At 38.7% G+C, this 72,089-nt stretch overlaps 4 protein-coding genes across 5 annotated transcripts in view; 1 reads left to right on the top strand and 3 right to left on the bottom strand.

Annotated features, from left to right (window-relative positions):
* bcat2 (branched chain amino-acid transaminase 2, mitochondrial) overlaps positions 1–11,501 on the bottom strand; it is an 18,585-nt gene extending 7,084 nt beyond the window's left edge. Inside the window, exons 1-6 of one of the 2 annotated variants that reach the window (XM_034310052.2) lie at positions 11,418–11,501; positions 9,043–9,117; positions 8,298–8,498; positions 7,525–7,635; positions 3,404–3,523; positions 2,071–2,234 (exon numbers count right to left, since the gene is read on the bottom strand). In XM_034310052.2, coding sequence (XP_034165943.1) covers positions 2,071–2,234; positions 3,404–3,523; positions 7,525–7,635; positions 8,298–8,498; positions 9,043–9,117; positions 11,418–11,435 — 689 coding nt within the window. In that variant the 5' untranslated portion in view covers positions 11,436–11,501. Of the gene's footprint in view, positions 1–2,070; positions 2,235–3,403; positions 3,524–7,524; positions 7,636–8,297; positions 8,499–9,042; positions 9,118–11,417 lie in introns of those variants that run through there. The other variant, XM_053239322.1, reaches the window with a different exon arrangement.
* A 2,917-nt stretch (positions 11,502–14,418) lies between these two features.
* Positions 14,419–21,313, bottom strand: hsd17b14 (hydroxysteroid (17-beta) dehydrogenase 14). Its single transcript, XM_026916139.3, has 9 exons — positions 21,168–21,313; positions 21,054–21,092; positions 19,541–19,638; positions 19,393–19,459; positions 18,520–18,611; positions 17,252–17,356; positions 16,814–16,881; positions 15,715–15,811; positions 14,419–14,943 (listed from the first exon to the last, which is right to left on the bottom strand). The coding sequence occupies exons 1-9, from the start codon at positions 21,307–21,309 to the stop codon at positions 14,800–14,802; spliced, it is 852 nt and encodes a 283-aa protein (XP_026771940.3). The 5' UTR covers positions 21,310–21,313; the 3' UTR covers positions 14,419–14,799.
* Positions 21,314–28,348: 7,035 nt separating this feature from the next.
* Positions 28,349–38,519, top strand: kcna7 (potassium voltage-gated channel, shaker-related subfamily, member 7). The gene is made up of 3 exons (XM_026917008.3): positions 28,349–28,654; positions 30,402–31,114; positions 35,672–38,519. The coding sequence occupies exons 2-3, from the start codon at positions 30,455–30,457 to the stop codon at positions 36,578–36,580; spliced, it is 1,569 nt and encodes a 522-aa protein (XP_026772809.1). The 5' UTR covers positions 28,349–28,654; positions 30,402–30,454; the 3' UTR covers positions 36,581–38,519.
* A 1,667-nt stretch (positions 38,520–40,186) lies between these two features.
* Positions 40,187–64,571, bottom strand: slc1a9 (solute carrier family 1 member 9). Its single transcript, XM_034310160.2, has 10 exons — positions 64,435–64,571; positions 62,916–63,068; positions 61,932–62,185; positions 59,005–59,110; positions 57,391–57,517; positions 54,795–55,028; positions 50,327–50,521; positions 49,070–49,204; positions 47,430–47,883; positions 40,187–45,382 (listed from the first exon to the last, which is right to left on the bottom strand). The coding sequence occupies exons 1-10, from the start codon at positions 64,547–64,549 to the stop codon at positions 45,173–45,175; spliced, it is 1,983 nt and encodes a 660-aa protein (XP_034166051.2). The 5' UTR covers positions 64,550–64,571; the 3' UTR covers positions 40,187–45,172.
* Between the last annotated feature and the right edge of the window lie 7,518 nt (positions 64,572–72,089).

Here is a 72,089-nt window from a genome sequence, read left to right as displayed (position 1 = left end):
CACGGAAAAAACTTATTTCATCATTTTATCCGGTAAAAAAAAAAAAAAAAAAAAATCACTCTTCAGGATAAGCAATGTTTCTGATAAAGATTCGTCTCCTCCGATGTCCTCTGTGTGGAAAAAACCCAAAACTTTCTGCACAATGGAACATTTAATGGAGGGTTTTATTAATTAATATTGAACAGTGCCATATTTATGTATTTAATATTAACCTTGGAGAGTTTTTAGAGTGTTTAGAGCTGAAACAAATTTCAGCCTGACATATTTTGATGAAAAAAACCTGCTTAAGTTCAAGACTGGAATCGTGCGTTAATGAGACACATCTCTGTTTTAGACAAAACCCTCCATTCCTCTCACGTCATTTCTGAATAACTAGCAGTGAGGTCTGAATACTGATGTTCCCAACTCCACCACACACACACACACACACACACACACACACACACACACACACACGGGCCCTGAAGGACTAAAGCACCACTGCATCACTCTCTTTAAAGACAAAGTAATGTCTAAATCCCACTGCACCGCTGTCAGCATGTGGTAGCGAGGTGTGTGTGTGTGTGTGTGTGTGTGTGTGTGTGTAATGTGGAGAATGCTTCCTGACTGACATGTCACAGTGGACGTCATTTTCTCTCTTGGCATGCCTTCTGAGTCATCGCTGTCATGTCGATTAAAACACACTACAGTCTGCTATCGCTGTAAAGCCTGTGGCTCAACAAAGCAAAGAGTGAAACGTAACATTAACAGCGCTGTTAACGTTAAAGTTAACGATATGCTGTTAAACTAGTTATAGTGGATTGTATTTATAATATATTTAGCACACAAAGAAGTGCATGTTAATTTGTTATTAGCAGAACTAATCTGAATTACTGAAATACTCAATATTTGGTCATGACGTTGGTATTTTTTATTTATTTAGCGTCCTTCCTTTACCCTGGAGCTGTGCGGCGGAGACTCTACCCACCGCACAGCCACGCGTTTAAATGATAAATAATAACACGAGGAATTTGAAGACTGAAACAGAAGTTTCTCTCTGAACGGTATAAATCATCAGACGCACTCCTGCCTTAACATTAATCTGATGCAGTGGAAATTAAACAGGCTAGAAAATATTTCACATCTTTTACAACATTCCACAAACATCCAGCTTCCTCCATGAAGCACTGTGTAATCAGAGCGAGGTTAATCCTGATTAATCCACCTCACGCAGCAAGCTTTAGCTCTGAATGTTTGTGCAGCAGTAATGTGCTAGTATCAAAAGCCCCTCTGTCTCTCTGTGTGAGTGTGTGTGTGTGTGAGTGTGTGTGTGTGTGTGTGTGTGTGTGTGTGTGTGTGTGTGGCATTGCATCAGACTTCTACTTTACTGAGTGTTAACATCCAAGGTTCTGTCTGAGCAATTTGTGAATTCTTCCACAAGGTCTTTCTCTTCACGATCAGACATCAACCGATCAAACAAACAAATAAATATATAAAAATCACAAAAAAAAAAAAAAATTTATGAAAAGGCAAGATCAGTCAGAAACCGAAAAAAAAAGGTCTGAAAAGGAAAAAAAAAAAAGTTCAGAAAAGGTTGAAAAAAAAAAAAAAGTACAGTCAGAAAATGACCATATGAAAAGGATGGACACAGAAAAAACAGGAGGCTGGTCAGAAATAATAAAACAAAAGAAAAAGCATGGATTATCCAAAAAAAAAAAATAATAATAATAATAATTTTTAAGAAAAAAAGCCTGGGAATGGCCAAAAAAAAGTGAAAATAAGACATAAAACATGGATTAACAATAAAACAGGCTGAGATTTATAGAAAAATAATAAATAAATAAATAAATAAATAAAAAACAGAAAAAATAACACATGAACAGTCAAAAAAAAAAAAAAAATGAGGATCAGAAATGTAATAAATTCACAAAATGTGTACATTTCGACTGTCCCAGCTCGTTATGATGTAAGAGTGCAGTGTGAAATGAATCATTGTGTTCATTAAAAAGAAAAAGAAATCACCTTTCTTTAATGTTTATCAGGTGAATAATACAGAAGAAAAGATGAAATATTATATTTTTTGCCTCTGACCTGCCCATCTTGTACGCTCCCACTCCGCCCCTGCAGGCTCGCACGAAGCGAGGATCCGCCAGCAGGGACACGGGACTGAAGGCTCCCGTGGCGAAATACGGCCCCACCGGCCCCACGATGACAAACAGGAGGGCGTGGCTTGGTTGAGACACGCCCAAAGACGGCTGAGCCAATCAGAGACAAGAGAATCGAAAGGGTCAGCATAGCAGACGTGATCTGATGATTAATTTACAACATACAAAAACATGCTAAATACAGTTATGTAACTAGCTAGCTAGCATTAGTTAGTTAATTAGCCAGCTAGCATCTTTCAAAGTCACATTACGACTGGGACGATATGACAAAAATATCATACCATGATTCTCAAAGCCATTTCTACACACACACACACACACACACACACACACACCATATTTAACACTGAAAAGATGAAATAAAAGTTAAAAATTGTTTTTTACAATTTGAAGGCTTTACTACAACATTTTAATATCAGCTGCTTCCAGTCAGTAATGATTATAATTTTAAAAATGTAATAAGATTTCATGATATCCACGATATCTCGAAAGAAAAGTGTATCGTGACATAATTTATTACGGTATCGATGGTATATTGTCTTATCACCCAGACCCAAGCCACATCACGTGATAAGTGATGATGTACGTGCAGTGCTGCGCAACAGGAGACACAGTGATAATATGGTGATGATATTGTGATACTGCGATGATTTCGTGATCTTATGGTGATATCGTGGTGACAACATTTTGGTATCCTTGTGATATTGTGACATTAACCATTAACCATTATCGTGGTGATATTGTGACGATATTGTGACGATATCGTGGTGATAACATGGTGATAACGTGGTGATAACGTGGTGATAACGTGGTGATAACGTGGTGATACTGCCTATTATCCTGGTAAAATTGCTATATCATGATATTAACCATGAACCATTATCGTGGTGATATTGTGACGATATTGTGATGATATCGTGGTGATAACGTGGTGATACTGCCTTGAATCCTGGTAAAATTGTGATATCGTGACATTAACATGATATCGTGGTGATATCGTGGTGATACTGCCTAGAATCCTAGTATAATTGTGATATTGTGACGATACTGTGGTGATATCGTGGTGATATCGTGGTGATATTGTGACGATATTGTGGTGATACTGTGATGATATCGTGGTGATACTGCCTAGAATCCTAGTATAATTGTGATATTGTGACGTTATTGTGATATCGTGAAGATATTGTGATGATATCATGATGGTAACGCTGCTAAAAGATTAGCTGTGATATCGGCGTGTGTCAGCATGAAGCTCTCACCTCAGTGCCGATGAAGGTGGGTCTGATGTAAAGGCTGGCGCTGGTGGAGTACGGAACCCACTCGTGGTCCAGCTCGATCAGCTTCTTAATGCACTCCAGCAGCTCGCTCTTATCAAACAGCTGCAGAGAGACGAGAAGGTTTAACAGTTAAAAACCAAAAACCACTGCGGCTACTGGATAAAGAATCAGAGCTGGAGATGATCAGGCTTAAAGCTCTACAACAAACACTGAACACTGTAGTTAAACACTGAACACTGCAGTTAAACACTGAACACTGCAGTTAAACACTGAACACTGCAGTTAAACAGAAAACAGGACACTGAGCACTGCAGTTAAACACTGAACACTGTAGTTAAACACTGAACACTGCAGTTAAACCCAGCACACTGCAGTTAAACACTGAACACTGAACACTGCAGTTAAACCCAGCACACTGCAGTTAAACACTGAACACTGCAGTTAAACACTGAACACTGAACACTAGTTAAACCCAGCACACTGCAGTTAAACACTGAACACTGCAGTTAAACACTGAACACTGCAGTTAAACACTGAACACTGAACACTGCAGTTAAACACTGAACACTGAACACTGTAGTTAAACCCAGCACACTGAACACTAGTTAAACACTGAACACTGCAGTTAAACACTGAACACTGAACACTGCAGTTAAACACTGAACACGGTAGTTAAACACTGAACACTGCAGTTAAACACTGAACACTGTAGTTAAACCCAGCACACTGAACACTAGTTAAACACTGAACAGTGTAGTTAAACAGAAAACAGGACACTGAGCACTGTAGTTAAACCCAGCACACTGCAGTTAAACACTGAACACTGCAGTTAAACACTGAACACTGCAGTTAAACACTGAACACTGAACACTGCAGTTAAACACTGAACACTGCAGTTAAACACTGAACACTGAACACTGCAGTTAAACACTGAACACTGTAGTTAAACAGATGAACACTGTAATTAAACACTGAACACTGAACACTGTAGTTAAACACTGAACACTGCAGTTAAACACTGAACACTGAACACTGCAGTTAAACACTGAACACTGCAGTTAAACACTGAACACTGCAGTTAAACACTGAACACTGAACACTGCAGTTAAACACTGAACACTGAACACTGCAGTTAAACACTGAACACTGCAGTTAAACACTGAACACTGCAGTTAAACACTGAACACTGCAGTTAAACACTGAACACTGAACACTGCAGTTAAACACTGAACACTGCAGTTAAACACTGAACACTGCAGTTAAACACTAAACACTGAACACTGCAGTTAAACACTGAACACTGCAGTTAAACACTGAACACTGTAGTTAAACAGATGAACACTGTAATTAAACACTGAACACTGCAGTTAAACACTGAACACTGTAGTTAAACAGATGAACACTGTAATTAAACACTGAACACTGCAGTTAAACACTGAACACTGAACACTGTAGTTAAACACTGAACACTGCAGTTAAACACTGAACACTGCAGTTAAACACTGAACACTGAACACTGCAGTTAAACACTGAACACTGCAGTTAAACACTGAACACTGCAGTTAAACACTGAACACTGCAGTTAAACACTAAACACTGCAGTTAAACACTGAACACTGAACACTGCAGTTAAACACTGAACACTGCAGTTAAACACTGAACACTGCAGTTAAACACTAAACACTGCAGTTAAACACTAAACACTGCAGTTAAACACTGAACACTGAACACTGCAGTTAAACACTGAACACTGCAGTTAAACACTGAACACTGCAGTTAAACACTAAACACTGCAGTTAAACACTAAACACTGAACACTGCAGTTAAACACTGAACACTGCAGTTAAACACTGAACACTGAACACTGTAGTTAAACACTGAACACTGTAGTTAAACACTGAACACTGCAGTTAAACACTGAACACTGCAGTTAAACACTGAACACTGCAGTTAAACACTGAACACTGAACACACTGCAGTTAAACACTGAACACACTGCAGTTAAACACTGAACACTGCAGTTAAACACTGAACACTGTAGTTAAACACTGAACACTGCAGTTAAACACTGAACACTGAACACACTGCAGTTAAACACTGAACACACTGCAGTTAAACACTGAACACACTGCAGTTAAACACTGAACACACTGCAGTTAAACACTGAACACTGTAGTTAAACACTGAACACTGCAGTTAAACACTGAACACTGAACACTGCAGTTAAACACTGAACACTACAGTTAAACAGATGAACACTGTAGTTAAACACTGAACACACTGCAGTTAAACACTGAACACTGCAGTTAAACACTGAACACTGCAGTTAAACACTGAACACTGAACACACTGCAGTTAAACACTGAACACACTGCAGTTAAACACTGAACACACTGCAGTTAAACACTGAACACACTGCAGTTAAACACTGAACACTGAACACTGCAGTTAAACACTGAACACTGCAGTTAAACAGATGAACACTGTAATTAAACACTGAACACTGCAGTTAAACACTGAACACTGAACACTGTAGTTAAACACTGAACACTGCAGTTAAACACTGAACACTAAACACTGCAGTTAAACACTGAACACTGCAGTTAAACACTGAACACTGCAGTTAAACAGATGAACACTGTAATTAAACACTGAACACTGCAGTTAAACACTGAACACTGAACACTGTAGTTAAACACTGAACACTGCAGTTAAACACTGAACACTGAACACTGCAGTTAAACACTGAACACTGAACACTGCAGCTAAACCCAGCACACTGAACACTGCAGTTAAACACTGAACACACTGCAGTTAAACACTGAACACTGCAGTTAAACACTGAACACTGCAGTTAAACACTGAACACTGCAGTTAAACACTGAACACAGCAGTTAAACACTGAACACTGAACACTGCAGTTAAACACTGAACACTAATTAAACACTGAACGCTGCAGTTAAACACTGAACACTGCAGTTAAACACTGAACACTGCAGTTAAACACTGAACACTGAACACTGCAGTTAAACACTGAACACTGTAGTTAAACACTAAACACTGAACACTGCAGTTAAACACTGAACACTGCAGTTAAACCCAGCACACTGCAGTTAAACACTGAACACTGCAGATAAACACTGAACACTGTAGATAAACACTGAACACTGTAGTTAGACAACAGGAGAACACTGAACACTGTAGGTAAATTGTAGTACTTTATTTACAGTAACGTATAAAAACCGGGAGCCAGCGAGCTCCACCAGAGGTCCTGATTTTATTTCTCTACAGTGACGATTGATTTCTCCGTGACGGACTCTACACCAGATCCACACACAACACATCAAGTGGATATTGTATTACCCTAATCTACACAAAATAATAATAAAACAACCCGCATTCTTCCACTATTTCTTATTATATTTATTTATTAATTTCTTTATTTATCAGCTTAATTATTTATGCATTTATTTATTTATATTAATCTACTTTTAAAAACATTGATGTTAACATTCTTCTTTATACTTTATTTATTTATCCATTTATTTATCTATCCATTTACTCTTTGCTTATCTATCCATTTTATCATTCTTATCCAATCTTCTTTTTTTTATATTTGTATATTTAATTGAATTAATTAAATTTAATTATCATTTTATTAATCCATAAATGTATCTATCCTTCACCCTTTTCATATACATATATATATATATATATATATATATATATATATATATATATATATATATATATATATATATATATATATATATATATATCTCCAATGTATTATCCATTTATTTATCCAACAATTAGTTTATCAATGTATCTATCAATTTATCTATTGATCTATCCACCACCTTTCTCTTTTATATTTTTATTTGAATTATATTATAAATTGAATTAATGAATAGATTTATCCATCTGTTTTTAAGTTAGGTTCTTAAAGTTCACCACGAGGATGAGTGGCATCTCTGTTCCATTCTGTAATGAGACGTCTATCTGTCTGTCTGCCTGCCTGTGTGTGTGTGTGTGTGTGTGTGTGTGTGTGTGTGTGTGTGTGTGTGTGTGTGTGTTTGTGCGCGTGTGTGTGTGAGACTCACAGGCAGGCAGCAGCGGTCTGCACTGCGATACATGCGCTCCATGTTCAGCATGGGCCGGAACAGACGGATCTGATTATCCACTCCGCGGAACGCCTTCATCCCCTCAAACAGCTACAGACCACACACACACACACACACACACACACACGGTACAGAGCACAGAAAGAGAAACATGAGATGCAAGAGGAAGTGATAGATTTGATCAAATCCAGTCTACATCCTGTCTACTTTACAAATAATCATCAAGTCTGAAACTAGATCATGATTAAGAAATATGATATTTATTTACGAGGCATTAAATGTGTATAAAGACGTTACGAAGAACAATACAGCTGGGATGAAAGCAGCAGAGATCGTTGGCGTCTCTAGTGAGTGCACGTAGCTAATACAGTTAGCTTGCTTTGCTAATCTAATCTGAGATTAGATTACAACAAATCAAAGTTAAATACATTTTAAACTAATGTGATGTGTATAAATCGTACATTCGGTTCTAGTGTGTATATTTTTGGGATGAAAACTTTTTAAAAAAGTGAAAATCTGATGTTGTTTAGAGATATATGAAAGAGCCAAGAGTGACTTTTCTGAACAAATTCCCTTTTTTTGGGCAAAATTTCATCCATTTTTTTTTTTTTTTTTTTTTAAGTATTTTCTCTAACTAAGTAATGTTACTGTTATGGTGTTTACCGTAGTCTTCTTTAAAAATCCAGACAAAACTGTGAGCAGAACACATGCTTTAAAACCAGTGAGGACGGGTCGTGAATAAATAACGGCACCTCGATGGAGTAGTGCAGGGCGGAGGACGCCGGGTGGAGCGACAGGTTTTGGAAGGGTTTAATCTGAGGAGCTTCCCATCCTCCTTTCTCCGACCACTTCACAGTCAACATGTGATCAGAGAAAAACTTCCCAAAGCCCAAGTTGGACGGGTCGGGCTTGGGGTTCGGCGTCTGCCTCTTCTCAATGGTCAGATCTGCAGCCTGAGTGGGGGGGGGGGGAGGAGAGAGAGAGAGAGAGAGAGAGAGAGAGAGAGAGAGAGAGAGGACAAAAGACAGGGAGGTGGGAGTGAAAGCAGATATGTGGAAGGACAGACAGGTTTTTTTTTTAATTCACCATGACTGATTGTGCATGCATTTGACAAATGAATTCATTCAAAATTTAATCAAATTAAGAGCAGTGAGTGAGGAGAAAGGAGAGAGTGCTGAGAAAGGAGAGAGTGCTGCAGAGCGTAAAAGAGCAAAAAAAAAAAAAAAAAAAAAAAAAAAAAAGCAGAGAAAAACAACATGAAAAAGTCAGAGAAAATCCGCTACAGCACACTTCAAACAGCTCGGACATGCAACCAACAAAACAGAAACTCCACCGAAGCTAAACCGAAGAGTGAGAAGGATTTAACAGTGCTGTCTCAGCTCAGAAACGCGTGTGAGAGCCCCGTCATGCACATTCCACCACCGGCAGGGCGTGACCGGGAACCGAGCCGAGGGATCGGGTTACAGCTCCGCTCTTCAGGTTCGCTAAGTGACTCACCTTGAAAGACGAACTGGCGAAGCGCAGAGATCCCGAATACACGGGGAGAGGCTGCAGGAAACGCCCACAGAATGCCTGAGAGAGAGAGAGAGAGAGAGAGAGAGAGAGAGAGAGAGAGAGAGAGAGAGAATGAAGTAAATGTGAGACACATTATTCAGATCAGTTCATGCACAGCTGCCTTTCACAATCAAGGTGTCAGGTGGTGTTGGTGTCGTTGACGTTAAAAGCAGGTTGCGTGGCATGAGGGTCAGGCATTAGCGGTCACATGCCACTTCCTAGAATTTAGCGTGCATTTTAATCAGAGTGTGTGGGTTATTTTTCCCTAGCAACCAATCACTGATCACCGCTGTCCCAAACAACCAATCACTGATCGCCGCTGTCCCAAACAACCACTCACTGATCGCCGCTGTCCCAAACAACCAATCACTGATCACCGCTGTCCCTAACAACCAATGACTGATCACCGCTGTCCCTAACAACCAATGACTGATCACCGCTGTCCCAAACAACTAATCACTGATCGCCGCTGTCCCAAACAACCAATCACTGATCACCGCTGTCCCTAACAACTAATCACTGATCACCGCTGTCCCAAACAACTAATCACTGATTGCCGCTGTCCCAAACAACCAATCACTGATCACCGCTGTCCCTAACAACCAATCACTGATCACCGCTGTCCCAAACAACTAATCACTGATTGCCGCTGTCCCAAACAACCAATCACTGATCACCGCTGTCCCAAACAACCAATCACTGATCACTGCTGTCCCTAACAACTAATCACTGATCACCGCTGTCCCTAACAACCAATCACTGATCATCGCTGTCCCAAACAGCCGATCATTGATCGCCGCTGTCCCAAACAACCAATCACTGATCACCGCTGTGCCTAACAACTAATCACTGATTGCCGCTGTCCCAAACAACCAAAAACTGAACACCGCTGTTACAGATTACTGACCACGATCGTTCCAAATAACCAATCACCGATCGTTGCTATTCCGAACAACCAATCACTGATCGCCGCTGTCCCAAACAACTGATTATTGATCACCGCTGTCCCTAACAACCAATCACTGATCGCCACTGTTACAGATCACCAATTACTGACCACTATCATTCCTAACAACCAATTACAGATCAACGTTGTTCTCTACAGCCAATCGTGGAACACAATTTTACCCAACACCCAATCAGTTCAACTAGTATTTTTCCTGACAACCAATCAGTGATCATCATTGCTTGCCCCACAAACACACCTCTTTTTTCTTGGTTTTAAACTCACTTCTTGGTGATATTTACAGTAATAAAAGAGTTTTATTCCATCTGTAACCGTTTCGCTCGTGTTGATTCCCCGACTCCTAACAACAGCCGCTTCGTTTTATCGGCGTTCTTGATAGAAACGAAAGAATTTGGCGAAATACGTAAATAAGTATGTTTTGTGATCACCAAAGATAACTTCTTCCTATAATAAATACATCATAGTCTATTATTCTCTACTCTGATAAAACTTTATTTGATTCTATGTCTTTTCATCAAGTCTTCCTTCGTCATCATTTGATATGCAAATTAATTCACCGATTCAACCAATATGCAAATGAGTCTGTGACGTCAAACATTTTAGCTGCTTTCCCCTGAGAACTAACAAACCAAAAAAAAAAAAAACATCTTAAAAACACCAACCAACAAATTAGCACCAGATTTTACTAAACACATGAAACATTTATAAAAAAAAATAATAATTTTATGTAAAAATCTATAAATTCATATGAACATATTTAATCCAACAGCTTGAGAAAGCTCTCATGTCGTTATTTCCTCTTTGGGAAGGTCATGTGATTTTACAAGCCTCATAATTCTGGGTGTGACCTCAAAATAAAATAAAATAGGAATAATAAAAATCTTTACTAAGTTTAAGATCAGATTGCATCAGACAAGCTGGAGAGCTGACAACATCTTACACCTCAAGTGTGTCCAAGTGCTGACTTGAGGAACTGCACACACCTTCACCTTAATCGAAAAGGTGCAGAACATATGGAAAATGTGAATAAATAAACAAACAAACAAACAAACAAACAAATAAATAAATATGATGCACACTTCGCACGTGCAGCTCATTCGTGCGTTTTATTTCCATAAACCAGCTCGCGCGACTGAAAGTGCTCCTCAGTTCATTTTTTTTATTTAAATAATTTATTTATTTTTTTGCATGATGAAACGTCTAAACATTCAGCCTGAGGTTTAAAAGTCGCGGGTTAAACTGTGAGGAAAGAGTCGAGCGGATTTTAAAGCAGAACTGTTAATTATTGACACGCGCGCGCGAGCCGGCTGAAGAAGAGCGCACGAGATAAAGAAGGTCTGAATGAACTCACCGTCCTCAGCGCCGCCATCACACCGCCGCTTCACACCAAAATCTGACCGGCTGGCAACAAACACCGCTTCCTTAACCGTTCCGGATGTGCGTGTCCGTGCTAAAAGAGGGTGTGTTTCAAATCGCAATGTAGTGAAGTGCTATCTAGGGCAGGGGTGCTCTCACTGCCATGGCAAGAGATCTACTTTTTCATATTATTATTATTATTATTATTATTATTATTATTAGTTGTGTAAAATATGCATGTACACTCTAAATTTGGACTTTGAGAAATTATTGTGAGAGATTTGTTTTTATTCAAATAATGTCATGCAATCAATTTTCATTCAAAGAAATCCCAAAAGTAATGCACTAGCGGGGGGGTGTGAGTGTATGGATGCGTCAGTGGTGGATGGAGAGGAGGCGGGGCCAACTGGCAGGTAACGTGTGATGATTGTCACCTGTGTCTTATTACCGCCAGTCTACATGTTTGTGTCTCTTTGTGCGTTCTGTAACTACCGTAACCAGAGAAAGAGAGTGTGATATAGTTGACATGAACTGATGCACACACACACCCACACACCACAAAGCGTTAATCTGAACTTGACGGAACTAAAGCTGCGAGTCTGGGACGGAACCGTTTCTGTTGAGCTGGTTTGGGTTTGTTGAGTATCTGACAGTGCGTCGAAAAGCGCGGACTGAATAAACGTGAGCCTGGAGCTCAGCAAAAATTCCACTGGTCTCCCAAGTCTTCCTCCACACCCTCACACACCTCCACACCAGCACACACCAGGGTTCTACACTGACCTATTAAGAAGATCGACCAATGGTTGTCTTGCAATCGACTGGTTGACTGAGATCGACGTAATAAGCTGATCTAGGGGACAGGTTCCCAGACTTGGTCCTGGAGTACTCTATTTTAGTGTTTTCACTACTTCTTTCACTACTTTCACTACGTCTTTACCCTGATCACTCACTTCGTGCTCCCAGCTGTCTGTACACTTTACCTTTTATGGAGTTTTGTGGGCGTCACTAAATGCAAATGAGCTGTACCGGGAACGCGCTTTGCACTTTACTGGTGATCAGCATGCACATGCAAGTACGAAGAAAATCAGCATTTCCAAAACTTTTGTAAATCCAGTGGAGAATTTTGTTTGGTTTGGTTTACACAACTTTACTAAAAGATTGATAAATGAGACCGATTTGACAAATTTTGGCTTTCCATGATCACGCAGTGAATCCCAGAAAGCTTGCGCTTCTTCACCGTATGAACTCACTACACAGGGCACAACAGAGTGGCCATGTAGACCTGATGTCCGTTAGAGATGTCCGTTGATTAGTATTTAAATAGTGAATTTTAGATGTAATAGAAATGTTATAATGTATTTACACTGACTTTAATAATCCATGTGGTTGTTCAGGTGGCAAATCTGAAGTCAAGAGCCGCTGCACATAAACTGATCAGATGATTAATTGATTAATTAACTGATTGATTGATTATAATTTAGACTCCAGAAAATCTTTCCTGCTCAAAACCAGAAAACACAGCCTGAGTGAATCCTAGAAGTCGGTTTGAGACACACCCGGTGTGTGTGTGTGTGTGTGTGTGTGTGTGTGTGTGTGTGTGTTTGTGTGTGTTTGTGTTTGTGTGTGTGTTTGTGTGTGTGTTTGTGTGTGTGTGTGCTGACTCTGACTCTGTAAATACGGCTAAATAATTAAAATAAATTAATAAAATTAATAAAATGACTAAAAGTTCATCACAGACAGTATTTATTCTGTTTTTTTTATGTCTGTTTGGTGTATATTTGTGTTTAAACAAAGAAATAAATTAATTAATTAATAAATGTGTAAGGGTGATCTCTTTGGAAAAAAATCGATATTAATATCTGGGAGGTGTGACGATTTTCTTACCTCTGATTGGACGACACGAGCATTTGTTGCTCAGAAGGTAAAACGAGTTCATCAGCGCCTCATCCTATTGGTCGAGCGGAGGGGAGTTGGACTTTTGCTCCTCGCTGATTGGACAGAAGGAGTTTGCGTCAGGTTGCGTTCGATTTACGCAGAGTTTGCGCAATTCCTGCGCTACAAACAGTCTGGTGAATAAGTAAACAAACCTGTAAACAAACCAGTGCATTAATAAAGCCTCTGTGTTGCTGTAGGATTTTTATAAGAGTGTGTTTAATGAAGGTAATGAATATTCAGTGCCAAAATAATACTTTAAATCCTACCTCCTTTATAACCAAACAAACAGCAATAAAACGGAATAAAAAATAAATTCATTTATTTTAATTAATTGATATTACTTTTACAGATGTCTTATTATAATATCATTAAATATCATTTAAAGAGAAAAAGAGTAATTAAATAAATAAAAAAAGCACTTTGAGCAACTGATTTTACTGTTGAAAATAAAAACCTTATTATATGGTAAATTAATTTATATTATTATTGACATATTTTGTATTATAATACTTTTAATAAAATAAGTAAATAAATATAATAAGTAAATGTATAAATAAATTATAACACCCACCACCTGGCTTTTTTAAGTCGTAAACGAGTTGCTTAATATTGTGTTAATTAATTTATTTTACTTTTACAGATTTTTTTTATTATAATAATTATATGTATTATATTATAAATCTAATATTATTATACATGTCTAATATTTAATAAACATTATTTAAGTGAAGAAGTAAGTAAATAATTAAAGTAAGTAGATAAATAAATTGTAATAAAATTGTAATAAACCATAATAAAAAAAACAGCAATGTTTCTTTATTTTAGGTCGTAAATTGCTGAAAGGCCGGCTGTAATGTTACTGCTGAAAAAAATCATTTTGTAAATTAGTTGACATTATATTAAGAAATCTCTCAAAGTAATATTATTAAATATTATTGTTTAAGAAAAATGGAACCAATTTTCACATTTCACATTTCACATTCACATTTTCAGATTTTTTTAATGTCATATCAGAGATGATTTGCTGGAAGAAAGAACAGACTAGACACAGATCACCATGCTCATTTATTTTCCACATGTTTAATCGAAGTCTTCATTTCTGAAATAATGAAAAGGTGCAACAGACACAGTTGTGAACAGAAAAAGCGTACAGTCTAAACTCTGCTGAGAATCAGGAATGTGGAAGAACATTTTACCGTGTTAGTAAAGAACATTAGTGTAACATCCAGTGCGTTAAAACGTCATTTAAAAACGCAATCACACATCAGTAACTCTGTATTACTTCCTGTTCTGATTAAAGAGAGAACATAATCACAATATCATCATAAAAAAGTAAACAATCAATACATCCAATGCTCTTATAGGAACCTTGAGGAGTTGCAGAAACAGACGGATCAGCTCAGACGATGTAAACATTAGTGTTTTTAAAAATTTTTTTATTTTTAAGGGATCTGACTTTTGAAGCCGTAGTTGAGCTCGGCTCCTCCGCTCAGGAGCAGGTCTATTCCGGTGCAGAAGGTGGCATCAGCGGCCAGGAAGAGAGCGACGAGTCCACTTTCCTCCTCGGTGCCCATCCGCCCCAGCAGCTACGACAAACACGCACAAACACAGCGTTTTATTTTTTATTTTACACAATTCATTATTTTTAATGAAGTGTTTAATGGAGCAGCAGCTTCATATAATCTCTGAGAAACATGTGAGCGGTTTGAGATTTTCAGAAATACCGAAGCAGCCTTTTGTGTTTCTGCACCAAAAACTTCACCACCCTGTTAATTTACAGTTATTTAACATCATTCAGTTCTTTTATCAATCTTTTTCTCCTGCTTTTTAATATTTAAAGATATAGTTTTAGAGTTCTTTTGAGTTATTTTCCCTTTCATGTTTTTATAAATGTATTATAGAACAAATTAAGCTATAATTTAAACGTATTTATAACACAGCGCTGTTGAATTCTCAAATCTGATTGGTCAGAAGGTCTGGATTAATTTTCCATAACAACAGCTCTGATATTTATGCGGACCTTCTAATATATTATCGTTTCCATAGTAACAGCTCATTCACAGGGACTTGTACAGCAGACGCTCCACATTATGGGATCATGGTGAAGTTTTATTCTGTAAAGTTTTAACTGTAAAGTAGTATTCTGCTGTTTAGAAAGAAACCTGATCACCCAAAAGAGCCTGCAAACACACACACACACACACACACACACACATACACAGCCTGTTTGTTGGAGAAAGTTCTGGCTTTGTTTAAAAGTTCTTCATTTTCCTTCTTGCCTTCAAACACTTCCTGCTCTCCATCCCCCCCCCCCCCCCCCCCCCCCCCCCCCCCTCTCTCTCTCTCTCTCTCGTTACCTGTGCGTTCTCTCCCTCTTTAATGGCGGCGGCTGCGTCGGCTGTGTGGCCCGCGAGCTCCTCCCACAGAGGCGTCATCACATTGCCAGGGGAAAAGCTGCAAAATAATAATGATAAAAATATAACAATAAACAATAAACAAAGAAGGACTTCAGATAAAATCACAGACTTGCTATGACATGACAACATGGTCACGACATGCTTTTCTGTGTGTATCACCTGTATATCTAGAGTACAAACTAATCCTTTGGTTTAAAACAGACAGCAAATTATTTAATATTCATTGATATTTGATATTCATAGATTTTACTTGTTTTGATTTTGTGTCTTGGTCTTAAATTATTCTTGTAACCCTAAAAACATGTTGAACTGATTATCTTTCAGTTTTTTAAATGTGGTACATTGTTGTACACTGTATTTTAATTATTTATTTACAAAATATTTATCTTCTGAAAAATAAAAATCAAGAAGCATACTACTTATTAAATATTTCTTCAATTTTTGTCACACTCAAAGTCACACTCATGTTTAATCAGTTCAATCTATTGTAAAACAATCTTTCCATATTAATAACGTTGCCATGAAATACATTTATGACAACTTCTCATTAAAATAACAGAGGGAAATTACACCCTATATTATAAATCTTTAAACTCCAGGAGCTACTTCACCATCTCTCACCTCCATATCTCTGTGCTTATAGTGAGGTAAAGCAGCTTTCATACAGAAACCGGAGGAAAAATACATCATCCCAATTGGATAATCCTGTTTCACATCACAGCAGCTGGTATCCAATAAAATGTGATTAAACAAAGGAATGCAATAATAATAATAAAAAAAAAACTTATAATCTGTATAATAATTGTTTTTCCTAAAGAATCATCCTAGTCTATTCAGAGCCTACAGATTATCAGTGACCCCTTCAGAGTCTGAGAAAAACGCCGATGTGGCCCGGGCGGGATTTAAGTTTGACACCCTGCTGTAATGGTGTATTACAGGTGACCACACATGCACAGTTTCATTAGAGAAATAAAGTAAAATAAAGTGAAATAAAAGAAGAAGAAAAGGAAAGAGGCAAATGATCAGAGCCAGAACTCACCAGTTAACTCTCACATTGTAGCGACTTTCGTCTACAGCCATGGCTTTGGTCATAGAGATGATCGCCCCCTAATGCACAAACATGAGCATTACACTGGCTCTCAAACCCCAAGTGACAACAGCCCGAGTTCAATATATTCAGCAAAACATTTGCATGTGTGCTTCAGGATAATCCTCTCACATTAGGATGAAAATCAATCCCCCAGGGGTGAGTTTTTAATCAGGTTTCAGTTTCCTCATATTAACATCATGTTTCTGGAGTTATTTATAACACACTGCATGATACAGTGCTGTTAAATTCTGGATTCTGATTGGTCAGAAGGTGTTGATACATTTTCTGTACCATAAAATACCATTGACGTGGTGAAGTTTTCTGTAAGGAAATGTATATTTTTGTTTATTTTGATGTAAACTTTGCCAGGCAAGTGAAAGTTCTCACCTTGGTGGCTACGTACGGAGCGGCGTGTTTCTGTCCGATAGACGCCACCAGGCTGGAGACGTTGATGATGTTGCCTTGTGTTTTTCGCAAGTACGGAAGAGCAAACTGAACAGAAAAGAAGAGAAAGGAAACATAAATAACCAACTAATAGCACAGCGATTTCAAAAATTTTGAAGCCATGTATCCATTTAGTGTAAATTCTACATTTTCCAATAATTCAGATATTAGGTATAAAACCCTGACCAGCTGTACTGAGCATGCGCATATATATACATCCTTTCAGTAGATTTCCTGAATAAGGTGTTTATATGCAACAAATTTCCTATTAAAACAGGTATAATCCAGGGACGGGAATCAGAATTTAGGGAAATCTGAATATCGTCTTAACCTGAATCAGGCAGTCGAATTGCAGTGTTTACATGACTCAATACTAATTAGAATATCGCCAAATTCTGATTAATATCATCGGAATACTGATGTGCATGTAAACGTAGTCATAGCGTGCTGCGTGTTGAGATGTTTTAGCCTTCACATCGCTGGAAAGCTTCTATTTAAATGATGTTTCGAGTCAATGAAGCTGACAGTAATCAAGCCTGGGTGAGTCTAGTCTAACTGAACCCAATTATTAATTACATTTGATTAACTGGCTGATTGAGTAAATAAGGAGGAAACTACTTTCTCACTCAGGGCCAGATCATTTTAAAACTGTGTTGTACTCAGATTGTTTTTTTTCTTATATTTTGTTTGAAGATCTGAAACAATTAAATGTGACAAATATACAAAAATAGAAGAATACTTTTTCACAGCACTGTATTATCACAGATCAATTACATAATCATAAAATCTCTCTAACTTCTAAAGGTAGTTTTATTCACACTGCAGTTAAATTCTGTATTATTTATGCTTGTTTTACGTTACTGAGCTTCATCATTTTACAAACAGCTTTGTAATTTTAACCCATACAATTCAACAGAGCAATCACGCACGCTTAGAACTGTAATATAAAGCTATATTAGAAATATACTAATAATTACACCATCATCATCAGCATTAAAATGACTCTTTATTGTCCAGATACAGTAATGGACAGGATAGTGTGCGGCTAAAACATTGTGCAAAGCAACAGTCAGTAATAACAGATGAACACTGTTCAGTTCTGTTGTGTAGAAGAGAAACAAAGGCGAGTTTTTACACGCATCCAGTTTCCATGTGAGTGCTGGACAACAAACACTGAGCAAACAGAAAACCGGCTCAATCTGGCGTCTCACCTTGGATGCGAGGAAGTAGCTGATCAGATTCAGGTTGAGTAAATCTCTAAACTCCTCTGCGCTGGTGTCGTCTGTGGGTTTATGAGGAGGATCTGAGCACAGAGCACGTTCACGTTATTATTCACTCAAACCACGTCACTCTCTTTAACAGCAGTAAATGTTTAAAAGAAGTTTTCTAGCTCAGAATTAAGAGACACACACCCCGTGTCATGCTGTTAGAGGAAAATAACCAACGAATGGGTGGTGTGATGAAGCGGAGTTGAGGTTTTCACTCTGAAGTTGATTACTTTCCTATAACAGCATGTCCTGAAGTGTTTTATTCCTCTTATACCACTGCAATTTACCGACGATTTCAATTATTAATCTATTAAAGAACTACACGTCGTACATTTTATCCATTTATAGTTACATTTAAAGTTGTGAAATGTCCATGAACCAAGGTAGTTCTTAACCTGTTCTTACTTACGTTATAGCAGCAATAAACAACGAACTTTTTTCTCTGTCTTAAAGTAAATCCAAAAGAAACGCATGTTGTCATGTTACTAAGAAACCACAAAGTGTAAACTCCTCTGTCCTGAAGAAGTTACAGCTTTACCTCTGAGTGTTACAAAGCGCTGACACTGGAGACTCCTTCCATAAATTTGACTTAAACAAAAATGTATATAATCGTCATATCAACGATTTTTTTAATCCGTTTATATGAAGCGTCCTCTGTACGCCCCTGTGAATGAGCTGTTACTATAGAAACAATGACGTATTAGAACGAGCGCATTAACATAAACCTGTGATTTGCATCTTCTGACCAATCAGAGCCCAGAGTTCAGCAGTGCTGTAGTCTAAGTGAAAAAGGGGAGCTGAAAGTCGGACACTTACGCCAGCCTGCGTTATTCACCAGACAGTCGATTTGTCCGAAGTGCTCGACGGTTGTGGTGATCAGCCTCTGAGGAATAAACACAAACACTGTACAGTAATAAAATAATAAAGTTCTGACCACGTTACAGCGCCGGAGTGTGAGACGTACCTTAATGTCCTCTTCTTTAGAGATGTCACAAGACACGAAGAGACACACACCCGGCCCCGCTTTATTGAGCTCCTCCTCCACATGTTTACCTGCTTCAGCTTGTGCAGGAAAAAAAATCCCTTAAACATGATTCTAACCACAAAAGTGCTTTTCAACAGGTTCGGCCCAGAAATCGCAAGAAAACACGGACATCATGTGACTAATACATGATAAATAAAATGACGTCCTACAGGTGAAAAATTTACATGAAAGTAAATGAATCATGTAAATAATTCACAAATTAGTGTAAAAGAATCATGTGTAAGAATCACATGCAGAATAAACGAATCTTGTATCAAAAAAGACATTAATATAAATAAATTATGCACATCATATGTGAAAAATGAATCATATATAAAATAAAAAGTGCGTAAAAATGCATGCATATCATCATCATGTGATTATTTACACGTGAAGGTCGTGTGTCTTCTGTGTACATGGACACGACATGTGACTTTAGGGAACTTTGCACTCGTGACAGATGTGTATTTACCCTCAGCAGAAGTGCACTACATTCTCACAGCATACAAAACTGTGGTTTCTACTGTACCCTAAATAGTGCACTACAGTCTATCCAGTATAAATTCTTCCTCGGTATAGTATACGTGCACTACACAGGGGATAAAATACTGACTTCTACACCTACATTCTAAACAGAACTATTTTTCTCAGTTATTTTGCAATAAAAATGTCCAACAATAAGGGAGCCATCTCAAATTCAGCTTCATTCTCCCACAAGATGATTTCTACTCCTACGTAGTGCACTATTTTTCTAAAAAGGAAGTCATCTTCATTTAAATTCCACTAAATAGGCCAGACTATAAATGAATTATTTCTACACCTAGATAGTGCACTACGTGTCCAAAAGGGAACTTAATTTGCCTGCTATTTGCAGAAGTCAACTAAAATTCAGCTCCACTACAGGTGCACTAGATAGTGAACATAATGGCCTCTACACCCAACATAGTGCACTACTTGTCTAATGAGGAAGTCATCTTCATTTGAAAGCCTAATTAGGGTATTAAATAATAGCTTCAACACCTAGATAGTGCACTGTGTGTCCAAAAGGGAACCAGTTTTGGCTGCTTTTCATGCACTTTAAGGAAATTCAACTCCATTCTCTCACTTGATAGTGAACATAAAAATTTCACCGCCTTACATAGTGCACTATTTGTATAATAAGGAAATCATCTTCATTTGAAAGTGCATTAAATACACTAACTAAAATACACCTAAATAGTGTTCAGTAGTGGAGTTATCTGGGATTCAGCTGCCTTAGTGTACTACATAGGCTATAAAATAAGGCTCCTACACCCCAAAGTGCACTAGATGTCCAATAAGCTGAGAACTGTTTGTGTGTCTACGTCATCAAGCTGTTTTTTTTTTTTTCTTATAAAGGTAATATTCAATAATATTCAATAATAAAAGTAAATAAGTGAATATAAGTGTATGTATATAAAAAGTCAGATCTTACCTCCTCTGGCGCAGAAAACAACTTTAGCCCCATTCTGCACTGAAAAATCATAGTTTTTCAATGTTTAGTAATTTGTCCAACTTTTCCTCTTATTTCCCTCCAAACCAAACTTACCGAAGACTTTAACGATGCCTCTGCCGATACCCTTGGAACCTCCAGTCACAATCACCACCTTGTCTTGGTATCTCTGTGCACTCGCCATGTTCCTGCAGCTCATTTCCACACAACTGCTGTTAGGAACTGAAACGAAATGCATACAGTCATGTGATTTTTGTTTTCCTTCCGTGACACACGCACACACATACACACACATGGTGCAGTTACACAGAGCTTCCACCAGGTGGAGACAAAAACACACAAAAAAAATCATCATTACCAGGACTGCAGGGCAAGATCAGCTGAAGAGGAGACAGCAAATCTGTTAGATCAGGAGTATGGAAGTGTCTTCAAAACTAATCTCAAATTGTATTTGCAGCTGTGTTTTCTGTTTGTGGACCCATAAACTGTGACGTAATTCAAATGAAAATTACCCTTTGCTTTTTCATTTTAACGAATGTACAATGCCAAATTTCAAATGGAAAAGCAAAGTCTGTTTGCAGTTGCATTTCCCACGTCTTATGAGTTGTGACTATTGCGATGTCATATTGAAATCGCAATAGCAGTTAGCTTTTTCACTTCCTCGCCGTCACGTATGGAGCCTGCGAAAATTCAGATGTGATCGCAATTCGCTTTGCGTTCGCATTTCCGAAGCCTTGCACAGAAACCTGCCAATCAGTGTTGGGGTGGGAGTTCACTATGGGGCGTGTCTGCATCAGTCACAGTCGATCGCATACAGGAGTTCTCAAACTCTAAACAGTATTTCAATGGAGTTTAAAATGTATGAAGTTGTGAAGATGAGCTTTTGTTAAATGGCTGATGTAAAAGGCGGGGCTCTTCGTCGCTGCCCCCTGCGCACAGAAACTGCCCCACTCTCACCGAGGGCCTGTTTACAGCAAAAAACAACACATTGCTTTTCTACAGAACTGTCAAGAGCTTCAGGTGTGTTCTGAAAAGCATGTGCACATTCAACTGTCAAATCCTGAACTGTCAATCACCTCATTGACCACACCCATTTATTTATCATCCAACAATTCCTAGCATTGAAACCACATTTATTATACGGAAACATAAACACATAAAAACAACAGAACACTATTCCTGGGGAAAAAAAATGTAGAGATAAATTAAAATGTAAGTTTGGCTTGTTTTCCATTCAGTAGCATGGAAATGGGAGGGATTCAAAATTGTACTGCAGTCAGCCACTAGAGGGCTTCAGACACATTTAAGCTTCACTTTTAAACCCTTGTTACAACATCCACCTGTATGTACAGTCATTGAGCGAAAATAAATGTTGGATGTACGAAATAAATTGGTCATTATTTATAAATCAGTGTGAAATTAAGACTTAAGACTTAAGACTTAATACACCACAAGTGTCACAGACTGAAATATAAATGATTATTTATTTACAGAGTGGAAAATTTGACAATACTGCTCTTAAACACATTTATTCCAGTATTCCAGTACTCAGTACTCATCAGTGCCACTTTATCTTACATTGTCTTTTTCTGTGCTATGTGTTACAATGCATTACGATGCAAAAATGTGATGATGTGCATCATGGGAATCAGCATTCTACTATTAATTATTGCATCTAATGCAATTCCACTTTAATTCCTCCGGGCCTGATTGCTCAGGGTCACAATAACCGACACACATTATACGTTATGTGGTTACATGACCATGTTATAAAGAGGTCGCTGAAATCGATCATTTTAGTCGACTTTGGAGCTCTATTTCCAGTTAAAATTATACTGGAGCACATTATGTTTCAGTCCATCATTTTCCCTGGGTCAGAGACTTTGTTTATTCAATCAAACTTTTTGGAGAATTGACAGATGTATTTTATTTATTTATATACTTATTTATATTTGTATTTATTTATTTACTTTTAGAGTATGGTGAGCCTGTAGTACATTTTGTTTACAATATTAAACCTCTGTTCGTAGCCACATTTGATTCATTTAGATTTATACAGACAAAAAAGCACATTGTTTTGCATTGTTTATAATTCAGAAATAAAAAAGGAGTCTTTCCAGTCATAATTTATCTTCATTCAAATTTTGTTCGAAACTTTCTGCGAATCGAATTGAAATGATTCATGAAGCCAGTATCGAAAATCCAATCGAATCGACTCACACATATTTGCATATTTATTTGTGCATTTCTTCTGTATGTTTATTTGTGAAGATTTATGTAAGTATACTGTATACTGTACTGTATATTTAGTTAATTTTATGCCCATGTATATGGTATTGAAATTTTGACTTTAATTTACTGCTTTTTATGCAACTAGGTTATTGTAAGTTTTTTCTTTTCCTTTATTTTCCCCTTGAATTTTGTTTTGGTTTCTGTATCACGTTAAAGGTGGGAAAAGATCTGACATGATTTATCTTGGTATGGAGACTTTTTATATCCACAGTATATGGTATGCTAATCTGTTAGCTAGCACTGTTAGCTCACTGTGTAGATAAATGAGGAAAAAAGTGAGAAGTTAATACAATTCCTTTTACCTCACATTTCCCCTGAGGCAGATACGGTGTGCTGTTGTTGTTTAATTTTTGTTATGTATGTTCTAATTAGATATCTTATTGAATGATGAGGGTTTTAATGAATATCATTAACAGATAAAATAAATAGCATATTGTGTAAACCAGTAGACAAGGTTGCTAAAAAGTTAGCTAACACTAGGCTAACTATTATATTAGGCTAATCTATTAAGTGCAAATTAGCCTACTCATGTACACCGATGTTGGTAAATGATGGTAAATTAGTGCGACTTCCTCCAAATAACAACGGAATATGTGCAAACATGAACTACAGCTAATACCGACAGCTAGCATGGTGATAACGCCGATGATACAGCCTAGCTTGCATGCTAAATACGATACAGACTGGTTAGATTAATACAAAACGTAGCTAATGACAGATATTTGTAGTGATAACTCCTTTTTTGTTGGTTGTTTTTAAAGCACCTTAGAAATCACAGGATGGCAAAAATACATAATAAGGAGAAATATGAATTTATGAATAAAATTAGAGTGATCTTCTGCCATAGTATTGCAGGGATTGGCTCTGGATACACTGCATCTCTGACCAGGATAAAACGGTTACTAAAGATGAATTAATGAATGTGTTTAATAGACCTCTGATATAACGCAGTGTATGTGTTGTGCGAGATTATTCAAATGTTGTGGTTGTCACGGGATCATACAGGATTTGGATGCAAATGTAGGGACGACCCAAAAGGACAAAGCAAGCTCGGGGTCAGACGATCATCAGACAGACAAGGATTAAACTCTCAAACTATGCAGGAACACAATGTCAAAACCAGAATACCGATCGGATCTAAAGACTTGGAATTGTCACTGGATGAACACAGAGGCAAGACTTCGCAATGAACTGAGGTTTGCAGTGGATATTTGAAGTTTTAACAGGTGAACAGGTGAGTTGGGGGAAGGAGTTACAGAGGGGGTATGGGTCATGTGACGAGTCAGGTGACTGGCTTTCTTGTTTGTTGCTGCATTGAGGATCTTGGGAAATGGAGTTTGTGTGTTCGTCTGAAGCCAAAAGTGACATTATGGTGGTTAAATGACTTTACACAGTGATTGAAGACGTCGCTGTGGTTTTAACCCTTTCATGTCCACTTAAAGGTGTTTTTATGCATATTAGATATCACCTCCAAACCACTCCAGTGTTATATACTGATTTTTAATACATTAAGTGTTGCTCTTTTCAATCCAACATGGCTGACAGCATGTCTCATGCACTTCTGTCTAAACTTTCTAGATAAAAAGGTCTTATCAAGGTCTGATTAACATTAACACACATTATTAGCTTTTTTAATAAGACATGATATAAATTGTGCTAAACTGCATAATTACTATATTTGTTAAACATATGCTGTATACATATACATTTTGGATATTTCGGAAGTTTAAAAAAATGTTTTGTAATATTTCAGACCTAAAATGTTAGTGAATAAATTTACATATTGCAAGTATTTTTCAGTAGTAAGATATTGACCTCATTTTACTTGTTGTCTGCTAATGTCAGTTACTTTTAAGTGAATGTCAAAATTCAGTTGAATTTGCATGCTACAAAATCATCTAAAGATCTGGATATGTTTTATAATAATTTATGCTTGCAAGAGTTAAATGTAATAAAATATTATTATGCTCTTTAAAGGATGTCAAAATTTATTGTATATGATGTCGTGACAGAAATTTATTTTTGTTACTTATACCAGTACATAAGGTCCTTTCATAAGCCTATACATATACACACATATACATTACAGTACAGCGAGATTCTTTTCTTCTCATATTCCAGCTTTTTAGGAAGTTGGGGTCAGGAACCACTGCTCCGTTTTCCCAAACGACCTAATTACAAAGATTAAACTGAGGATCAGGTGCTGGCCAATACTCAAGTAGAAAAATATATTTAAAAAAAAAAAGCAAAAACAAAAAAGGGTTATTTCAGTACCGTGTGATATAGTATGAAAATATTCGGTATATACGGTATAGTATGTAACCCAGTGCTTCTCAAACATTTTGGTCACGCCCCCCTTTAAAGATATAAAAAAAAATCCCCCCCAACCAACCAAATAATTTCACTAAAAATCATGAAAATTGTATGATTTTTTAAAATTGAAATTAAAAATAATTAAAAAAAAAAAAATGAATTACAATTGTGTTGCTGTTGCTGAAACATTGAACAGAACCAGATTGGGCGGACATAGCACATGAAGCGCACATATGCTATTACCAAACTGTTCTTGCTACTGTCAGTGGCCTCATCAACTTGAAGCGCAAAGCGTTTCCTTTTTATTTTCTCAATGAGCTGTTCCTCCAAGTCATTCGCAATATCAAAAATTCGCCTTGACATGTTGTCATTAGACACTGGGATAGTCTTTAATTTCGTGACACTCGCCTCATCAACCATAACTGACACCATATCTATGGCAGTGGGAAGAATCAATTCATCTGCAATCGTGTGGGATTTCTTGCATTGTGCAACACAATACGCAATTTTGTACGAAGCCAGTTGCGCTTTCGCTGTGGCTGAAGTGGCTTTTACAAAATGACTTTGCTGCCCACGATATTGATCAAGGTTTCTTTTAAAAAACTCAAGTGGCTTTTGAACATAATTCGGATGTATTGTCGCAATATGTCTTCTCAATTTGGTGGGTTTCGTGCTGTCCGCTTTAAGACATAGGACCCACATCATAGGTCTCTACTCCTCACCAACCACATTAACAGTGAAGCCGAGAGAAAGATATGCCTCATTTTATTTTCTGCATTTATTTTTTTTTAATCTCCAGCGCCATCCTGCAGTACCTGTGTACCTGTACCTCTCCACACTCTGAGAACTGAAGAGGATGGTCCAAATTCGGAGCCGAAAATATGATATCTATTAATTGAAAGGTCTCCGTATTCAGACTCATGCTATGCAGGTGTTGTACTTGATGTTTCTGGGTTATTTTTATTGAAATTACCTGAAAATCCTGTTGGACAGCAGAGGTGTGGTCAAGCACCGGATTGTGAATGGAGAACAGAGTTATTTGCAGAACGAGATGTCCCACAAACTTCTATGAGTTTCTTCAAATTTAAATTAATATATGGTGCAGGCCCAGGGGCTTCTTTGATGTCATCCATGAAAACTGGGAGGAAGACCTTCACAAATCCCATGCCTTCTTGGCCTAAAGTGAAACTCCACACACTGGGTCAGTTCAGCCAGGAGAAGTTGCTCAGAGTACAGGCACGAGAATGTCAGTTGCACTCATCTGTGTGAGTTTTCATCAGGAGATCAAGTGCTTGTTTTACTACTCACTTCGAGCTCCAAACTACTCGCAAAGACCCTTCGAGGTCACACAGCATGTCGGCTATGAGGTCAGGCGAACTGAAATATATACCCTATACGGATATACCACCTCAACCTCCTTAAACCATGGACAGAAGTAATTCCTGCTACTTTGGCGATGGTAGTTCCTGAGAGGGAGGAGCTTGGACCGGAGGTGAACATCAAATGTGTGGCTCAGCTCACCCTGGTCCACTGTGGGGATCACCTCTCACTGCCCCAAAGAGAAGAGGTAGCCCAGATATTTGGACATGTTTTCTCCCCTATCTGGTCACGCTAATCACAAATATCAGTCAGAGGGTAATAAATCTTATGATCGCATTGTATTGCATCGTATAGTATTGTGTCGTATCGTATTGCATTGTTTCATATTGCAGCATATCATAACACATCATATCGTATCGTATCACATCTTAACACAGTATCATATAACGCATATCAGTATCTTATGGTATCAAATTAGAGTGTATTGTGTTATATCATAGTGGTAGCTCAGTGGCTAAGACAGTGGACTTCTAATCGGAAGGTTGTGACTTCAAATCCCAACGCAGCCAAGCTGTCACTGCTGGGCCCTTGAGCGAGGCCCTTAACCCTCAACTGCTCAGCTGTATTAAAAAAAAATGAGATAAATGTAAGTTGCTCTGGAGAAAGGTGTCTGCCAAATGCCATAAATGTAAACACTGTAACACATCTCATCATATTGTGTCTTATCATGTCAAATTGCTCTGTATAACAGATTCAGTGGTATCATCGAATATCGACCCGTTGCCTTGTATCATATCGTATCACGTGAAACTTACACTCCTTGTAAAATTTACTAAAATAATGTTCACTGATTAATAAACACTAGAGATGGTATGATAGCACTTTTTCTTTCCCGAGACCGATACTGAAACCTTGACTATCAGCCGATACCTTTACTCATCCGATATTATTTTTGTTATAAACTACTAAGCTTTAAAATGTTTTTTTTCAAAGTTAAACTCATTCACAACAAAAATCACTTACATACAATAGAGCAATGTACTGTATGTAAATGAGTAAACATTTCCAGTTCCAAAAATACATTTCTTTTCCAAATATAATTGCAATCGCTGCAGGATCCAATATCCAAAATATTTTCCAAGATATCAGATCCACCATTTTGTTCCGGGTATCAGATCGGTGCAGATAATAATAATAAAAAATAAGAAGTAGTGACAGTAGAAGGAAGACGCAGCAGGAAGAGAGAACGAGTATGACCTTCTAAATTAGGCCTGGCGTTTACTGGGAGCTCGGGGTGATGGAACCTGGATTGAATTTCGACATGACAGCATTCCCGAGTGGAAGAGGCAGCGAGAGACCAGTGACTTGAGAGACCGGAGAGACTTGAGAGACTTGACATGAGAGGTAGCGTCCACTAAACAGCTTCTGAGTGTCCCACGGAGCTGAGGGAGGGAAACGGGACAGGACGCCCCCTGTAGGACAGTGACAGACTGATGGACTCAGAGGTGCAGGGACACACGGCTCACAGTGTTGTGGACGTAGTCAAGAAAACAGAGAGAGAGAATAGATTTAGTCCACATCTACAGGAGCTACAGTGATACAGTGCCGGCACACCACCTGCAGACACTTCTTCCTGAGGTTTTTCTTCTCAGATCGTCGTAAGTACAGCTACGGGAACTCATTCTAAACAAACGCCTGCTCATGAGAAAAAAATCCAGTCATTTTAATATCCATCTGGGTTTTATAGAAACGACCGATTTAATATTTTTTGAAATCTATAAATGGAAACGTGAGTGTGCGACCTGTGCACTAACATTTGACACTGTTCTGTCAACATGCTTCGGAGGATTATGGTGTTTACGGTATACTTTAGATCACAGCTGGCAGTGTGTGAGTGAGTATGTGTGTGTGTCTGTGTGTGTCTGCAAATTATATGATATGTTTAATTATGAGAAATTATGGATGGATGTATATACGTATATATTTTTCGTATAGTGATGATGCACTGAGAAGCATTTGGGGCTTAATGTCATATCAATACGACAAAATAATGTAAATTATCATGATAAATTACATCATAACACACATTTATGAAATATTGTACATATCGTCCGAGCTTTTCTCATTCCTGATTGGATGTTATGTTAATGAATGTTTCATATTCCCTCCGTTTACGCGTTAAATTTTAAACTTTGCCCTTTGAAAACCTGAATATCGTGATATATACTGAGTTTCACTAAAATGTCTTCCAGTGTCATTTTTTCTACACGTAGTATATATTTTATATATTTTGGAAATAAATTGGCTTAAGGTTTTAAGATTCTTTTGAAATTTAAAAGGTCGAGTATTTAATTCACGTTATATACAAAGTGTATTAGTGCCTTTATGATTTATCGATTCTAGCTATCAGCAGTTACTCCGATGTGTGTTGTCTTGTGTTGCTCAACAACTGTGGCATTTGTGTTGCGCTAGCATGTAGTAGCTCTGACGTATATTATGAGTCAAAGACAAGGAAAAAAAAATAATCTAATAGATTTATAATATCAAAAGTATATTTTCAATATAGTTAAAAAAATCCAGTCTGTTGAAATAAAATATTGTATATGGGTTTAACAGATAAAGGTTTAAAAATTATTGTATTAATCTAGACATTTATTTTGACAAAAATTACACTGTAAGAATTTTATTTAATTTATAAATTTCTGTATTTTGCTCTTACAATCACATTTCCTGAGGTATTTATTTTTTCATTTATTAAAATTAAAAATGCTTTCCATTCAATGATTTTTATTCATTTCATATTTTTACGTCAAGAAATGATTTTTGTTTGACATTTATTAAATTGTTATATATATTTTTTATATAATTCTTTAAATAATTTTATATATTTTTATATATTTTGCTCCTAAAGATACATTTCCTGAGTTTTTTACTTAATAAATTTAAAAATGGTTTCTTTCCATTTATTAATTTCCATTCATTTTACTTTCATTCGTCAACAAATTATTTTATTTTGAGTCTTAAATGCTTTTATTATACTGTGCTAATGTTTTTGTTTTGACTCATATACGAGTAAAATGTCTTTGGTTCTATTTTGAGAAAAAGCACTGTTGCTTCACAAATTGTGAAAATTTTCACTTCTTAATCTTCTCACAAATGTAGCGTAAGTGCAAATTCTAACGTAGACAAGTGTACATATGTTCTAATCAGAATTAGCTAAAGCAAGCACTTAATTAAGAGCAAGAGTAAGGGTTAATAAAGTAAGATTTAATATCTGTAGTGTATGTGTGAGTTTGGCGCACGCTCTGTTCACACACTCAGAGGTCGTCTTGTTTGGCATGAGGTATTCACTCTGGCCTGGGAGTATCATGCTCAAGTGACATGATTGCATTTCTGCTCTCACAGGGAGCAAATCCCAGCCTGGACCAACGCTGTGAGGTGCTGGTAAAGGAGTGAAGATGGACAGGTGTGGAGGAGGAGACGGCGGCGGGACGGCGGAGAACGAGAGCGAGAAGATGAGCAAAGAGCAGTGCAACAAGGCCGAGAAGGGTGAGAAGGAACATGAAGGAGGGAAGAAGGAGAGGGGTAAGAGAGAGAGCCGGAGGTCAGGAGGATGGGCGCTGAGTGAGCGCCTGGCCATCAACGTCTCAGGGATGAGGTACGAGACGCAGTTGCGCACGTTGGCGCAGTTTCCCAACTCGCTGCTCGGCGACCCACAGCGGCGCCTGCGCTATTTTGACCCGCTCCGCAACGAGCTCTTCCTGGACCGCAACCGCTTCTGCTTCGATGCCATCCTGTACTTCTACCAGTCCGGAGGGCGTCTACGCCGGCCGGCCAACGTGCCTCTGGACATCTTCATGGACGAGCTGCGCTTCTACGAGCTCGGCGAAGAGGTCATGACCCGTTTCAGGGACGATGAGGGTTTCCCTAAAGAGGAGCCCAGGCCGCTGCCACAAGACGAGATCCAGAGGAAGCTGTGGATGCTGTTCGAGCACCCAGAGTCGTCTGGTGGCGCCCGCATCATCGCCATCATCAGCGTCATGGTCATCGTGGTGTCCATCGTCATCTTCTGTCTCGAGACGCTGCCCGACTTCAGGCTTGAGAAAGAAATGAGAGAGGTGAGTAGAGAGAAGTATAAGCAATGGACTGTATTTGCTGAACCAATCAAGTCCCATAATGCCCCACGGAAGGGGAGGGGCTTGTTTATCAGACAGAATTGACGTAACCATAAATGACGTCATTCGAGAGTTCTGCAGTTCTGCAGCACTGCTTCTGGCTCGTTCTCCAAAATATAACGATTAATGACATGTACGTTAAAACTAAAAACACGCAGCACTGTTAATGTAAATTTAGTGAACAAACGTCGGGTCATAGCATGAAATTTGATAATGATTAAGGATTACGAGATTACGTCAGTATTCAACACATGGATGTCCTTTAACCAAACACACACACACACACACACACATACACAGGGCTGTATTCAGAGTTGGCAACTTAAGTCCAAAGTTACATCAAATACTTACATGGGGAAAGTTATGCGTATTCAGAGTCGGGTTACGCAGCTGTTTCTGGCTTTTCTGGGTTCCCCGTTCAGATTATTAAAATCACCTGTGTGTAGTTCACATCCCTGAGGTTGCCAGATTTTCCTTAACAAATAGCATCTGAATCCCTACCTGGATGGGATTAAATGTACATGGGGTCCTTGGGTAATTTCCTATTTTACAGGTGCAACTCTGCGATTATATTTCGGCCATGTCGGTGATTTTCTCTGTCCTCCTCTGAGAAAAACACAGGCTGAATGACGTACACTCTTTCTCCAAACTCAGCACTCGTCTGATGACTTTATTCTGGATGAACATATCTGTGATTTTCTACGCAAATGTCACTTTGCGTTGGAAAAAAAGATGTTTGTCTGCTGCTACTTGCTGTATTTAGTCTCGTCATGCGCGTATCAGTGACCTTCTCCCAGATATTAAACACTTACCAAGTTGCAAAACGAAAAATACTTTGTGATTATTGTTTTATTGTATTTTCAAGTTGCTGCTGGAACTTTGGTTCACCCCGAACTGAAATAAGAGCCAGTGTCTCTTCTCAACTCCAGCACCTCTCCGAGCATTTGGATGCCATGTTGTGAATGGAGTGTGATCATATGGGTTCATATGGGAAAATACAACCCCCTAGAAACTCGCTCCTACGGAAATACTATTGCTGTCCGGGTGCACGTTTTTTTTCTCTGAGGAGACGTGAATAACATTTATTATCAAAGTCCCCCTGATAAACTAATCCGAATACGGCTTTTCAATAGCGTCTATACTACTGTCTTTAAACCTGAAAAAAATCAGGGATAGAAAATATGGACTGAAGAAAGAACCATGTTTTTTTTTCTTGGCCGTCAGTACAGTGCAACTTAAAAGTGCACTGAAATAAAGGAGTTTAGTAAATGGTAAATACATTACTGTGTGAATAGTCCTAGTTGTAATTATGAGATTAATCACTGCGACAGTTGGGTTACTTTACTCCTCTCATTATTCAGCGGCTTAGAAAATAGCACTTGATCCAGAACATCTTGTTATTTAAAAATAAACAAAAAAATTTATAACGTGCTGACAACTTAATGATGCCATGAGATACTAAATCAAGGTCAGGAAATTGTAATTAAATCCTCACTAAGTGTGTGTGACTCAACTCTGAATATTTTTTATTATTACTCTAACAGGCATCTTTATTGAGCTGCATACACTTTATAAAATGAAGTTAATTTCAGCGACTTTAATTAGTTTAGTTAATGCTAGTTCCGGCTAGCTAGTATTATTTTAGCTTTACAACACAGACATTACAAAAGCATTTTAAAGGGGTGATAAAACATTTTACTTTAAAAATAACCACTTTAATCAAATAGTTTGCTAATGTTACAGAAATAAGGAATATTACAGCAGCTTTCTTAAACCTCAAAACTTTAATGTTAGCTAGCATACGCAGGTCAGGCAAGACGGGGAAGTCTAGCGAGGAGCAGATAATCTGCAAAGCTTCCTTATTAATTCCTTTGGAGCTGATGTGAGGAATTTCTTTTCACTTAGGTCCAATCGGTTCTGACTTTCGTCTGGTTTTTATTTCCTTGTTGAGGAAAATGCTATTACGTTTGATCTCATATTTTTTTGTTTAGAAGGTGAAATATTTAGCTTGTGATATACGTTTTGTTGTGGGGAGAAAAAACTTTGCTAATGAACATTTTTGTCTTAGTTTTTGCTAACAATGAAGTGTTGTCTTAAATAAAATTAAATAAAAGGGATTAAAAAAATGTCACCCCTTTGCAGTCTTTCCCAAGAAAAGAGCTCTTTGTCCAAAGTACATATGTTATAAAAGTAATAGTGTTTAAGAGCATAGTGAATTTTTTCAGCCAATAAATACAGACTGTAATCGGGTAATGTGTGTGTGTGTGTGTGTGTGTGATTGACAAGGTAATTGACTGTTTCTATTATTTTCACTGTTTTATTTTAAGTCCGGTTTCATTTTAGTCATTTTTATTGTGGTCTTGTTAAGGATATCGTCTTGTTTTTTTTTAATGATTTATTTTTAGTTTAGTTTTAGTCGTTTCAGTTCTCATTATAAGCCTGTGGATTTGATCTCAGCACTAATTTTTTTAGAATAAGACTTAGTATAGTTTAAATACAGAATAAAACACCCCACGTTGTGCTGTTGTAGTAAAATAATCAAGGACAGGGTGATGTAATGAAGCGGAGTTACTGCTACTACCCTGAAAGTGATTATTTACCTCTGTTCCTCTTATATCACAGCAATTTGCCGAAGATTACAATTTTTAAATTTGTTATACAATGACACATCAGTCGTTTTATCCGTTTATAGTTACTTACATTTAATGTGATGTCTGTGAAACAAGTTAGTTCCAGTTTTCACTTACGTTATAGCAGCTATATAACAGTTGTTCCCTCACCAGCCTGTCATGTTTACGCAGAGTGTAAATTCCTCTGTCCTGAAGATGTCGGAAAACTTACAGCGTTACCGCTTTACCTCTGACTGGTACAAAGCGCTGACACTGGAGACTCCTTCCATAAATGTTACATAAGCGTCTCCTGACTTTAAGAAAACTTCACCATATCAACTATAGAAACAATAACATATTGGAACTAACACATTAATATAAACCTGTGATCTGCAGCTGCACTACTGTCAGAGCTGCTGTTAGAGAGAACTAATCAACACCTTCGGACCAATCATATATGTATATATTTCTACCCATCAAGAACTTATCTGTTAATGCATATCTATACACTGCCTTTAGTGCTTATGAAGCATGTGTGTGTGTATGTGTGTGTGTGTGTGTGTGTGTATGTGTTCACATTCTGCACTTCTCACATCACTGCTTTCTCAAATCTCAAACAGTTTGGCGGCTCATATGATACCCTGTTTTCAGGCAAGGAGTGTGTGTGTATGTGCGTGTATGCGTGTGTGTGTATGTGTGTGTGAGTGTATGTGTGCTTGTGTGTCTTGGCACCCCTGCTCTATTTTTAGTGTAGTGAAGGCACCACGTTGCACCCCAAAATCAGCACTGACTCATGTGAAAGTGTGTGTTTAAAGCTCTACCTGTTTCAGTGTGAGAGAGAGAGAGGGGGAGAGAGAGAGAGTGTGTGTGTGTGTGTGTGTGTGTTCTCATTTCTGTGTTGACGTGCTTTGAGGGTTTTCCTTGCTCTATATTTAGCAACCTTAGATCCCTAAGATGTAACCAGAGAATGTGCTCGCTCCACCATTCCCTCTCTCTCTCTCTCTCTCTCTTTCTGTCTCTCTCTCTTCATCGATATTTGGCACAGCAGTTTGGAAACTAAACTGATACAGTAAACTACTTACCTCTCCCTCTCTCTCTCTCTCTCTCTCTCTCTCACACACACACACACTCCGTCTGTTGTCCTGTCCTGTTCCCATCTCTTCCCTCGTCCAGTTCATTGCCGTCAATCTCCATGGATCGAGTTTAATGACAAGTCTAAAATAATCTCAGGCCTGACTGGCCTCTGTGTCCTGCCCTCTGATACACACACACACACACACACACACAGGTTATTCCTGCTAACCTTAATAAAGAAACAGTTTCCGTTTTCATTTTTCCCACACATGAAGAGGCTGGTGAGGAAATCACTGTTTATAGCTGCTATAAGTTCCTGTAAGTGAGAACAGGAACTAACTTCTTTCACGGACGTTCCACAACATTAAATGTAACTATAAATGGATAAAAAGTAACACGAGTCTTTTTTTTAAGGAATAAAAAAGGCAGTTGTTGGCAAAGTCCAGTGCTATTAGAAGAATACAACATGTCAGGATGTGCAATTATGGGAAAATAATCAATTCTTTCTTTCCTGTTTTACTTCTCTTTGTATGTTTGTTTGTTTGTTTCTTTCTTTCTGTTACCCACCTACATAAATTCCTTCCTCTCTTTCCTCCTTCATTCCTTCTTGTCACAGTTCTGCTAGAGTCCTAATTCTCTGCTTTCTCCTTTCTCCCCATCCTTTCATCCCCAGCACCACTGCACCATCGCTTTTACTTTTTTCCACCTTTTGTTCTGTCCTTCCTTCACCTCACCCTGCCCTGTATACATGTTTTGCTAAGATGTTGTACTTCATTAATTGTTCTATTCAGTGCATCTCTCTCTCTTTTTTCTATAGCAAATGACGTTCCACTCGCACCACTCATCCCCGAACAGCACGGTGGTGGTGTCCCATCTCTCTCCGTTCCAGGATCCCTTCTTCATTGTGGAGACGATGTGCATCTGCTGGTTCTCCTTCGAGCTGCTGATGCGCTTCGCCTGCTCACCCAGCAAAATGCACTTCTTCAAGGACATGATGAACATCATTGACTTCTTTGCCATCATCCCGTATTTCGTCACACTGGGCACGGAGCTAGCTCGGTCCAAAGGTGGCACGCCCGCCATGTCCCTGGCCGTCATCCGTGTCATCCGTCTCGTGCGTGTCTTCCGGATCTTCAAGCTGTCGCGCCACTCTAAAGGCCTGCAGATCCTGGGCCAGACGCTGAAGGCCAGCCTGAGGGAGCTGGCGCTGCTCATCTTCTTCCTCTTCATCGGAGTGGTGCTCTTCTCTAGCGCCGTCTACTTTGCCGAGGTTGACAGCCCCGGCACGTCCTTCACCAGCATCCCCGAGGCCTTCTGGTGGGCCGTCGTGTCCATGACAACGGTTGGCTACGGCGACATGTACCCGGTGACGGTGGGGGGCAAGTTGGTGGGCTCCATGTGCGCCATCGCTGGCGTCCTGACCATCTCGCTTCCTGTTCCTGTCATCGTGTCCAACTTCAGCTACTTCTACCACCGTGAGATGGAGTGCGAGGACAGCCAGGAGTTCACACATGTCAACACGTTGCTGTGGGAGAAAGAGAAGGAGGACAGCGAGGACGAGGATGGGGGCGGAGATGAAGAGCCCGACTATCTACCCTTGGAAGGAGGTGTGAGCTGCAGAGGGATCTGCGCGCCGCTGAATGGGACTCTACTCGCTGGATTGTGTGCTGGGGAACAGAGAACGGGCAACGTGTTCCGAGGAGAATCACTCGTCACCCAAGTGTGAAAAAACAGAGAGAGTGAGAGAGAGAGAGAGAGAGAGAGAGAGAGAACAGGCTTTCCATCCACTTGTTGTAATTCTAATTCTAACCCTATGTTTCACACTAGCAACTGCCAAAATTACAACCAACAACATCTGTGTTGAGATTTTCTCAATTCTATGCAAATTAGGTATGAAGCACTAAAGCACCAAATCCAAACAACTGGCTTAAAGGATTCCTCGGAGCAATCCTGTGGCGCATGTGGTCCGACACTTCTTCAGTTCCTCACTCACAACTTTACCTCCTACCTGCAGTTAGTCTCCGTTTACAGCTTATAGCCACAACAAAACTTATAACCATGGATCCATCTTATCCTGTCACCAAATGTGTACAGAGAAGTTATGAAGAAAAATAAAGCTTGGAAGGATGTAGCAGAGATCGCTGGTGCGTCTGCTGAGTGCATGCAGCTAGTACAGTTAGCATGCTTTGCTAATCTAATCTGAAAAAGCAGCTAGTACATAGCAGAGCCGAGTCCAGTAACATGTAAATCAAACTTCAATACATTTTAAACATTTTTGTAGGCTGTATATTTTGGCTAAATGCTGAACAGGCCACGCCCACAAGCAACAAACTACCAGTGACATGAGCGGGCCGGTTCTGAACATTCGGAGCCCCTAAGTGACACCTTCTTCAGGGGCCCCCACATGCAACAATCATATTATTTTATATGCAAGAATGAACAGAATACTTCATTATCTTCTCGGATAAGGGAAAAGTTTGTGTTAGCTGAACACTTTTAACTCTAGATACAAGCTAGCTAGCTAGAAAATGGACAAATAGACTAAATCCAATTAATTAGCATTAATTTCTTACTGGTGTTTTGGGTTCATTTGTGTGCTTCTGCTTTTTTTTCCCAGATAGTGAATGCTTCATGATTGCCACTTCTTCATAAACTTTTGATGTTAGTTACATTAGTGACCTAATTTAGTTATGTAAACTGTATAATATATATGCAAATCATACCACAAGCGACCACCCTGTGACTGCCTGATACATAAACCTTTTTGCAGAAAGAGAGTAAAATGTGGGTTTTTTTTGCGTATCTATTTTAAAAATCATGCCGCCCCCTGGTGGTCTGGGAGCCCGAAGAGATATGCCAAGAAACACTTAGAGCACTTACAGCATAGCATAACACTTATAGCAAGAAACGTCTCTGGAAACGAGTGACTTGTCACTTTCTATTGTGAACAGTGGGTGAGATTTAAATCGAATCAGAAATGTGAAAAATGACTAAAACAGTATTTCTACGCGGCTGAGGTGAACAGCTTGGTGTTTACAGGGTAATAAAGAGCAGATTTATCAAGGACGCTGGTGAAATGATGGGATGAATGATGCTGTTGTGAGCATTAAAGATTTAAAAGTAAATTAAAGTGATCCTTGTCCTAAACTGGCAGCTCTATCCTTCCTTTACTTGTTATTTACAAAATAATTCATATGTTCAGTGCTAAAGTAAATGGATGGATCACTTTATTCGGGGTTAGATGACTGCTGTGTACATTTCATTAAAAGTCGAACTCTCTGAACAATCTAAGCAACCTGAACAATAACAATTCTTCGTTTTTCTGCTACACATACATTTGTGAAACATGTGGATGGAAACAGACCTGACGTGTGTGTGTGTGAGAGAGAGAGCGAGAGAGAGAGAGAGAGAGAGAGAGAGAGAGGAGTAAAGTGAGGAGAAACTCCTTCGTCCAGCTGTATGTGAGAAACCTGGATGGAGTGAAAAGAGTGAGAGACAAACTGAACTGAAACAGGAACAAGACAACGTTACAGGACTCACACAGTCATCACAAAGCCTCTTTAAAGGGAGAGTTTGGGGGAAAATTAAAGATACACATTTTTTTTTTTAATAGTCGATCAGCCTGACGTTTGCTTCTTTTTTTTTTTTTTTTGTACTGTAGCTAACATAAGTCTATCTCACCTAAACTATTTTCCACTACACCACAGCGCTGTTGAATTCTCGATGCTGATTGGTCAGAAGGTGTTGAGTTGATTAATTTTCTATAATAACAGATCGATATGATACACTATCACTATCATATCGAGCTGTATCGTAGTACACTATCGTTTCTATAGTAACAGCTCACGAAGATTTTGTACTTGTATAGACTTGTTTTTTGTAAGGAGATGTCTATTTAACATTTAGGGAAGGAGTCTCCACTTTGTGTCAGCGCTTTGTAACAGTCAGAGGTAAAGCTGTAACCTTCCGACATCTTCAGTGCAGAGGAGTTTATGCTTTGCGTTTTCTCGATTCTGCGTTTTTTTTCTGTCTTCTGAACTTCAACAGAGCATCCTGCAGTTCTGACTTTATCTTTAATAGACAGGTTTATATTAATGAGCTCGTTCTAATATGTGTTTGTTTTTATAGTAACAGCTCCTTCACAGGGCACGCGAATGTGATGTTTATTATTAACATTTATGGAAGGAGTCTCCAGTGTCAGTGCTTTGTAACAATCAGAGGTAAAACTGTAACCTTTCCAACATCTGCAGTAAAGAGGAGTAACAATAAATGGATAAAAAGTATGTGCCATTCTTTAATGAAGAAATAATTCCAGTTGCTGGAACATTGCTGTGGCATTCGAGGTGCGTCGTAACAGGAAAATAATGAACGTTAGGAAGGTAGGAAGGTTGATTATTTCCCTATAACTGCACACCACAACACAGAGAAACAGATTTTAAATAGACTTCGTACACAAAACATATCTTGACTGATCGACTACATTCATTTTTTACTGTACAAATGTGCCTTTTTTCTCCAAAAATTTCCTTTAAACGCTGGCCATCCACTATTACACACACACACACACACACCCACACACACACACACACAAAACGATGACAACACAACCAAGACCAGTATATTCATTCACTTTTAAACTATTATCTATATTTGTGTAAGTATTTCTATTTCTATTTATGAAGTTGTCTTAATGCTTGGATCTGTGTGGAAATAGCACTTACCCAATTGTTGTGGCATAAATATTTTTACTTGGACTTGACAGGAAAGAAGCTACATCACTAAATACACAAATCAGAGAGAGAGAGAGAGAGAGAGAGAGAGACTGAAATATCAAGAAAGAAGCTGGACAAAGTCTTAAAGAGAACACAACATGGCACACAATATACAATATATCAAGAAAAAGAAAGCTAATGTAATTTCTTTGTACATGTACTGTATGTATGAGAGAGAGAGAGAGAGAGAGAGAGAGAGAGTGTTTGTTTGTGTGCATATTCTTTTCAAGACTTGTATTTATCCTAAGAACCAGTGTGAACCTTATTTACATTGTATTTAATAATTAATAAAGAGTATTTTCATCATTAAGTGAGATGTTATAAGTTACTCTTTATTGAACCGTGCATTATTTTTCTGTATTATTATACGAAATGATGTGTAAGGAATCAAACACTCTGTGTCATGCCGTTATAGTAAAATAATCAACAACAGTGTGGTGTAATGAAGTGGAGTTACTGTAACCACCCTGAAATTGATTATTTTCCTATAACGACATATCCCCGAAGTCATTTATTCCTCTTATACCACAGCAATTTGCCAACGATAGCAATGTTTTATTAAACAACGGAAGTTGATAAGATGTCGGAAAGATGTCCTTACAAAGCGCTGACACTGGAGACTCCTTCCATAAAAGTTAAATAAACAGATCAATGATTACACACCTTTAGCGTACACGTCCCTGTGAATGAGCTGTTACTACTGAACCGATAACGTATTAGAACAAGCGCATTAATATAAACCTGTGATTTGCAGCTGCACTACTGTCAGAGCTGCTGTTATAGAGAATTAATCAACACCTTCTGACCAATCAGAAGGGAATAAAACATCATCTTAAGGTTAGTTTGCTTGTGAAAGAGATTCTCAGGAGCATGCAGTGTCCTAAAGCTACCTACAGGAGGCGCTGTGGTCACAGTAAATACAGAAATCTACTGCTAGTGACTGATAAGGTTTTATCAGGAATTTTGTGGTGTTTTATTAGTTAGAAAAGTTTTTATGTATAAAAAATTTTTTTTAAAAATCTCTAAACTTAAAGATACACGCTGCTATCAAATAAGCAAGTTTCAAATAATCAGATGTCACAACCTTTGATTTGTAGCCCTGAGTAAGAAATAAAAATAGTCCCTTTTCCCCCAGAAATAATTTAATGTAATCAAGAATCGTTATTATTATAATTAAAATGGATTTAATAAGTAACCAGATAAGAATTAGTGAGCACTGGAAATGATTTTATAATTGTATTTAAATAAAAAAAACTGTTTAGCAATAAATATGTGATTTACTTTAAAATAATTGCCCCCAACCTTTATTATTATTTAATAAATGATTCATTATTAGGTGATATATTCTGTAATATATCCATAATATTTCAATATTTTTAAAATTTTCATCTAATCTTATTCCTCACATTCTTCCCCTCACAATTTTCTAAAATTAGTTTCTGTCCTAATGTCTTAAATTGGATTATTGTTTAATCAGAAGGTCGTAATAAAAACACACAGAATGGTGTTTAGAAGTGAGAAGCGAGGCTGCGGCTGATTTCTTTTTGGCCCCGACTGTAGATTCATGCAACCAATCAGCGACAGCCATGACAGTCAGGTCTAGATCTGGGTAATTTTTGCACACATCCATGACACGTCATCAGGAGAGATTGAGAAGACGCATGTGAAACATAGTCGCAGGTGTAACGAGCGCAAAACAAAAACGCCTTTTCGAAAAAATGTCTTTTCCCCAGAATGACTCTGGAAGAGAAGTAAAAGTAGATACACACATCATCCAATCAAAGTAGAAACTACACAAAAGGACAGGCGACTCCTCTAGCATGTGCACGTTTATTTTGAATTGTCGCGCGTATCAGAATGAGGAGAACTTACCCGTCTGGAAGCCAGAAAAGAAAGAGTAAATGAGAAAAAGAGGAAAAGAGGAAGCAGAACTGATGGAGATAATTGGCTGTAAGAACCGGAAAAGTGTTCAAAACACCGTTGTTTTTTCCCGAATACTATTTATCAAGCTTAGCTTGCTAGTTAGTCTAATTTATAGCTAAAAAACCCTACGTAGCTCACCTGTAATCTACATCACTAGATAACACTAGATAGCTAGATCACATTCTTACTGAGGAGCAGACTATAATGGATGCGTTTAGCTAAATTTGTTTAATGCATCCAGCTGGGCAGCACCTCGGCTTTCGGTGCCACGACGACATCCTCAGTGTTCCAGTCGTAAAACATTACGTCTTAAACGTGCCCACAACGTTGTAAGCATCAATTCCTCTCTAGTATAAAAGCTCAGAGTTTCTATGAGATGTGTATATACAGTATGTCCGGTCATTGCAGGCTACACCACTGATTAGCATGTTTTAGCCACTGACAGGATGCCAGACCATAAGGAACCTGTGGGAATGCACAATTTAGGGTCACTTTAAGATCCTCTGTTTATCCCAAATCATCAGAGTGATATACATTGCTTGTGTGCATTCATGTGGAATAGTTAGGTCAAACAGAGACTTTACATCACTGCCTGAGTCACATGTGAATGCGGTACCCCAGGTGTGGATATAGCTATATTAACTGGATTAGACCTGGTGAAACTCTCCGCAGGCTCCTGTAGCTTCGCACTTCCTTTGTAACACCTCTAAAGACAGCCCATTGAATGCCTATAAAATTACAATGTATGTCTTCCTTAGTTAGACTTGAGGACTACAGTGCGAAACAGCATAATCGCTGGCATATGCTGTAGACTGATGCGCTCATAGCAATAAAGAATCCTGCTGAAGATACTTCCAAGTCTCCTGGTCTACCGTGCAAATTCCCAACAAACCTCTAGAGTTACGCCATCTGAGAGTGTTAGCTTAGCTGATAGCACTCCTGTCTTTTAGTGCTAATCCATAATAAAACATGGAGAACATTTTAGCTAATGTCAATCTAATTCCTAAATAAAATTCTCCAGAGATTCTTCAGTCAGCTACATGCGGCTACTCGGGTCTTTTTGCAGCCAGGTTTGTATACAAACACCAGTGGGGTCTATAGCTAAAAGGCTGGTAACCGCTGGAAACATCTGTGACCATGGCCAACCAATATCCATGTTATATTTATATCCATCGCTTTAAAGTGACTACTGAAGGCACGTCAGTTCTCATTCGACATCTTACTTAAGCTTTTGTCCTCTTCTGTCCTCTCTGACGTCCTCTGATCTCTAACGTCATCTCTAACGGCTGTGAGAGAAGAATCACAGAGACTGACATCTTTATGGCCATCTGTCTCTTTCCTCTTCATCATTCCCTCCCTCTCTCTCTCTCTCTCTCTCTCTCTCTCTTCATTCTTCAGATGTCTTTCTGTCTTAAAGCAGATTAAGCGTGATGATGTCTCAGTGTTCAGCCATTCCTTCATCCAGGAGTTATTATTAAAGTGTCAAAGGTCCTAACAACACCTCAGTGTTAAAACAAAACTCACACAGGACAGAAACCACAACCAGAACATTTTTACATCCATGCAGAGGATAAGAAAAAGCAAACAGTGACTTGCAGATGAAGAGGAAATGAAAAGATTTGCTGAGATTTTATTACTTTACACTTTACACTTGATCTGAAAAGGGACGGGGAACAAAAGGCATTTTAGAGAGACAGAGAGACCCGAGACAGAGAGACCCGAGAGACCCGAGAGAGCTATCACACCACAACAAACGCTCATAATGACACTGGACAACAGAGAAATTGTGAATAAACACAACAAAAAATTAGCATACACCACATAATGCAATCTATAATGATAGATAACTAACTAACTAACTAACTAAATTAAATAAATAAATACATAAATAAATAAATAAATATACAACCAATCAATCAATCAACAAATCGAGACAGAAAGAATGAAAGAAATAAAGAAGGTGCAATAGTCTAACAGTAAGTTCTGAGCTCATCAGAGTTATGATTAATGAAAACAAAACAAAAAAAGTTAAAAGGAAATAAAATAAAATATGAAAATGAAATAAACTTGGATTGTGCTTGGATTGGATTTGTCTTAACTTATCATTTTTAAGTCATTTGAATAAACGTTTCCACCTATAACATAAATGTATCATAATAAAAGTGTATCACTCTTCAAAAGTTATAAAATTTCACGTATAATTAATTAATTAAAGTCAGTATGTTACATAGAATGAAGCTTTAGCCTAAGTTTTTAAATTTAGATTTAATTTTTAAAATTAAAAGCAAATGCTAAAACACACTGAACTGAATGGCATGTTAACACATTATAACATTTTCTAATCTTTAGCATATACTGTACAGTATGTTTACTGTACACCTCAAAAACTGGGCCTCAGTTATCACTTGTATAAAGTTGTGTGTAAATGTTTTCCGTCAAACCGGACTAATAATCCCTGCCACATTTACAAAAGTTTCACTGATTTTCTCTGTCCTCATGTGTGTATGTTAATCAACGCCAATCAGCCGTAAAATCCCCAAAGCACATTCACAGCACCTTTACATTTAGCCACACCCACAAAACTCCATAAAAGCTCACAGAGAGCTTTAAAAAAAAGGACAAAATGGTGAAAGAGAGCCTACTAAGTGTAGTTTGTGCTAAATCTTCCAGTAATGCAGCTCAGCCATTGCAGCATTGCTCCTTTTATATGGCGCCATTACTTTTGTCCTGATTGAACGGCTAGTCTCATTTGTCTTCATTTACGGATTTGTTTTGTTTCAGGTCTTTAATAACAGTTTTTACCCACAAGCCATCAGGCTTGTGAATGACACCCATCTGCTGCCTCTCCCCCCTTCACTACAAAGACTACCCCAACCTTCCTACACACACACACACACACACACACACACACACACACACCTCAATGCAAACAACATCAGGGACTACAGACTATCTCTGCATACTTTGCGCACACACACATACATCCTCCAAGCAATACACATGTATAGGACTTTGCACATGCATGTCTTCTTTGTTACGTTGCACACAGTACACTTTATACATGCAATTATTTTTGTCTCCTGCATTTTTGCACTATTAGTAATTTTGTAATTGTAAATTTGTCATTTATGCTTCATGTATTATTTTCCTATGTCCTTAATTTATGTCATAGGCTGCTGGAGGATTCACAGAGTAAGAATTTCACTGTATGGTGTAACAGACTGTTTCCTGTACACATGACAAGAAACTCTTGAATCTTGAATCTTAATATGAAACTACTGCGTTTCAGAAATGGTTCATTAAATGGGTGTGTAAACAATTATATGGTTTATAAAAACGCAGTAACTCATCGACAATTATATATTTCAAAGCCAATCAAAATGAGTAAATTAGTGGCTCTCCTTATACGTAAATATACACAAACTCAGGAGTGAAACATAAGATATGAACATTTTTCCAAACTGAGACTGCATTTCTTGTGTAAACGTTCCTGTGAACAATTTCTGAATAAATTAGTTTGTATACAGTTTGATAAATGCTGTGACCAGGTGCTGTAAAGCGTTAGGAACTGTAGTAAAAGTGTGCTAAAGGGGGCGGATGGTGGGAGTGACAGAGCGACTCCCTCAGGGGAGCTCACAGGGCGGGATGGAGTGACTTCGGTCGTAGGCTGTGTCGTCACTTTCTTCTCCCTCACTGGCCTCATCCATCATCCTCTCTCTCTCTTCGTCTTCCTCCGTCTCGCTCTCTCGGCCTTTCTCTCGTCTACGCAGCTTCTCACTGCCCCTCTCTCGCTCTCGGTGTCTCTCCCTGTAGTCTCGCGGCAGCGTGGACACCTGAGGAAACAACAAAAAAAAAAATTCAATGCACTGTATTGTATAAGCAAATGTCTTTATGTTCATGTTTTACTTTTCATTAAGCAATGCAATAACAAAAAGCATAAATGTATTTAAAGTTATTTATGCTAGTTCTCATGCTTTTAATTCAAACATGTGAATTTGTGCGTTCCATTGTCCAAGTGCTTAATGTCATGTTTGCACTGTTGCTAGGCAACTGGGAATTATGGATGCCAAACATAAACTAGTTTACTACTGAGACTAAAGATTTAGCTAGCAACAAGGAAGTGGTGTGATGAAGCAGAGTTGCTGTTAATTTTCCTATAACAGCTCATCCTGAAGTGTTTTATTCCTCTTATACCACAGCAATTTGTCAACTCTTACAAACGTTTTTTAATTAAAAAAATGACATGTCATATATTTATCCATTTATAGCTACATTTAAGGTTGTGGGATGTCCGTGAAACAAGTTAGTTCCTGTTCTCACTTATGTTATAGCAGCTATAAACACTCGTTCCCTCACCAGCCTCTCTTTTTTTTTCTCTCCTTGAAGTTAATAAGACGAAGAAAAAAAAAACACAGAAGCGAGAAACCATGGAGTGTAAACTCCTCTGTCCTGAAGATGTCCGAAAATTTACAGCTTTACCTCTGACTGTTACAAAGCACTGACACTGGAGACTCCTTCCATAAATGTGAAATAAACATCTCCTCACAGATCAGCGGTTACACACTTTTTAAAGTCTGTTTATATGAAGCATCCGCTGTACAAGTCCCTGTGAATGAGCTGTTGCTATAGAAACGATAACGTATCACAGTAAGCTCATTCATTTTATAAACCAGTGATTTGCAGCTGCACTACATTCAGAGCTGCTGTTATAGAAAATGGTTCAATAAATCAACATTAGAGTGTTGGAAGTGCAGTAAAGTCCAGTAAAACATGCGGCTGTGTTTATGCGGCTGCTCAGAGTCTGATCTCAGCTTCAGATCTGAGCAGTTAGATAAACATGTGATTACATTAGGGAATGGCTGTGTAAACACTTACATGAATCTGGTCCAAATCAGAACCGAAAAGATCTGGTTTCATGTGCTTAGACTTCAAATAACAAGACGAGATACTAATCAGGACGGAAAGGAGGTCCGATCTGACTGGCTGAGTCTAATCTCAGATGCAAATCTCACATGAAGTCAGGTTGAGTAATATGAAAGCAAGATGAAAATCTCATGAACAAAGTCTGAGGAAAAAAAAAACCTGACGAGACGTGACCATCTGAGCTCACCGTCTTCCTGAGTGAGTCAGTGCATTATGGGTAATCTGTGGCTGCTCATTGGAAACTAACATACACTGTGGGATTTTCTTTTTCTTTTACACTAATGGGATTTTCTTCACTACGTAGTTAGACGCTGCTACAAAATGATTGACCTCAAAAATACTAATACCAAATTTAGCACTGTTGAATTTTTGAATGTGATCGTGTGGATTAATTTCCTATTAATGCACAGATCAGACAGTATCACAAACTTATATTAATACGCTTGTTCTAATACATTGTCGTTTCTATGGTAACAGCTCATTCACATGGTCGTGTATGGCACCAAGCCTAATAATAAACAGATTAAATCCATGTAATTTATCAAAGAACAATGTCTAAGTGTTGATATGGTGAAGTTTTCTGTCATATTTAGCATCTGTGGAAGGAGTCTCCAATGTCAGAGGGAAAGCTTTAATTTAAACTTTAATTTTTCCTCTTTCCTCTTTAAGTTTTCAGGACAGAGGAGTTTACGCTTCTTGGTGGTTTCTCAGTAACGTGACAAGCCTGTCATGTTTTATTCCTTACATAATCCAAATATAATCAAAAGATAATATCTCAAGTTAAAAGACCATGTAGCTTCTGAAACCATTTGAAAGTCTACAATAAACAGAATTGAAAAGAATGTTTATAAGTGTGTTTATAATTTTTTTTTAGAATAATTCCAGTTGCTCTAGTTAGAGTGCACTCTGTAGTGTCCAGTGTGTAGTTTTGGACACTCTAATGTTTTTAATCCTCACCTGGTGGTCATGCGAGGGCAGAGCGCAGTAGCCGTGGTCGGAGCGGCGGTTCAGGAGGCGGGGCGAGTGTGTGCGGTGAGGACGAGGAGAGTGTGAACACACGGACAGAGGCGAGGGCGAGTGGACGGAGCGAGGGGACGGAGAGCGAGCAGAGCGAGTAGAGAGAGAGCGAGAGTGGCTCAGAGACGCAGGAGGGTGGTAGTGGTGGTGGTGGTGGTGCTGCTGCTGGTGGTGGTTGAGTTTGGGGGGCCGGGGGAAGCGAGGGGGCAGTTCTGGGGGGCAGAGAGGGTCAATCAGGTCTATATCAGTAAGGATGGGGGGAGGGGGGACAAACTCCTCGTCTGATAGCGGAATGTCTGCGTCGATCTGAGAAAGCTCCGCCCTAGACAGGAAGTCGACGATACCTGCTCCGAAGGAATCGCCCACCACGTTGATGGAGGTTCGCATTCTGTCACTAAATCAAACACACGCACATACACACACACATACATACACACACACACACAAGAGTGAACATCAGGACAAAAACGGGGACAAAAAGATAGAAAGAATAATTGGACAGTGATACAGTTTTGGTTCTGTGAATACACTGAAAGTTCTGGTAATAAATTTGCCAAAAAATCTACGGACAAAATAAAAATTGGTTATGTAAAATTGCCCATAGTTGTGAGTGAGTGTGTGGATGAGTGTGTGAATGTGTGTGTGCAAATATATCTTTAAATATTGAGAAAGTTTTTTGCAGGTTCAAACCTGATCTGTGAAAAAGGCTTCCATTACAGTTACCTTATAAACACACACACACACACACACACACACAAACACACCATTTTTATTTTCTGTTCATATTATATTTGCACTCTGTCTTTGCACTTTATTTTAGCACAGCACTTTTAATTAGTCTTTTAATCTATATTATTTAACTTAATGATATTATTCTTGTCTTTTGTGATTACCTTTATTTTACTGAATTGTCTTATAGTGTTTATTTTCTTATCGTTCTCTATGTAAAGCATGTTGAAAGACCTCTGTGTATGAATTGTGTTATAAATGTAAATTTGCCTTGATTCAGGACAGAGTTTACACTTTGCAGTTTCTTGGTAACATGACAAGCTGCATTTTTTTCTGTCTATTTAACTTCACAAGAGGCTGGTGAGGGAACGACTGTGTATAGTTAATAGGAACTTTTTTTCCTGGACATTCAACAACACTAAGTGTAACTATAAATGGATAAAAAAACACGACATGTTCTTTACTAAATAAAATATGGTAACTGTCGGCAATCTGCTGTGGTGTAAGGCGAATAAAGCGTTCCAGGATGTGCCGTTATGGGAAAGTAATCATAGCTGCATCACTGATTATTTTCCAATAACAGCACAACACGGATAGATTTATTATACTGAGAATTTGTTTAAACGTTGTAAAGGGCCGCATTCAGCCCCAAGCCGTGATGTAATAAAGTCTGGTGTAAATCCTCACAAATTAGAGCTGACATTCTGCACTTTACTTTAGTGCTTAGTGTTTCCTTTCAGCTCCAGCGTGCTTGAGTAAGAGAATAAAACAGCAAACAAGCATGCCAGTGTCTGATTACTTCTGGAAACACACACACACACACACACACACTCTGAAGTGTGAGGACTCACAGCAGCCAGTCGACGGCCACCAGCAGGCTGATGTCCTGTGTCGGGAGACCCACTGCGGTGAGGATGAGCAGCATGGTGACCAGACCAGCGCTGGGAATACTGGCAGCTCCTACACTCGCCAGAGTGGCCGTCATACTGCACCGCGCCGTGATGTCATCATTATGCGACAGGAAGAAGAAAAACATGGGGAGATGGTGCAGAGAGCAAACAGAGACAGTAGAGTATTTATATATAATACAAACAATCTGTCATGCTGTTATAGGAACATAATCAATGATGGGATGGTGTGATGAAGTGGAGTTACTGTTGCCACTGTTTTATTCCTTTTATACCACAGTAATTTCTCATTGATTAAGTTTTTTATTTCTTAAAGAATTATACATCATATGTTTTATCCATTTATAGTTACTCGTGGACGTTCTATGTTGTAAAACATCCACGGGTTAGTTCCTGTTCTCGGTTACATTAAAACAGTCTTTCCATCACCAGCCGCTATTTTTTTCTCTCTCTCGTGAAGTTATAAGCCAAAAAAAAGCAGCTTGTCACGTTACTGAGAAAACCTGCAAAGCGTAAACTCCTCTGTCCTGAAAATGTCGGAAAACTCACAGTTACAGCTTTACCTCTGACTGTTAAGCACTGACACTGGAGACTCCTTCCATAAATGTTACAGAAAAATCTCCTTACAGTAAACTTTTTACGTTTATGTGGAGCGTCCGCTGTACAAGTCCCTGTGAATGAACTGTTTTAGAATAGAAACAATAATGTTTTAAAACAAGTGCATTAAGCTTTAAGCATTAAAGCTGCACTACTGTCAGAGCTGCTGGTTTAGAAAATTAATCAACACCTTCTGACCAATCAGAATCCAGAATTCAACAATACTGTGATATAAATAAGGAATAAAATCTAGAAATGGGGTTCAAATGACTTAAAGCTGTATAATTCTGTTGTCTTTGGATTAGTTAAACTGGAAAATCCTCAGTACTGACTAAATATCTTAAATACCAAGACGACACAGATAAATCCTCATAAATATTTGATTAAATGCATAAATATAAAAGCAGAGGGTTATAACTTGTTTCATTTGAGATTTTAATAGCAATAGTAAAATTATATAAAAAAATATCCTCTTCAGAGACTTTACTATGTGTTTATAGACTATAAAACAAATATAAACTTTATTTAGTATGCCTTGTTTTTCTTAAACCAGACAATCTATAATAAACTGTGTGAATTTATTTCCGTCATGCTGATACTGACCTCACGGTGGCAATCTGTCCTCCGTCCAGCTCAATGCCGTTCATCTGGGCGATGAAAATAGCCGCCACAGCCTCGTAAAGCGCCGTGCCATCCATGTTTATGGTGGCGCCGATGGGCAACACAAACCGGGTGACCCGCTTGTCGATCTTCAGGTTCTCCTCCAGACAGCGGAAGGTAACGGGCAACGTGCCAGCGCTGGGAGAGAAAAGCAGGAGCATGAGAGAGAGAGAGAGAGGTGAGGGTGAGAATAAGAGGAAATTAAGTGTCACTTATCCAGAGTCGTACAAATGAGAACAATTTGTTTTTTTCACAAAGAGCAATCAAATATAAAACAGAACACAAACAGACGGAAGAATTTGGCAGGATGAAGTCCTTTCAGTTGATCAACTGCAGATTTATTCTCATGCAACACACACACACACACACACACACACATAAAATATAACAGTTACACAATATAAAGATTAACAAATTATGTGTTAAGAGCTTTGAAACCCAAACCCAGGGATTCAGTTACATTTCTTCTTTGAGTTCAACGAGTTCTCTGTAATACTGAATAACAAATCAGGTGTGACAAGTTTTTCAAAAATAACAAGGAAGCAATGGAATGATACTGAAAAGTGTAGCCAAACTGAAGTAAACATTCCTGCAAGACTTACAGAAGATTCACTGATTTTCTTCTGTGCGTATGCTGATATATACCAATGAGCCAGAAATTATCAAGCTATACTAAGTGTTATCTTATCTTATCTCTTCCAGTAATGCAGCTCAGCCATTGCAGCGTAGGCTACCATAGACACACACTAACTCTTCCTCCTGTCATAGGGCGCCATTACTTTCCCCCTAATCAAATAGCTATTCTTAATTTATGGACAGGTTTTGGATAAGTGAAATAGAGAAGTGATTTAAACTTGACAGCATAATCCCTATTTAAAATCGCAGTAATTCATCAACAATTATACGATTTAAAGATGATCGATTGAAGTTCACATCAATGAGTTTCCTTATATGGAAATTTACACAAACTCAGGAGCGAAACGTAGGATACGAATGAATTTCTGAACTAATAAATGCCCTTGGGAGTACGAATAAATTCATGAATAAATTCATTTATAGCCAGTTTGCTAAATGAGGCCCAATAAATGATTATACACTGTAAGTATTTTTATTCCTATTAACACCTTTTTCATATTTAGTAAGAATTCTGAAAAGTTGAATGATTAAAGGTTCAACAATCAGCGCAGTACTAATGAAGAAACAATAAGAAACTGTAAAGTGTTTTCCTTCATTTGGACGGTAACACCTCCTGGGAAATTATTATAACCACACCTTCAAATATGGCTTAGAGCTGTGATTGGCCAGGGATTGCATTTCAGTGTGGCACAGCAATTTCCAGAGATGCTATAACAATTATTCCACGATGATTCTACTGTCATCTGGCGTTTGTTAGACTGGATAATGGTATATTTTCTACAATGTCACAAGTCTGTTCATGCACAGAGCCCAAGCTTGATGTCTAGATGTCTAAAACCAAATGTAGTGACTGGTAAGAACAAGTTTGAGTCAACAGCTGAGGAAAAACTGATCTGTAAAAAACAGTCACTTAAATTCTAAATATGGAATGAGCCAGCAAGATTTTACATTTATTAGGTGAAGTAACTAAATGGAGAGTTGGTTTGCTTCTTGAGGTTTTGCACTGGAGCTGTGAGATGAATGCTGCTACCCAGTAGCCACCAGTTTAGCAGGGACTTACTGATGTGTTTTCTGACTCTGGGTTTAAATAAGCAAATACTTAAGAGCCTATGATTGGATCATTACTGCAGTGATTAATATGTTTCAGCTGGCAACAGTTCTTTTAACCTTAACCGATGCAGTGTGTAGCTTCTCATTTCTTAAACAACCATGGCAGATTACGTATCCTGTGGCCGTGGAAAAGATGTTACTGAAGGGGAAAATTGTTAGCCTGCATCAAGCAAAGAAAACACCTAAGGAGATTGCTGAAATCACTGGAACTGGGTTATGAAATGTCCAGTGCATTATTAAAGCCTGGAAGGATAGCGGTGAAGCATCAACTTTACAGCAGAAATGTAGTCGGAAAAAAAATCTTCAATGATGGTGATCGGAGATCTTTAAAACGCTTGGCGATGTCACGTCGTAAAAAAATCGACAGGAGAACTCACGGCTATGTTTAACAGTGAAAGTAAGAGCATTTCCACACGCACAATGTGATGAGAACTTCCAGGATTAGGACTAAACAGCCGTCTGGCCACAAGAAAGCCATTTGTTAGTGAGACTAATCGGGAAAAAAATGACTTCAATTTGCTAGGGAGCATAAAGACTGGACTGTGGAGCAATGGAAAAAGGTCATGTGGTCTGATAAAATCAGATTTACTCTATTCCAGAGCAATGGGCGTGTCAGGGTAAGAAGGGAAGTGCATGAAGTGATTCACCCGTCATGCACAGTGCCTACTGTACAAGCCTCTGGAGGCAGAGTTATGATCTGGGGTTGCATCAGCTGGTCAGGTCGAGGCTCAGCCTCATTGTGCGGCAATAAAATGAAGTCAGCTGAGCACCTGAATGTACTGAATGACCAGGTTTTCCCATCAATGGACTTTTTCTTCCCTGACGGCACAGACATATTCCAGGATGAAAATGTTAAGATTCATCAGGCTTAACTTGTGAAAGAGTCGTTCAGGGAGCATGAGGAATCATTTTCACACATGAACTGGCCACCACAGAGTCCTGACTTTAACCCCATTGAAAGTCTTTGGGATGTGCTGTCAATGGACAGACTTTACGGAGTGGTCCTCAGTGCAAGATCTCAGCCAAAAATTAATGCAACTCTGGATGGAAATAAATGTTGTGAAGTTGCATAAGGTTGTTGAAACAATGCCAGGACGAATGCGTGCCATAATCAAAGCTAAATGCAGTGCAACAAAATATTAGATTGTGGGACTTTTTTTTTGGCCAGGCAGTGTATAAACATGGAAAAAAAACAACACAGATAAAACAGTCACGCTTCATCCTTAGCACATAATCTGGTGTCACTTCACATCAGCATCAGACTCAGGAAGGGGGCAGGGGCTGAGGTTTTATATATTAGGAGTGATTTTAATATACATTGATTAAAGAAATAGGAGGAAATTCAGAGGAAAATAGAGAGAGAGAGAGAGAGAGAGAGAGAGAGAGAGTTCATAGCTGGAGTTCACAGGTATATACAGCCAGATGTTCTAAATTTCTGCTCGGCTCTGGAACCTACATCAAACTACTCAGTTGATGGAAAAAGCAGAAGAGCATCACATCTGTGTCTGAGTGTAATTTCCCAGCCAACACTAAAAGCCCAATGTTATTTATAACAGGCAGATTTAAGAACCCATTATTTCCCATGTCGCTCATCCTTGCTGGACTGAAATAGTTCTGGACTCCAGTGACAGTTCAGTCAGAGGTCAGGCTCAATCCCGCATCATAAATTGTGATTGGTCTGATTGAATTTAGAAACAGGTTAAACGTGCAATAGTCTGTTTTTATTATTCCTTACTACTTATAAATATCCTGGAAAATATCTGGAATGTGATTAAAAAAATTGTTTAAGCCATGGCCTCAGCACAAGTGTATTACACGGCTGAGAAAATCCTTTTGGAACAGAGCGCTTGTTTGTGTTTGTTTTATAGACACTCCCAGTGCCCTTTCACTTCACCCCCATTTCAGTCTGTTCAAAAAGGGGAAAAAAAGGCTGAAATCAGCAAGCGCACAGTGCATCCGGATAATTCTCCTGTGAGCAAGCGGAATGCAATAAAACCAGAATGATGGAGTACTTTATTACTGATGAAGGCGATGAAGCTGGATGCAGAATTAACAATATCAGTCCTCAGCAGGTCTGTAAATGATCTGTATAAAACCTTACATATAAAACATTACATAACAAATCAAGTAGGTATGTTTTTTCATTACAAAGAAAAAAAGGACAGCAAAGGCACTCTTGATCATTCTAATAAATCCTTATGAGCCGAATTTCATGTGGTTATAGTGTTATAACTTGGCTTTCAAGCAGTTGAATGACTATGTGCGCTTGAAAGTGAAAGTCATGATAGTCCTTGTCCTTGCTAATGCTAAGTCTATTTGAATTCTATAATCCATATTCTGGGGCGGAGCTTTGTGTACATGGGTGGGAATATCTTGACTAGTTTTGACAAATCTTGCTTATGTATCTTTAAAGTGACTTTAATTTTTACATTGTGTCAAGTTCCTGGGATACACTCTGGAAACTTAATAAGCTATTAATTTTTAAATCCTGCATTCTTACAGAGCCCCCTGCTGGCTCGGAGGCTTATAAGTGACTGCTTGTACCACTTAGAGTCACTGAATTTTCTCCATTATGCATTCGGACATGACTGGGAAAAATGTGCACTACGTAGTGAACATGAGATGTGCAGGAAAATGGTGAAAAAGCGAAGCGTGAGCTGCTAACCTGCTGGCTGTTCCGAGTGCCGTGATCCAGGCCTGGAAGATCCCGGAATAAAAGTTGAATGGGTTTTTCCGTGTCACAGAGAAGAATATGATGGGCAGAATGATTCCACCGTGGATAATGAGGCCAACAATCACCGTCACCATGTACATGCCGAGCTGCTGGGCCACGGCCTCCAGGTCACCGATGGCGGCGATCTTTCCACAGATCAGAGAGGCGATGCCGAGTGGAGAGTACCTAAAAACCACCACATGGGCATCAGAAAGTGATGGTTTTAACCCCCATTTCCATCATTCCATTCAACCCATTTTTTCCTATTTTTCTTTTCAGAAAATTCCTTTTCAGAAAATTCTTCAGTAAAGAATTTAAAGTGGCAAAAATGAGTGCCAAATATTATTATTATTATTATTATTATTATTATAAAGTGCATAATATGTATGCAAATACTTTCTACAAGAACAAAGAAACAACTAGTGTTCCCATAATGCACTGCAAGTCATTCAATTGCTTTCCCTCTAATTTCAGCTTGTTTCTACTAACGTTGTTGTCGTGTAGACTTAAAATATTATTAGTATTTCAGAGTAGCTACATGTTTCCATGCTTACAACAACGTCTCTGATTTGAGTGTTTTGCTTTCGGGATTCTGGGTAATGTAGTACTGAAGCATGACTTATGTCTCTGTACTACATATTACATTACGTGTAAAGTCATTTTTCCTGAAACAATTTCAGACATAGTTCAATAGCAAAGAAGAGCAATCACTGCTATAGTACATATCATAAACTTTGTCTGGTTTAGAATAAATGGCAAGGAACCATTTGGGAGCCCAAAGCGTCAACTATTTACTATTCTCTCATTACTATTCTCGTAACATTCTCACATCGCAGTCCTCTTTCTGTCCACTAGTTCGACTGTCTCAGTCGCCACGTTCATGGTCATGATTACTCGTTAGCCAAATCAAAAATTTTTAAGAAGTCACTGTTTGTTACAAAATCATTCTGGATTATGTTAAAAATTTTAAGAAAGAAAAAAGGTGTTCTATGGAGAAAGCAAACAATACTTGCCACGTATCCCGAGGGAAAAAAAAGATTCTGTTAATAATCAGCGAATATCAAAGCGAGTTTATGGTGAACGCTTATTACGGAACGTTGTACTTTGTCATCTGTGTAGCGTTCTAATCAGCCATGACATCTCCGTCATTAATGTTACCTGACATTTTACTCAGTGCTTGTAAACTGTTTTGGTTTTGAAATTGAAATATTGCCCGCTTTCAACTTTGTTTTATGAGACTCCAGGATGATCCAAAGCAGCGTCAGAGTGAAGGGAATCAGATAATCAGACTCACTTTGGAATAAAGTAATTGATTCGCAGTGTGGCATCTTGTCTTGTCGTGTAACAATGTGGTCTGGAGATGGACTGAAATCCAGAAGCCTTAAATGGAGCAAGGATCTAGCGTTTGTATCTGGGGGATTATTCTGAGTGCAGGCCTGCGTTGAATCAGCGGGATCTGGATCACATGACGCTTCCGGCAAGAAAGTCAAAGGTCACGTCTGTGTATTATGTATTATATTCTTTATATGGCCTGTGCTGTATATTATACTGTATACTCATTAAATGGGACCTGGTGTGAAACTGGCCAGTCTGGGTTTTCTCAGTTCTAATTTTGGAGCTCGGAGTGTGTGTTTTGTTTCATCTCGCCGCAGCTTCACGTTCCCATGAGTTCAGCGCTCGAAGCTTTATCATTATCAGTTGTTTATTCGTTCCAGCTCTCAGGTCGGCACGGAGCAGGTTGGCGCTGTGTCAGGGCGAGGTTCGAGTGAGGCCGTGTGTGTTACGTCCTGGAACACCCTCAGACTTTTCACTCGACACTTGCTGGCTCCTAACCTGCAGACTGTCATCATGGATATCATCACTATGGATATCCTTTCTCTCCTCCTTTCTTTCAGCTGTCATTTACTTTCTCTTTCTCATTTTCTGGATAAAAAAACATCTTTCTAATTCTCGTCCTATAAAACGCTAGAATCATTTCCCAATGATATCTTGAAAAAAGCCTTCATTCATAATGTCTTGCTTCATTACAAGTGTCACTTTATTTATGACTTAAAACTACAGCCCAAAAACAGAGCCTCCCACATGTCAGTTTTTTAAACAAAATGTCTTTTCTGTTTTTTGTTATAAAAGCATGTATGCTAGATGATTGCACACAGACACCCATAATGAGGTTCATAACAATAAAAATCTCAGAATGCCTCAAGAGAATGAGTGCAATCCCGTCATGTCACGTGACATAAATAAAGACCGAGCTGGAACTATTGGGTTTATGTGCACACAAGAAATTCCCTAAAATTCCCAAAATTCCCCACCATTTTCTTCAAAGGGAATAAAACTCATGACCTGGGGTAAGAACACATGAGATTTGTTAAAACCAGCTGTCCAGGAATGATTGGATTCAGGGAAAGAAAACCACTGACTCGTGTTTGAAACTCTGCTGCCACTTTGTTATCTGTCCAGCTGCTTCAGTTTAGAGACAAAGCATCTGGCACTGGCATACACACACAAACACACACACACACACACAAACACACACAGAGTCACTGACCACATGATCATGGACACCATCTTCATGATGATCTCATTGAGGATGTTGAAGAACTCGGACATGATCTTTCCCCTCTCGCCCATTTTTCCCATGCAGATCCCGAAAGTGATGAAGAAGCCGATCAAACCTGGAAAAAAAAGAAAAGATATTACAACAGCAGCAGCCATGTCTCACCTGAACAGAGTTTAGTGTTCAGTTGAAATGTTTTTGAAAGAAACATACTTCAGTGCGGGACACAATCGGTCAGATATGAAGCTCGTGGGACAAACAAAGACCAAATTATTAACATGAATGTGTGCCACTGTGTAATGCATTTACACCATTCACTCATCCTTAGTAACTGCCTGGTCAGAGTTGAGATGGTTTAAATTAAGCTATTCATTTGTTTATTTTCTGAGGAACACAAACAACTAAAAATCTTGAAAATTTTGCATGGGCAGGTGCAAACAAAAATAACAGCTGCATGAGCAGGATTGTCAGAAGTGAATGTAATTCTGCATTTGCATCAGTGTGTTGCAGTCGTGCCACACTGAAATGCAATCGCTGTCCAGTGGTTTAATAAAGGGCACTTTAATAACGTCTATACATAAAAGACTCAGAAACCCTATTCAGACTGGATTAGTTTTCAATGTGGTCATGTGTGATGTAATTATTACCAGATTTCTGAGATACTCTGGTTATCATTTTTGTCCAAATCTTCATGTCAGTCATTATTTACAGACAGTGTGTACATGCGTATGGAAAGATCACTCTGTATTTTACCTTCTATAAAATATAAAAGCAGTAGAAATAACGCCAGGTAATATATACATATATCCCATCTGGATTGACATGCTAGTAAGGATTGAGTTATATCCCGTAGGAAAGGAGCTCTTTTCCATCAAAATGAAACCAAGTTTAAAAGACAGGTCAATAAAATATAGATGGCATTTAAAAGGACGTATCAGAGAAGCGTCAGTTCTGGGGATTTTAGGAAAGTTCCTAGCACAGATACTGACAACGTATATGGTATGGTCATGTGACCTACTAGGGGCCATGCTCCTTCGTACAAGCGTTTGTAATAAAAAATAAAAATAAAACATTCAGTTTTGTATTAGAATGGGGTGTGTGTAGTGCCTATAGAATTTCATCTGAATAGTACTTTAGACTTTTTAAGCTTATTTAAAATATCATAGCTATAAATATAGAGTATTTAAACTCAGGTCATTTAAACAAAAATGTTGTGCACAAACATTTCACCAGTGGTGTATAGCTCCAGACACAGCATTAACATCCACATCCAAACACGAGTCAAACAAATAATTACGGTATCAATTAAACTATATACACTGGAGATCACATGGGCTTTACAATGACAACATTTCCCGAGAGTAACAAGTCTCAGCTCAGTGCACAAGGGGCATGTTTTCCGGACAGATAAATAATACATGAGCCTCCCTTAAATATCCTTACAAAAATATCAGGAAACCAGAGCAAAGCACGTCCATTCATCAACATGAAAAGCTCAATAGCAAGAGCGTGATGAAATCATAAACAGTAATCAGCGTGGATCATGTTACAGGCTGATTAAATGTGCACGACTAACAATGTTTACGCAGGAGTGATGTTTCTTACCCAGAACGTTCATCCCCCACTTGAACTCCAGCTTCTTCCTGTTGACAGAAACAGGCTCGCTCTGGTTGCTGACGGGCACGGATACTTTCTTCACCACCGTCTGAACCTGCAGCGAGAACATACAGCACTTACATCTTTTTTCCTTTCTCACATGTTTAAAGTCACACTTAAAGTTTAAAAAATGTGCAGGAATAAACTGTCACTGCAGCAGTTTTGCCACATTCTTACTGTTAAAGTCTGAATTAGTGCATGTGACAGCCATGTAAAGTGTTATTACATCACAAAATATACAAGCCTATCACATTCCAGTATGCAAATACAAGCCATGTGACACTGGTTTATCTTTCGGGTTTTTAATTTGCATATTTGCATTTCTTGATGAGAAAAGTTGTTATTTAATGTAACAAGTTATAAGTAAGGAATAAAACACTCCATGTTGTGCTGTTACAGGAAAATAATCACACACACACACACACACACACAGGTGTAGGTGTGCTACAGGAAAATAATCAACGAGAACTGTGATGAAGCAGAGTTACTGTAACCACCCTGATGTTGATTACTTTCCTGTAAGAGCACATCCTAAAGTGTTTTATTCCTCTTATACAACAGCAATTTGCCAATGATTACAATCTTTTATTTATTAAAGAACGACTTGTAGTTTTTATCTGTTTATAGGTGCATTTAATCTCGTGGCACGTCTGTGAAACAAGTTAGTTCCTGTTCTCACTTATGTTATAGCAGCTATAAACAGTCGTTCCCTCACCAGCCTCTCTTTTTTCTCTCTCTTTTGAAGTGAACAGGACAAAAAAAAAAGCTGAAATGAAAAACCACAAAGTGTAAACTCCTCTGTCCTGAGGTTGTCAGAAAAGTTACAGCTTTACCTCTGACTGCTGCAAAGCGCTGACACTGGAGACTCCTTCCATAAATGTTAAATAAACATCTTCTTAAGAGAAAACACCAGAACAATTTACACGCATTTTTACTCCATTTATGTGGAGCGTCCTCCGTGTGAATGCGCTCTTACTATAGAAACGAATGAGCTGTTACTATAGAAACGAATGAGCTGTTACTATAGAAACGAATGAGCTGTTACTATAGAAACGATAACGTATTGGAATGAGTGCATTAATAGAAACCTGTGATCTGCAGCTGCACTACTGTCAGAGCTGCTGTTATAGAGAATTACACACTGTATTTTACTGTATTGTAAGTTTCGTTTAGCAGGATATGATGAAGCAGAAAGCCGCCGTAGACGCGAGAGCCACGTTCATGTCCCGCTCCGTGGTGTTTCATTTTAACAGCGTCTCAGTGGATCCGTATGTCTCGTCACGACTAAGATGCTAAAAAACCACAGCACATTAAGCAGGATTCTGAGAGAATGGTTTCCAGCTGTAGGTCTGTGTTAGCGCACGCTTAATCGAATGAACCGTGCAGGATTGGAATTACAACTTCCTGTCATTCACTTCCTGTCAGTGTGTTATGTTATGTTATACGTGTGTGGGGGTTTGTATGAGAATGGATATGTGTGTATGTGTGTGTGTGTGTGTGTGTGTGTGTGAGTGTATACTTGCATGCACATGCGTATCAGATGCACGTGTGTGTATGTGTGTGTGTGTGAGTAGATGGACAGATTATCTGTAATCTCTTTATACTCAACTGGGTTTAACATCTGGCCAAAGATTCTCTCTCTCTCTCGCTCTCTCTCTCTCTTGCTCGCTCTCTCTCTCTCTCTCTCTCGCTCTCTCTCGCTCTCTCTCCCTTGCTCGCTCTCTCTCTCTCTCTCTCTCGCTCTCTCTCGCTCTCTCTCCCTTGCTCGCTCTCTCTCTCTCTCTCGCTCTCTCTCTTGCTCGCTCTCTCTCTCTTGCTCGCTCTCTCTCTCTCTCTCTCGGTCTCTCTCTCGTTCTCTCTCTCTCTCTCGCTATGTCTCTTGCCCTCTAGTTATGTTACAGTTATGTCAAATATCATATCATGATACGCTTTCTATATCATATCCTTATCTATATCATATCGTATCATTAGACAGTAAAATTGTGTCATTTTCCCTCCTTTTCTTCATGAAATACTTTCTATGAATGCTGGACAAAACTCTCTAACTATGACGCAATAATTACGATATTATGATCAATTAAATGACGCAATACACTTTTCTCAGATATCGCAGGTATCATGATAAAAAGTTTTTACTCTGTTTTTACAAACTGTGATCGAAAGCATCTGATTACATGTTAATACTTTTGAATCTTTAAAATCGTTAAATATTAAAATCCTTACACAATTTTGAAACTTTCTTCTTTTTCACTGTTTAATTTAGTTTATTGTAGACGTTAAATAAAACTCTCAACTCAGATTATTTCAGATTTTAAACGCAACACTACTTTCACTGGCAGTTTGTTTGCAAAACTTTATATATCGTGATGTGAATCGTGTCTTTAAATATCGTGATATGATATTTTTGTTGTATCACCCAGCTCTAGTGAACATCATTCCTCCAACATCCTCTAAAATACACTTCACCGTAACTCGAGTCTTTTATGGACAGGAAATAACACTTTTAAAAAAATGTCCTTTTGCTTTTTGAAAGTTAGGAATTATACTCAGGGGCTTTTAAAATGACTTCAGTGCAGTTGAGTTCTGGATTCCGATTGGTCAGAAGGTGTTGATTCATTTTCTGTAACTTTCGATGAGGTTTTGCTAACAAAGCACCAACCATATATTCAGAGCATCACTACAGGCTCGATTCAGAGAGTTTTGTCCAGCGTTTATAGAAACGAAAGTATTTAATGAAGAAAAGGAGGGAAAATATAACAAATGGTACAAAAATCATTTTAATGTCCAGTTGCTGAGGTGATATGGTGGTTATTTTTTAATAAGGTGTTGCCATGAATTAATATATTAACTCGCCGATATGTGTGAGGTGGATGTACCTGTTGAAAGCAGGCCTGGACCAGGTTCTCAGGGAATAGGTTTCGGATCAGGTCCAGAAAAGCGTCCAGGCTGCTGACCTCGTGGTTGTTGGGTCCAGCGCTGGCTTGAATGCTCCTGAGTTTGGGGTTTCCCGGGTGAATCCCGAGCACCAGGATGACCCCCAGCACAGCCGCGATGATGGTGGTGGACATGTAGTACACCATGGCCCTGGTACCCATCCTCCCACTGGAGCGAGCATCCAGTCCTGCCAGACCTGGAACACAGATCACACACACACACACACACACGTTTGTCTTCCATTTCGCCTTAAACATCTGCGGCAGCGGCTTTAGACTTTAATACCACAGTGCTGTTGAAATCTGAAATCTGATTGATCAGAAGGTGTTGATGAATTTTCTATAGCAGCAGCTCTGACAGTAGTGCAGCTGCAAATCTCAGTTTTATTTATAATTAATGTGCTCGTTCTAACGTTATCGTTTCCATAGTAACAGCTCAGTCATAGGGACTTGTACAGTGAACACTCCACAGAAACTGATTTAAAAAAAATCATTGATTACGGTGATGTTTTCTGTAAGTAGACATTATTTTAACTTTTATGGAAGGAGTCTCCAGTGTCAGCGCTTTGTAACAGTCAGAAGTAAAACTGTAACTTTACGTTTTACAGCATCTTCAGGACAGAGGAGGTTTTTAATGCTTTTTTTCTCAATAATCTGCGTATTTTTGACTTAATTTCAAGAGAGAGAGATAAAAAGTGAGGCTGGTGAGGGAACGACTGTTTATAGCTGCTATAACATAAGTGAGAACAGGAACTAACTTGTTTCACAACATTAAATATAATTATAAATGGATAAACAGTACACCACTGAGAGTTTTATTCCTGACTTAGTTCCTATTCAGTGATAGTAAAACACAAGTGAAAAGGTAACTCACTGTTATCTCTGTTTCTGTGTGTGTGTGTGTGTGTGTGTGTGTGTGTGTGTCACCTGTGATGAGACTGGAGATGATGAGGGGGAGGATGAGCATCTTCAGCATCCTCATGAGGATGTCTCCAGGGAAGGAGACCAGCATCAAAGCGTCTGAGTCCAGATCAGGAACATAACGCAAGAGCAGGCCCAGCACTGAGCCTCCTATTACACCTGTGTGTGTGTGTGAATGTGTGTGTGTGAGAGAGAGAAACAGACAGAGAGAGAGAGACAGAGAAAGAATGAGCAAGAACTTTAAAGTAATAAAATAAAATAGAAAAGTGAAATGAATACTACTAAAGACTCATTGCCGACAGCTACAGAATTGTAATTCGAGGATGTGAGAGGCAAAAAGAAGTCAGTACAGAAGACACAGAGTGAGGGAAGGATAGCGAATTAATAAAACAGGCAGACATGATGTGGTGGCGGTAACTACGTGTGCTCTGAGGAATAAGGAAACGATAAGGAAATGCAGAAACTGGGCCACGTCCCCACCAGTTTTGGGTTAAAAGCCGAGAGCTTGGAACATCTCGATCATCTGAGTGTCTGTGCTGCAGTCTGAAAGCCTCTCCGTGATTCCTGATTAGTGTCTGATTTATCAGCCCGGATTTATCCTCACATAACCCTGCATCCTGCTAGCCATAAACGCTAACACGAGATACAGCTGGATTTATTAGCGTCATATACAGTTACAGCGTCTGTGTATGTTGTGTTCATTCGTCTTTCATTTCAAAAGGAAAATGGGAAAAACAAGTACACAGCTTTTTATTTTATTTATTTATTTTGTTTTTCTTGGCACACACAAAATTCATTCATCCATATATTTATATATTTATACATATGTAATGACTTGTGCTTATTGATTCGAAATGTCTGACCACACAAAGTGTAGAAATCTAATATTTAGGCATCCAAATATGAGAAAAATGGAACTGGGTCATTACAAGTCCAATATAATATTTCCCTATTTAATAATTTAATAAATATATGAAATTCATCTACAATATCCTTACAGTATTAGAGCTTTTTATTGTTTTTAATGTGAAACACTGTTCTGAGCATCTCGTTTGCATATTTTTCATAAATTTTGAAATGGAAAAAAAAGAATGAAAGCAATGTACACAGACCTTACAGCAACTCATTCAAATATATATTGATATGTTTGCAATAACAAACACGTAGCAGCAGTAACTGGACCAACACACGGCATTTTACCTAATTAAAAAAATATATATATATCAATTTTCTTCTTTACAAGAACATGTCGAGAACCCGGACTGAGACATACTGAAGGAAAAGCTTCAGCTCAGGAAGAAATACACCACTGAGCTGTGGTAACACTAACAGGACAAACACTAAACTGCTCTAAACACTAAATGACACCAGTAGGAGGCACTAAAGTGTAGTTTTTTTGTGGCAAATAAAAATGGTGTCAAACAAAGTTAATTGCATGTATACCTGAACACAAACACACACACACACACAATCTCTCTCTCTCTCTCTCTCTCTCTCACACACACACACACACACACACACATACCCAGAATGGTGAGGGCAAGCAGAAGGTTGCGTGCAAACCAGCCGCAGTGTTGTTGTAAAAGACTTTCTTTAGGCTCCGCCTTTCCTTCCTCATCAACCAGGCTGGCTCCGCCCATCTCCTTCTCCAACTGATGATTCGTCATCCTACCTGGGAGAGAGAACAAGAGAGAGAGAGAGAGATGGACACACAGACAGACAGACAGAGAGACAGAGAAAAAAGAGAGACAGACAGAATGAGAGAGAGACAGAGAGAGAGAGAGACAAAGAGAGACAAACAGAATGAGAGAGAGAGAGAGAGAGAGAGACAGTCAGAGACAGACAGAGATAAAAAGACAGAGAGACAGAATGAGAGAGAGAGAAAGAGAGAGACAGACAGAGACAATGAGAGACAGACAGAAAGACAGACAGAGACAAAGAGAGAAAACAACAGAGAAACAGATAAAGACACAGACAGTGAGAATAACAGAAAAAGAGAGAGACAGAAAAACAAAGAGTGAGATAAGGTGAGAGAACAACAAACATACAGGCAGATAGACAGAGAGATATATGGAGAGTCAGAGAGAGAAACAGAGAGAGAGAGAGTGAGAAAAAGAAAGAAAGTGAGACAGAACAAGAGAGACAGACAGATGGACAGATAGAGGCCCACAGAAAGAGGAAGAGAACGAGACCAGAGAGAGAAAAACAGTGATAATGAAAATGAGAGAAAGAGACAGATGGAGAGAGACAGACAGAGAAAGAGAGGCAGAGAAAGAGTTTCATACTGATAATTACGGCGTGTTTAAAAGGTCAGTGGTTTAGTGATTTTTGTGACTGTGGTTTTGTCCCGTGTTGCTCTAAAGGTCACTCGTCCCACAGACCTGTAAACACACCGCTCCACATCACACTCGGCCTAGAGGCATGCAATTTACACGATTTTCCACTTCCACCACAAACACACGTCTATCACATCTATACTGGAAGTCTGTCTCACCCAAATATCTACCTTCCCGTAAATCTGTGTCTCTCTCTCTCTCTCACACACACACACACACAGATGTGCTGATGTGGTGTAGGACGCAGCGGGGCTCACTCTCACCTCTTAACATGAAGCTGCAGATTTAAAATGACATGATTCAGCTTAAAGCACCTATGCATGTAATAAATGAAGATTTGGGGTGATATAGACTTCCATTACTTCATCACTTCAACAGCTCCATGACATGTAGTGCACTTCAAAGGGTGTGAAAGTCATCTACACCACATATAGTGCACTACTGAGAGCACGGATCCAATTCTGGTTCACTTTTCTCTGATACTGTTTACATTCGGAGAAAGGGTTTGGGAAGCCACTGATGGCGATGAGCATTTACTAACTCACTAGCTATTTGGATACTTAAAAAAAGTAGAAAAGTAGAAAATATTGCAAAATGTATTAAAATATTAATTTTGACAGAACACTAAAACTAATTCAATCCAAATTAGCTGTCAAAATTAACACACACACACACACAAAAAAATCAATGCTTCAACATGTCTAAGCGCTTATCTAATCAAATACTGTATATCAGAGTGAAGAGAAAAACGGTTTTATTTATTTTATCATTTTTTTTACTTCATTATTTATTTTATTCATTTCTTAAGAATGATAAGTTTTAAAAATTTTACTGCTTCAACATTTCGCACTTGGCCTAAAAGTAATGTCATTTTGTAATCAGTGTTATGTCAGGAAAATAATCAACAGTGTAGTGTTGTGATCAAGCGAAGTTACTGTGACCACCCTGAAGTGGATTATTTCTCTACAGCGAGTGTTTTATTTCTCTTATACCACCATTTTCATTCATTAAAGAACAACATTTATCTGTTTTCGGTTACATTTAATCTTGCGGAACGTGTGTGAAACAAGTTCTCACTTACGTTATAGCAGCTAGAAACAGTCGTTCCCTCACCAGCCTCCCTTTTTTCTCTCTCTTGAAGCTCATAAAACCTAAAACCAGCTTGTCATGTTACCGAGAAAGCGTAAAAAGTGTAAACTCCTCTGTCCTGAAGATGTCGGAGAAAAGTTACAGCTTTACCTCTGACTGTTAAAAAGCACTGACACTGGAGACTCCTTCCATCAATGTTAAGTAAACATCCAGAGAGCATTAATATCAACCTGTGATACTGTCAGAGCTGCTGTTATAGAAAATTAATCAACACCTTCTTGATAAACCTTCATGCAGCCACGACTCACTCGCCTCCTTCATACATTTAATAGGTTTGTTTAATATTTTAGAATTTAATGGTATATATTTGTTTAGGATTAATTAACCAGGCATTTGGGTCGTTTTAATATTCACTTCCAGTTTATTCCAGTTTTGTTCTTCTCTTTTTCTTTATCGAGTTAATTTAGTGATTCTTCAGCTTGTATTGCTCAGTTAAAAATCTTTCTTTGAAAGTACACATCAGTGCAATTCAGTTTTAAATATTTATTTATTTTGCAGGAATCAGGATCTAGATTTCAATCCCTAATGAAGCTGCTGCATGAGGAAACACGAGGAAGAACCTCTGAGAGAGACCAGACGCTCCTGACCATGTCAGTAAAGTTCATGTATGTTTCTATGGTTTCTACAGAAGGGCAAGTGAAGAACTCCTGATGGAGTGCACCTTAAAAGTTACTTTTTAAAGAACTCTAAAACAAAAAAACTAAATTTTTTTTACTACAGACCCCCACAAGTGTTTCCTATGAGAGGTCAAAGCTAAGAACTCTTAATTATCCAGTGAACTCTTAAAGAACCCTTGAAGAACCATTATTTTCTAAGAGTGTATATAATAAGTTCTACAAATCACCAAGTCTGAGATTCCAAGTCTGGTTCCTCTCAAGTTTTTGAGGTATGAAAGGGTTCCTGGATGAGTTCCTGTTCCTCTTTCTTCTCTGTAGTGAGCAAGGCAACGTTTTTGACACATTTTCACACATTTTCACTTGGTTATGTGGAAATTCCTCTCGCACCTCACTGTACATATCCTGTCTCATTTCTCACATCCTGTACACACACACACACACACACACACACACACACACCACACTTCCTCTGCGCTCTCACCACATCGTTCCCTCCTCATCTGCTCCTCATTCCAGCCTCAGACTGGAAATCCTTCACAAATTAACACAGTATGGTGAAAATGTATGTGTGTGTGTGTGTGTGTGTGTGTGTGCGTGTTTTACCCTACAGGGTATCATGAATGTGTTAAGTGGTGTGTGGAAACTTTCATTAAAATGTATTTCATCAGTGTTTCAACCAAATGTTATAGACTTTCATACCTGCTGAATTCTGGATTCTGATTGGTCAGAAGGTTTTGATTCATTTTCTGTAACAGCAGCTCTGACAGTAGTGCAGCTGCAAATGACAGGTTTATATTAATGCGCTCGTTCTAATACGTTATCGTTTCTATAGTAACAGCTCATTCACAGGCTTGCGGGAGACGCTCCACTAATAATAAATGTGTTAAAAAAATCTGTGACGTTTTCTGTAAAGAGACGTTTATGTAAATTCTTGTGTTAATTTTTTCATACGAACAAAATCGAGGTGCTGAACGAACATAGGCTTTGCTTTGTATTTGTAAAAGTGGGTATAAACTAGGCTTTTGTGGTTTAAGGATTTAATAAATACTGCGCAGAAAACTGAGCCATTCATTGACTCCTCTTCAATTTGAGCAAAAGGAAGCTGAATCAGAATCAGAGTCACTTTATTCACAAAATGTACAAAGTGTGTGCACAGGAACAAGACAAGTCAGACAGACAGACAAGTGAAGACACAATAACCGCAATAAATACAAAACAAATACAACGACCACATTCAACAAGTCTCACATCAATTATGTGCGATCATGTGATTGAGTAAATCAAACATGACAAAGATGGGCCTGATAAACCTGATCTTTAAATTCAACAAACAAAGTTACAAAGAGACAGGAAGTGAACACACACAGGTGTTTCGACACACATTACGGTAAGTAATGACTAACTGTAAGTGATGGAGCTAACACTTTGTTTTGTATTTATTTTGTTTTGGTTGCTTAGGATTTGCTCACACTTTTCCCCATCTCTTACTTTTCTTTCATCTAAAAATCTTGGCGCCAAAATAAAAAAAAAAATTCTTTTTTGCGCAATAACTCGGCCAATTACAAATACCTGAAGCGCAGATACCGGTGTTTAAGTGCCGCCGATGTGCGTGGTTGTCATTCCTGCGGGTAATTTTATAGCGCTTGTTCTGCTCGGAGCTTGGGTGGAGTCGGACAGAAGAGGCACACTTTATTCTCGGTGAGATCTCTATCAGAAAGCCACTGTGTTCCAGGTCTTAAAGTCACACAAACACACTTACAGTAAGAACACACCGGACAGCTTCCAGCTGTTTGTGAGTCAGGAACCTCCATCTTCCCAGACACTGTTTTGATTAGAGAGGGATAAACTGATGCTCAGAGTGAATGGCTGCCAGCGCAGCAGAAAAGCAGGTCAAGTCTGCGGGAAAAACTGAACGCTGAACATTGAACATGACAAGATTAAAAATCTTCTTAAACTCTTAACAGGTCATCTTCCAGATTTATCCATCCTTGTTTCAGGACTCAAGAAAAGAAGTAATATAGTGAGCTGCTCCCAGTCACATCAGAGACACATCAACTACTAATTTAACACTTTCAGTGGCTACAAACAGCCATTGTTCATGTACTCACTCAATGCCTAATGTGGTCAGCAGTACACCTTTTTCTTTCTTCTATATGGCCAAAAGTTTGTGGACACCTCACCATCTCATCTATATGTGCTTATTGATCATCCCATTCCAAATTTATTCCCCCTGTGTTTGCTGTTATAATAAGCTCCATTCTTCTGGGAAGCTTTCCACTAGATGTTGGAGCGTGGCTGTGGGGATTTGTGTTCATTCAGCTACAAGAGCATTAGTGAGATCAGGCGCTGATGTTGGTGAGGAGGTCTGGGGTGCAGTCGGTGTTCCAGTTCATCCTAAAGGTGTTCAGTGGGGTTGAGGTCAGGGCTCTGTGCAGGACACTCGAGTTCTTTCACGCCAACTTTGGTACGCAATGTCTTCATGGAGCTCGCTTTGTGGACCAAACGTTAGCGAAACATAACTACATAAACTAGATAGATCAACATTGTAAGTTGGATTGGGTCCTCAAGGGTTTAAAGGTGGATGGCCATAGGCAAGCCTTTCACCCCTTCACCCCCTGACACTATTAGTCACCCATACCACCCACCCACCCAACTTCTTCCCCAGCCCATTGCATCAATATTCTCTCCAGTGAAGGCAGCAAATGAAGGGACAAGAGTCTTACTGCAGCCTGAAGACACCCCATTCAACGCAAAGACCTTCTAGTCCACTAGGTGTCTATCTTGGAGACACTCTTCAGCATTTATTTTCAGTCTTTCAAGATCGGGGAAAGACCCCTAAACCAGATATTTTTCATGTTCCTCTGGCTTCTGTGCATGTATGTTAAATGCCTTTACCATGAAGACTCTTTTAACTGAAGGGGGCAGCACTTACGTAATGCAGCCACCATCCCAGCCATTCCACGCCCATCTTAACCCATGCCCGTCTTATTCCACGCCAAACCTAATCCATGCTTAATCCATGCCCGTCTTATTCCACGCCAAACCTAATCCATGCTTAATCCATGCCCATCTTATTCTACGCCAATCCTAAACCATGCCTAATCTATGCCCATCTTATTCTACGCCAATCCTAATCCATGCCTAATCTATGCCCGTCTTATTCCACGCCAATCCTAATCCATGCCGTTTTATACCATGCCCATCTTAATCCATGCCGAATCCATGCCTGTCTTATTTCACACCAATCCTAATCCATGCCTGTCTTATTTCACACCAATCCTAATCCATGCCTGTCTTATTTCACACCCATTCTAATCCATGCCCGTCTATGCATAAGATGTGCATGTAATCCTAATCCCATCCTAATCCTTGCCCGTTTTATTAAACACCCATCCTAATCCACACCCATTCTAATCCATACCTGTTTTATTCCACGCCCATCCTAATCCACGCCCATCCTAATCCATGCCCGTTTTATTCCACGCCCATCCTAATCCATGCCCGTTTTATTCCATGCCCATTCTAATCCACGCCCATTTTTTGCCATGACAATCCTAATCCATGCCCACCTTATTTCACACCCATCCTAACCTATGCTTGTCCTATTCCACACCCATCCTAATCCATGACATTTTTATTCTACACCCATCTTATTTCCCGCTCACTGACCTCAACTCATAACAAGCTAGACTCCAGACCAGGATCTTCACGGCCTCCAGATTGCACCCTAGGTGGCTTCATGTGTCAGTGACTGTTCCTGAACATCCTCTGAACTCTATGAAGGCACAGTTGATTACAGTGAAAAACAGAAACCATGTCTAATTAACTCAGATTCATTACAAACATCTGCATGGTGGGGATCAACAGGAAAACACAAATACGAGGCTTGAACACTGCGCCGTCCAAAACGGCTCACAAACAAGAGTGACATCATATTCACAACACAGCTGTCTCCACCATGATAAATCGTGTGCATGAACCATGGACCATTGCAGCAGCATGCTGTGTGAGTTATTTGTTGTTTCTCTTGCCTTGGCCCGAGATCTCGGTGAATCCTGCTGTATCTTGCTGCAATGTGTATCTCAGATCTGAAACTGAGACTCCACTTGGGCTCTTTGACATGACAAAATGACGAAGTGGGGTTACAGTTACCACCCAGAAGTTGATTATTTTTCTATAACACCACCTCATGAAGTGTTTTATGCCACTTATAGCACAGCAATTTGCCACAGATTGCAATTTGTATTTATTAAAGAACAACACTGCATAGTTTTTATCCATTTATAACTGAATTTAACGTTGTAGAATGTCTGCAAAACAAGTTACCACTTATGTTATAGTAGCTATAAACGGCTGTTCCCTCACTTTCTCCTGAAGTTAATAGAACAACAGCTTTTCTAAAAGGAGAACCATTTCTGAATCTTTACATATAAGTGCTACTCTAGATAGACAAACCAAAGAAACCTTTAGGATGCTTACTGGAACCTTTTTTTGAAGAGTATGAAGAGTATTTTAAAATCTAGAATGGCAACATGATCCAGATTTGACTAAGCTAGAATCTTGCTTTATTGTCTTTCATACTAAAAATCTAACACTAGGTAAAGTTAGGGTAAGTAGGCCTATATCGGTTACTTTAAACTCTGGGTCTTAGGCCTGGTATAGAGCTTAGATTTTGACTATTGTAGCATACAGCAATATTAATCGCTAAAGGAAATGAATCATCCATTTGTAAATACATAAGCACATTTTCATTTTGCCTACTATAGCTCTTCATAGGAAAACACTTGGCAAGTTTCAGCTGTGCAAATATATGTGCAAATGTCTCTTACTGGGGTGAAAGAGTGAGTCTTATTGTCAAGATTTCATCTACAAGCAACAGCATGCGAGATCTGATCATGAAACAAACGAGCATTCAACTCATTCGTCTGCTCTGCTCTGCACAAAAAGAAGCAGAAGGGAAACAGTGAGAAAGAGACTTTGAAGGCATCAGAGGATCAAATCTCTTTTCCTGCCTTGTCTTATGCATATCCATTATTGCACGCATGCACATCTGTCAGTGCTCAGGGCCTTAAGGAATA

This window comes from Pangasianodon hypophthalmus, chromosome 13 (genome assembly GCF_027358585.1).
Source record: "Pangasianodon hypophthalmus isolate fPanHyp1 chromosome 13, fPanHyp1.pri, whole genome shotgun sequence".
NCBI classification, from domain to species: domain Eukaryota; kingdom Metazoa; phylum Chordata; class Actinopteri; order Siluriformes; family Pangasiidae; genus Pangasianodon; species Pangasianodon hypophthalmus.
Note: the sequence above shows the minus strand (reverse complement) of the source record. Positions and strands in the feature narration are given on the sequence as shown.

Excerpts from the sequence above, each read along its gene's own strand:
- slc1a9 (XM_034310160.2), bottom strand. The coding sequence starts at position 64,549 with ATGGGCGGAGCCAGCCTGGTTGATGAGGAAGGAAAGGCGGAGCCTAAA. Across the intron at positions 63,069-64,434 it reads GCTTGCCCTCACCATTCTGG|GTGTAATAGGAGGCTCAGTG; the intron begins GTATGTGTGTGT and ends ACACACACACAG. Across the intron at positions 47,884-49,069 it reads GTGGCCGTCGACTGGCTGCT|TGACAGAATGCGAACCTCCA; the intron begins GTGAGTCCTCAC and ends TGTTTGATTTAG.
- hsd17b14 (XM_026916139.3), bottom strand. The coding sequence starts at position 21,309 with ATGCATTTCGTTTCAGTTCCTAACAGCAGTTGTGTGGAAATGAGCTGC. Across the intron at positions 17,357-18,519 it reads GCTACTTCCTCGCATCCAAG|TTTGCTCTTCCGTACTTGCG; the intron begins GTGAGACGCCAG and ends TTTTCTGTTCAG. Across the intron at positions 15,812-16,813 it reads TACAATGTGAGAGTTAACTG|CTTTTCCCCTGGCAATGTGA; the intron begins GTGAGTTCTGGC and ends ATTATTTTGCAG.
- kcna7 (XM_026917008.3), top strand. The coding sequence starts at position 30,455 with ATGGACAGGTGTGGAGGAGGAGACGGCGGCGGGACGGCGGAGAACGAG. Across the intron at positions 31,115-35,671 it reads TTGAGAAAGAAATGAGAGAG|CAAATGACGTTCCACTCGCA; the intron begins GTGAGTAGAGAG and ends TTTTTTCTATAG.